Source organism: Lygodium microphyllum, chromosome 29, assembly GCF_053477565.2.
Source record: "Lygodium microphyllum isolate KBCC chromosome 29, Lygodium_microphyllum_v1.1.10, whole genome shotgun sequence".
Classification (NCBI taxonomy): Eukaryota; Viridiplantae; Streptophyta; class Polypodiopsida; order Schizaeales; family Lygodiaceae; genus Lygodium; species Lygodium microphyllum.
This window is the reverse complement of record NC_141163.1, coordinates 108,764,013-108,836,101: the sequence shown is the minus strand read 5'-3', so window position 1 is coordinate 108,836,101 and position 72,089 is coordinate 108,764,013. Positions and strand designations below refer to the sequence as shown.

At 39.3% G+C, this 72,089-nt stretch overlaps 1 protein-coding gene across 1 annotated transcript; it reads left to right on the top strand.

The window, feature by feature from the left end:
• The first annotated feature begins 36,668 nt into the window (after nt 1-36,668).
• LOC148011009 (short-chain dehydrogenase TIC 32, chloroplastic-like) lies at nt 36,669-64,199 on the top strand. Its single transcript, XM_087671621.1, has 8 exons — nt 36,669-36,984; nt 37,897-38,128; nt 38,232-38,311; nt 38,404-38,557; nt 39,022-39,100; nt 39,260-39,341; nt 39,753-39,799; nt 63,712-64,199. The coding sequence occupies exons 1-8, from the start codon at nt 36,864-36,866 to the stop codon at nt 63,883-63,885; spliced, it is 969 nt and encodes a 322-aa protein (XP_087527747.1). The 5' UTR covers nt 36,669-36,863; the 3' UTR covers nt 63,886-64,199.
• The last annotated feature ends 7,890 nt before the right edge of the window (nt 64,200-72,089 follow it).

Genomic DNA, 72,089 nt, shown 5'->3' with positions numbered 1-72,089 from the left:
CATAAATGCTAGACAATGAAAGTAGAGATAAAGTGTCATTTTAACCCTTGAATAATAACCCACAATCAAATATCATTAAAAAAAAGGTATATCACATACCACTTATGACATTGGGGATACTTCTTTTAGGATTGATGAGCCTATTTTGAGCATTCATGCATCTAATCCTCCTTCGGGAGCTAGAAGTCATCCACCTATTCCTCCAAAGAGGTTTCAAACCTATCATAGGAGTGCTTCTAATCTCTCAACCCCCATTGGCAGTTATATAGACACACAATCCCAAACATCAAATGGGCAACAATGTTTTATTGAGAGAGAGCTCTGGATAAAATTGTGCTAACCAAATATAGTGGCCATTCATCATCATTGGTTGATTAGGAGGAGAGGACATTAAAGTTAGGATCCTATTTTGATATTTTTCTTAGGTGTGATGATCAAAAGAGTCATTTTGCTATGCTTCACCTTGAGGGCTTTGCTCATACATGGTGGAGATATATAAAGAGGAAAAATCATGAGGTTGATAATTGGGAGGATTCAAAGCTAAGTTGGCACAAGTATTTGTCTCTCCCATTGAGATAGAAAAATTGGCTAGGAGATTGTATTAGTTAGACCAAAGAAGCCTATTAGTTAGAGAGTATACCGATCAGCTCTTGAATCTTACCATATATGTAGAGAGTGTGAGTAATGATACAAAGTTACATAAGTACATCTACGGTCTAGAACCTAGCTTGTTAGCTAATGTTATGGCCTAGAAACCCATGACATTATTCCGGGCTATTGACCTAGTAGAGAGGTATGCTCATAAGTACATGACGGATATTCCCATGCCAGCTTCTTTTGGACAACAAAGGGTTGTTGGTAAATAGGGCAACTTCGTTGGCACTCATGGTGGGTCTAGTACTTCATTTGTTGGCAGGTCCAAAGTCCCTACATACCCTACATTTAATACTTCAAGAAAACAAAGTGCTTCAAAGCCAAAAATCAACCATAAAGTTGAACCTAAGCAAAGTGATAATAGACCCAAAAATAATTCAACAAACAATGATAAGTTTATACCTATGGATCTTTTTAGAGAGTGCAAAGAGAAGGGTCCATGCTTCAAATGTGGTAAAAAGTGTACGTTAGATCATGCATCTAGGTGCACTTGGCGAAAAGTATACGATCTATTATGCATCTAGGTGCACTTTATAGGAATTCCAAAGCCAAGAATTGCAACATGATAGTACTTAAGGATGTGGATGAAGAAGTCATTGAAGAACCGATTGTGAGTGCACAAGCTCAATTTGAAGAGTGTGATGAGGATCTTGAGCCAGATTAGTCTTATGAGCTAGCTAATGGATTTCCATTTGACCATGGTGGGCATGTTTCTTTTGACCCTAGTGTGACAAATTTGCATCATGCTCTGCCACTACCCTTTGTTATGTTTCCATTGATGCTCATTGAATAGGTTTTAGGAACCCTAATACACTCCATATAAAGGATACAATTCATGAAAATTATATGTTTATCCTAGTAGTAGATAGTGGTAGTATGTATAGTTTTGTGAATAAGTCAGTTCTTGAAAAGTTGTTGCATTATTTTTCCATTGATATACAGTAGTCCATAAAAGTTCAAGTGGACAATGGTTAAGAGAAAATCAACACCCAAATATATCCACAAGTTCCCATACAGTTGGCTAAAAAATATGAAGCAAAGGTGAACCTGATTATTTTGGAAATGGGACCCATAGATGTACTTGGGTGTGATCGGCCAATAACCTCAAGGAGGATTGCTATGGATTTCTCATATTTGTAGATGGAGTTTTCCATTGATGGGCAGCCTATCCATCTATAGGGAATCCCTAGTAAATTAGATTTTTAGCTTATCATCATAACTTTAGTAGCTTAAGGAGTATAAGAAGTGCTCTCAAATTTTTATTTTACACCTACATAAAGAGGTTGAGGATTGGTCCAAGGATTTAGTTGAGTATCTAGCTTTAAAAGCTCTACTTAAGAAGTACAAGGATTGGTTTCAGGTGCCTACTTTACTACCTCCCAAGAGAGTAATGGATCACCCTATAGATTTAGAGCCACATTCTAAGCCAGTCAATAAGACGCCCTATAGATTAACTAAATGTGAGCATGAAAAAGTGTCCAAGAAAATCAAGAAGCTTCTAGAGATGGGATTCATTGAGCCTAATTCTTCACTGTATGCTTCATTGCTCTTGTTTAGTGAAGAAAAAAGGTGGATCTTCCACGATATGTATTGATTATAGGGATCTAAACAAGATCACAGTAAAAAATAGGCATCTTATTCCTAGAGTAGATGATTTGCTTGATGAGCTCAAGGGGGTTAAGTTCTTTATCAAGATTGACTTGACAAGAATATCATCAGATCTATATGCAAGAAGGTGATGAGGCTAAAACAACCTTTAGGATTGATCGTGGGTTACACCATTTCTTAATGATGCCATTCGGGCTTAGCCAACTACCTTCCAAAGTATGATGAATAAGATTTTGTATCCTTTTCTTTTTCAGTTTGTCCTTGCTTTCTTTGATGACATTTTGATTTATAGCTAGACATTGGAGGACCACTTGTTACATATGAGGAAGGTTTTTGATGTATTGAGACACCACAGACTCTTTGCTAAGGAGAAAAAGTGTTCTTCCATACAAATATAGGTGGAGTGCTTAGTCCACAGTATTAGTGTGAAAGGGGTACAAGTTGATCCTAAGAAGGTGTAGTATGTTAGAGATTGGCCAATATCTACCACTACTACTTCACTTAGAGGATTTCTTGGTTTATTGTCATTCTATTGCAGATTTATTAAGCACTATGCAACTGTAGCGGCTCCTTTGATTGACAGGTTGAAGAAGGAAGCCTTCTTTTAGGTTACCCTTGTAGATTGTAGCTTCAATCAATTAAAGAAACTTCTTACTTATGCTCCTATTTTGGTATGCCCAGATTTCTCTAGAGAATTTACCATATAGTGTGATGCCAATGGCCATGGCATAGGGACTATATTGCTACAGGAGCATGGAGTTATTGCCTTTGAGAGCCACAAACTCATGGATAAGGAGGTAGCTATAAATGTCTATGACCAAGAAATATTGGCTAATCTTCATGTGATGAAGAAGTGGTATCATTATTTAATGTAGCCGATTTGGATTTCAAAACAATCACATGGTCCGAAAGTGCTTCCTTACCTAGTCAAATCTCACTTCTAAGCAACGCAGGTGGGTAGATACACGTTCTAAATGCTTTTGCATTGAATTGGTTGTTGGGATGTGATCTGGATGATTATTCCAAGTGCTTGTGTTTGATGGTAAATGCATGGCAGGGGTCAGTAATGATAAGTTGCCATGGGAAATAAAGGAATGTTTCCTTGGAAGATGATATTAGGTTGATTGCCTTGATTGTGTTAGATTCTTAATTGGATTAATTAAGGAATAATATTTTACGTAGGTGGATCATCTCCAAGGTCACGCTGCGTCTCAACCCGGAAGGGCACTGCTCGATTCACGGGCCGAAGGTCGAGTGGTGAAAAGGCTAACCACAGAAAGTTACATCTCACTCCTAGGTCACCTGGGGTTAGTGGAGCTTTGGACACCCCTTGCCTAGACCGGAATAGAGTTGTGGACTGCCGTGAACCCAACGTCTAGGGCGTTGGAAGATCTTATTCTAGATATTGAATAGAATTTATGGTGCCATGTGATTTGGACCATTTACTTCTACAGGGAAGAAGGGATACTTCTGTTGGACAAAAGGGGATATATAATTCTCCTAGCAGGAGACAAAGATTAGCTTGAAGATAAGTTAAGGAACTTGTTTGTCAAAAGGACTGTTTGCTGTGTTTTCATGTATGTGTTGTAAATCAAGTGTCGAACCATGTTCCCTAAAAGGCTTAATTAATGAAGTTGATTTGAAATGTCACACATAATTGTGGTAGGACCTAACTAGAAAAATAAAGCTATCAAGGAAAGCGGGTGGGTAGAACTCCCAATGAGTCCATCCTATGGCCGAGTGGTCCCCTAGATAATTGGGAGGCTTCTCATAAGGTTTTAGATTAGAACCCGATTCATGCCATTTTAGGGGACCGGAATGGGACTAAGCCCTACAGGCAAAGAGGTTGAGCGGCACATCCCTCTCGTTTCCCATTCTCTTTGAACTAAGTGCAATATAGATCTGCTTCAGATTGGGTATCTCTGCATAAAGTAGGATGTTCAAAACTTGACGCTAGAATGCTGTCAGGAGACCTTGGCCCCTAGGAACTAGAAATCAGGTCGATCCTAGTGGGTCGGCCGGGAACGTTCCATTGCAAGGCGGATTGGGGAAACCCTAGGTGACAAACCCCAGAACATTCCATGGGAGTGTCGGACGGTGACACTTAGATTCGTTTCTCGATGGACTATTAAAACATGCTTGAATAGCCGATAGGTGGGCACGTTACACTTATTCAAGGAAAATATTATGGAGGAAATCTTCCACTACTGCTAGTCACTTAGGGGTCTTGAAAACCTATCGTAAAGTTTCTAAAAGAGCTTTAGCTGAAAGGGATTATTGATGGATATAAAGGACTTTGTACCACAATGTATCCCATGCTAACAAAACAAAGATAATACTCTTAAGCTAGGAGGCCTACTACAGCCATTGTCTATCCATGATGGTAAATGGACACACATCACTAGCTTACCAACAACCAAGAAGGGGTGGAATAGTATTTATGTGGTGGTGGATAGATTGACCAAAGTAGCTCACTTTATTAATACAAAGGCTAAAGTTTTAACATCTCAAGTGGCAAGCCAATTAATGGAATAGGTGCTCGAATTGCATGGGTTACTTCAAGCCATTGCACATGATCACAACTCTAAGTTCATGAATAACTTTTGGCTAGCACTTTTTAGTTATATGGGGACTAAATTGCCTCCATCCACAACATACCATCCCTAGATTAATGGCCAAACAAAGCAAGTTAATAAATGCCTCGACACATCTTTGCCACTACTATCATGATGTGCAACATGCATTGGATGCATGGCCTTATTTGAACAAGTTTGCTTACAATAATACCACACACATGAGTATTGGAGTTTCCCCTTTTGAGGATCTATATGGCTAGAAGGGGCCCAATCTAATAGTCATGTTCAATGAAAAGATTAACCCTCAAGGAAAGGAAGAGCTAAAAAGAATGCAGGTGCTACTTTATCAATGTAAAGTGAACCTTAGGAAAGCATAGGAATATATAAAACTCTATTCTAATGAAAGAAGGAGACCCATGAAATTTCAACAAGGAGAATTAGTGATTAAGTCTAGATATGCTACTCTTAAGGATAGCTTAATTAATAATTTGGCAGATCACTACAATGGGCCATATAAGATTCTCAAATTGGTTGGTGACTTGGCATATGGGTTCCCTTCTTTTACCAAGATTCACAATGTCTTCCATGTGAGTCATTTTAAACCCTTTATTGGATCACAAATAGGCTACCTTGGGGAATTACCATCGATGGATGAAGAGCGTATTATCTAGTATATCCCTAAGGATGTCTTTTTCTAGTGGGAAAAGAAGCTTCGGACCAAATCCATATTGGAATATTTGATCAAGTGGAAATGTTTGCCCTTGAAGGAAGATTCTTAGAGACCAATGTCCATAATGGAGGAATTTTCCTATCCTAAAGAAGTCTTTTGGCTAAAAACTAGTTAGTTTTAACCCCCATTTCATTGCAGATAGTTTCATGATAGCTTACTATTTTAGAAAAACTTTTATTTCAAATTTCTTATAGGAATGTGCAACCTATATAGGACAAAAGTACATGATATAAGATTTCTTTTGAGATATGGCATGTTTCATTTGAGCTAGCCCATCAAACCTTATTATAGTTTTACTATACTAGGGTCTATAATAGACATCATCCTATCTACTATTTGCAAGAGTCTCTTCATGAAGCTATTATGACCAAGTTCTCAACTTTATGGCCTCCATTGGATGTATATATGGTCTACTTAGTTCTCTACTTTAAATCCCATCCATTTCATGAAGACAATTTCTTGTTTTTGAGGGCAAAAATCTTTGGGTGGGGGTGGATTGTAATGAAGTAAAAATGACACTAATATTTTGGAGAGAATAAGTGGGAAATACTCCAGCCACACTAGCATGAGTATATTATACGTAAGAGGATTATTATTTTTCATCATCATTGGTAATAGATAGTCCTCTTCATCTTTAATGGCTTCCACCTCTTTCTCTTTCTTGTTCCAATCTTTGTCTCACTTGTTTTAGCCTTTATCTTTCATCTACACTTTCTTTCTCTCTCTTCTTCTATTTTCTATTTCCTCTTATGTCTCTCTCTTACAATTTTACTTATATAATATTATTGCTTTTATCAGTATTAATGATTGTTTATATTTATCATATTTATTAATTTCTTATGACTCTATATACATATTTTGAACATTGAAGAGGATACCTGTGCAACTTCTACAATATCTTTGTTTTCCCTTTTGTGCAACCCTGTTTAATTGTGGGGTATACGTGCATGCAAATTGTCGCTTTATCCCATGAGATGTCAAAAAATCATTGAACTCATTAGAGAGATATTCTCCTCCTCCATTTGACCTCAAGCACTTAACTTTCAATCGTGTTTCTATTTCAATAACAGACTTAAAAGTTTTGAACTGTTCAATTACTTCACTCTTTTGCTTCATGAAATATACCTAGAGTTTTCTAGAACAATCGTCAATTAATGTAACAAACACTTACTACCACCAAAAGTTACATTCTGGGTAGTCTCCCAAACATTTGTGTAACGTAGTTGCCCTTGATTATGTGACAGATAACGTTTTAGTAGTTGCCTAGAGTTCACCTTCTAGTCGTTGCCATCCGTACTCTAACCAGAATGCTTAGATTTAGTTAACCCTAGGTCTACCCCGCAGGGGAAGTGTCCTACCATTACCCACGGAGGACTGACCTGAAGTCCTAATTGACCTAACAGTCACCTATCAACAACTAGCACACATCCGGAGGTGTCCTTTGAGATGATGATGGATATTGTGAGATTCAATTATGTAGGCCTCGCAGATGGTTCTTCTTGCCTCGTAGAGAGCAATACTTCTCTCTCTCTAGTAGACGGAATAGGGACGAGAGTAGAGGTATGACTTCTAATCGGATCGATAGAATAGGATAAAGTTCTTCAATGTATTCTGTTCTCGAATTAAAGTAGAAGAGGATGAGATACCTTTTGCGTATCCCTTTCCTTGGGTTGAATGGAATGATGTCTCTTTGTCTCACGGAATAGAGTCTCCTCCTTCTCGATCAGCATCTCGTCCTCATCAAGATTGCTCTTGTTCCCTTCCTGGTCAGCCGCAAGCCCTCAATTTGTAGTTTTGCAGGGGGTAAAAGAGAGGACGCTTGCTTTTTAGCATTTTTCGATGACATCATCGATGCCAAAGAGAGAATACTTTCTTTTAGCGCTTTTGATGACATCATTGATGACGTCAGAGAGGGAGCTCCATTTTTGTAGCGTGAAGATAAAAAATCACGAATCTATGGGTGAGCACAGGGTGGCGCGTCGTCGGGCAGCCATCACTCCAAGGCTTATGACCAAGGCAGTGACCAAGGCATAGACCTTGGCATACTTGGCAGTGGGCTATGAAGGCTTCATTGGCGCCATTGGCTACGCACAAGAAGCTCCCATTAGCTTGTAGAAAAAACTTCCCGGGAGGTCACCCATCTGGGCAGTGTCGTCATCGCAGCTCGCTTAAATGCCAAGTGACTATCCACTAGGCTAGTTCTTTTTTCATTGTTCTATACTACAAACATAGTTTTAATAAGCTAGTCTTGGGAGGGTCTCCCAAGTCTTTCTTCCATGAACTGGCATATAATACCTCATTAATAATACTAATTATCTTCATAATGAGAGTTAGTTTCATAATAAATCAATTTTCTTTGGAATGTATATGCACATTAAAATAAACTAAGTAATGGGGACATTACAATTTGTATGCACAACATTAAGTATATTCTTGCTTATATCTCCGTTATGCAAAAACGATTTCCTTGCCTACTTTCCAAATTGACATGCTTCACAAACTTTATGTAATTCACAATGCACTTCAAAAAATAAGAGATGAAGCCAAAAAGATGGTAGTAGCACTTTGCCTTGACTATGAGAGCATTCATGCTTGCATTACTAGCTGCATTTACTAGACGAGGCCAAAAAGATGATACTAGCACTTGGCCTTGACTATGAGAGCATTCATGCTTGCATTACTAGTTGCATTTAATATCAAGGGAAGCATCAAAATGTTGTAAGTTTCCCTAAATGTGATGCATTATGTTTCAAAGTCTTAGCCACAAAAGTCCCTCAAAAGGTGCTTTGAGACTTTCCTTTGGGCCCATCTATACAACCTATTTTTCATAGTCTAACTTATGGATTTGGTATAACGAGGATACCAAGTGATATTGAAGCATTAAGGGAATAGGTAAAAATTAGGGAATACTAAATGCCTAAAATAGGGTAGTAATGGCTTGAAATTATTATAAAACAATGAAGAAACAATAAATCCCTCGGGCGTCGAACTATTTAGTTAGATGCTATATATTAGTTAAACTAATTCTTAGAAATTGAGCTATATTATGTGGAATTCAAGTATATTAAGTAGAATTGATTTACTATTACTAGTTGGAAAATAATGATTACCAAATTCACATTAGCATTCATTATGAATTCTAAGGAAAGATTAAGTTCTATTCAAGTCTAATGCTTTTAACTATCGAAAAAGAGTAATGGGGAACTCACCTCCCTAAGGGCCTCAAAAGGACTCCAAACCCCAAGCCAATAAAAGAAACTCTCCCAATTATGGTTGCAGACTGAGGAGCAATGGGGCTCTCATCAGTAGAGAAATTCTTGATTCTAAACATACGATAGGAAAGAAACCCACTTTGAGCCCAATATAGTGGGCATAAGAGGTCCAAGCTAGATAAGGGTATGGTGATTACCCTTGAGAAGGGCTTTTTGTTATGAAAGAAGACAACAAAGCCACCACAAAAGAGATATCCAGCTGAGTGTGGAAAGCCAGATAAAAGAGCCAACAACTCTTTGTGAGAAGACTATGGAATTGTAAATATTTACTAAATTATATGAAAAAAATTTGTATCTTGTCTTCATGTTTGTGCTTTTAACAAGACATGAAACCAACTTATTTTAAGGAATAATTAAAGAAGCTATTTTTAATGTATCATCATATGTGTAGAATATATTGTCTAGAAAAATAAAGATGATTGGGTGTGTGATTAGAAAGTGAGTGAGCACCTTCCTTGATAGGAGTGCTCAGTGGTTGGTGGACTTCAATAATTAGGTACTCCTTAAGAAACTTATACAAAAGTGCTTATGGTCAAGTGTTTGAACCCATCTAGAACCATTTTATGGGACTAGAGCTCGATCCAAAAGAGTGAGATTATGATCAGGTAGATGGGTTGATGGTCACCTCCCCCTTGTCTCTCACTCTCTTTGAGTCAAATGTGATGCTAATTTGCTCTTGGACTTGATCCCTTGCAAAGTGACCATGATCCTTCTTGGACTAGGTGCTAGATTGCTGATAGAGACCAATAAGTCATAGGATTCTTAGGTCAATTCTCATGGATTGAATCCATGGTGCTTCAATTCAAGGTAGACCTAGGGATCACCCATGTCAATGAACTCTATGGGATTCAGATGGCATTGATTGAAATAGGACCATGAGTGACTAGCAACATTACCCCCCTCACGGCAAAAAATTTGGGGTGGGCACATTTGACATGGTATTAGAGAAAATCAAGAATGTAAAATTTTATTAAACATAAAATTCTTTAATGTATTGTGGAAATAAATCAAATGATAAAAATATTCAGGGAAAGAAGGATTATTTTGACAAGTAGTAAGGGACTAGAAAAAGTACCTAAATTAACATGAAACATGACTTGGCTTTGAAAAATAAATGAGGCAAGTAAGAGTGCCAAGTCATTGTATTCCATCTAGGTAATTCTAGATTTTGAGATGGAAAAAGACTCCCAATGCCTTAGCCACAATCCATCATAGTCAATTATTATTGAGACAATCTTTCTTTAAACTATAGTGACTTAATTGGACTTGAAAAGAAAGTAATATTCCACCAATATAAAAGTGTGACTCTTGAGGCTATTAAAAACCAGGTGATATGTTTTTGAAAAGGAAAGAATCATATCCGAAAATGTTTTGAGGAAAAGGAAAATGGAACTTTGGCTAGTAAATGAGGGCCACTATAAGTTGTTTTAGGAGAGTACAATTGATAAGGGAGAATAAGAAAAGAATAATGGTAATATGGGAAAATTTATTCCTTTCACTCTTCCTAGTCATTGTGTAGGAAGAGTTACATTGTTTCTAAGATATGTTTCCACTAGTATACCAAGTGGTATCCTAGTGCCGCATTACCTTGCAAAGAGCATATTTTGACTTAGGTTTACACACCATGAGCCAACCTTCTCTTTCCCATCACCTTATCCTAGTGTCACATGGAATGCATTGTATATCCTTTTATTGCATTATATAAATATTTGTATAAAAATAAATACAAATATTTTTCTTCTTTTATGAAATCCTTGAGAAGTTAAGCTTATTGATATTTTATACTCATGCTCAAAGTGATCCCCATGTAATGTAATTAGATTAACCCATTTTTCACATTATTGCTCTCATACTTAGAATTGATAAGGATAGTATTACATGCACTTTCTTGAGGGCTATGAAGGGAAGTTGTAATTGATGAGAAGTATTGGCCATGCAAACCATTGGATTGATTTCATTGATAAGGGATTGATTCCATCTATTGTGACACTGAGTTTTAGATGTTAAGGCTTGATGGCATACTCCTTGACCTCTTCTCGGATTGCCTTAAAATTCACCCCCCCTAATTAGATAATTTTTTGCTTTCAATAATATCCATAACTATTAGTTTTGATTTTCTAAGTTATCAATAATTTTAATTTACAAGGTTGTCAAGGCTTTCAAAATAATTTTATTTTGATTAGATTCTCAAGGTATTTCTAGTTTTATTATACAATTTTACTTTTACCAATTCTAACTATAATAATTTTTTTCCTTTTGATAAGGTATAACCCTATAAAAATTCCAAATAATCATTGAGGCAAAAACTCTTGCAACTATTTGGAGTTCTTGCATGATATTTGGTTGCGCTAACTTGTTGTTTGCCACACTAAGGAGGATTTTGCAACAACCACATGTTTCCAAGGTGCCATGACATAATTAGGATGAAGTGAGAACTAAAAAATGAAGAGGGTTAATGTTGTAGCTCTTATGTGCATAAGGTATGTTTGTGTTAAGAAGAGGATCGAGAGAGGTGAGAGAAAGGAGAGCAAAAAAGGGAGAAAAGATGTGAGAGAATGAGTGACGAGGAGAAAGAAGACTAGAAAGATAGGAGAGAAGAGAGAGAAGCCATGGGAGCTCTGAACAATAATGTGAGATGAGAGATAATAATTGTATTATTTTCAAAACGGACTGAAAAGTACATGTCTCATGCCTTTTATACATGTGTCAATGTGACAAGGTATTATTAATAATCTCTCACTAAAATATAAGTCTTCCTAGCTTTTTATAATCCATTTCCCTATGTATGAGTGATGTTAAATTCATAATTTTGTAATCAACAAAAACAATGCTATCCTTTTCCAAACATTACAGGAATAGTCGCGATAACCTTCCATCGCATATTTGCTCTCCCCCTTGGGATCTAAGTGATTCCATGCAAATTTTACTTAACACTTCCTCCATTCGGCTAGGACATATGGCGAAGTTTCAACATTATTCAAGACATAAGTTCTGTTAAACACTTACATCGATTGATAACCCAGCCTTCTTCCCAAAGAGTACAAAGGCATCAGTCTTTCCTTCGACTTAGGGTTTCCTTCGAGTTCTTGCCTTTGAGGCTTGGAAATGTTGCTTGCATCTAGCCCAATTCCCGAATAGGATTGATAAACATAATCGCTATCGGATGGATCCCGAGGTATCGTAGTTTTAATCCCAATGATTGTATTCAGATACAAGGGTTTGTGTGAACCTCAATGCGTCATATGAGAAAATCTACACTCGGTCATCTATGGATATTGAAATAATTTCCTAAAATCCCCTACGAGTTCATTAACTATTGAAGAATAATTCAAGTTACTTGTTAAAAGAACTCATTTGCATGCCAAGAAACATACCCTATGTCCCAATGAATAGCGGAGATGGCAATTAATACCTAGATATTTGAATATGAATTATCCATACCTGACGTTGTGTTCGTATTCGCCAAAATGCCCCAATGGCTCCATTGTCGAATGTAGGATTTCCAGTGGTGCGTGTCATCCTTCGTTTTGGGTCCATATTTTGACTTGTAAATCTCTTTCTTCCCTTCACTCATTGGAGAGATGGTGTGCGGGGTGTCCTCCTACCACGATGGGAGGGATTAGGCTTGTGGATAGGAGGGGGGTAAACACGTGTGGTCACCCTCTAAGGAGGGGAAAGGGAGGAGACCCTTCTTGGGTGGTCTCTCTTTCCTTCTCTGACACCTCTCCCTTCCTCCCCCCCCCCCCTCTCTCTCTCTCTCTCTCTCTCTCTCTCTCTCTCTCTCTCTCTCTCTCTCTCTCTCTCTCTCTCTCTCTCTCTCTCTCTCTCTCTCTCTCTCTCTCTCTCTCTCTCTCTCTCTCTTCTTCTTCTTCTTCTTCTTCTTCTCTTCTTCTTCTTCTCCTTTCTTCTTCCTTTCTCTTCCTCTCTGTCTCTCTCTCCCTCTTCTTCTTCTTCTTCTTCTTCTCTCTCTCCCTTTCTCTTCCTCTTCTTCTTCTTCTCTTCTTCTTCTCCTCTCTCTCTCTCTCTCTCTCTCTCTCTCTCTCTCTCTCTCTCTCTCTCTCTCTCTCTCTCTCTCTCTCTCTCTCTCTCTCTCTCTCTCTCTCTCTCTCTGTGTCTATATATATATATATATATATATAAGCGGCAGCAATGGGCAGGAAGGTGGAATCCTTTTTCGCTTAAGGGGGGTTCTATAAGGGTAAGGGGGGTGGGGGGTATTATTTGGGAGGAAAGAGAATGAAGTAGTCTCCCTGCTTCCTTACAATGGGGGTTATATAGGGGAGAGGAGGGCTATCATGGGGGGGGAGGAGGCCCTCCCTTCCACATGGGCAACTAGGGTGGAGCTGTTGCCATGCATTCCACTCCACCGTCATCATCTTTGGTGGCTTCCTTCACGTCGATGAGCTCTGTCCTCCTCCCATCGTCGTCTCCTACTCCATCTCCCCATCAACATCATCACCACTCCCTCTTCCTATCGGTGATGACAAGGGAGGGAGATTTACAAAATTTCAATGGTTTTTAATTATTAAGGGAGGGGGGGTTTTATGCAATGTGGCAACGGGGGATATTACAATAAGGACGTATAGGGAATAGCAATCTTTCCATGAAACCTTATGAGACCATTCTTGAGATGAAAATGGAAATTTTCCTCCATCAAACCTTGTTGTAATTTCTCAAAAATATGGCTAAATCCTACATCTAGAAGATCACCCTCCTATAACTCTTCAACCCAATTGTTATGAACTTTAGTCATTGAAAGCACTTTATATATCTACATTCTTGAGAGAGAATCAACCATAATGTTATCTCTACCCCTAGTGTGAGTAATGTTAAAATCATAATTTATTTAGAGTAGCCATCCAGCTTCTTTGCTTATGAGTAAGGTTGTATTGTGAAAGGAAGTACTTGAGAATTCTATGGTCACTCTTCACTTTTGAATAGCTGGCATAAAGATAGTAAGTCATTTTTTAATTGCATAAATGATAGCTAACATTTATTGGTCATATGCATTCATTTTCATCTCTTTATCACTCAACTTATGACTTTCAAAAGCAACGATTCCATAATCTTGAAGTAGAATTATACCTAGGCAGTATACCAATCAATTCTTAAACTTAATTGTGTATATTGAGACTTAATGATGATGCAAAGTTGCAAAGATACATTTATGGACTAGAAACTAGCCTTTTGAAGATATTATGGCTCAAAAACCTTCCACTCTCTTCTAAGAAATAGAGTTGGCTAAGAGGTATACTTATAAGTATAGAAGAGATGTGAATATTCAACAATCTTTTGGAAAAACCAAAGCTGCCAACTAATAGGGACACTTTGGGGGAACATTTGGAGGCAACAATATGCTATATAGCACCCCTAGAGTTCCAACCTAGCCACCTTTTAATGTAATAAGGTAGGAAGGGAGTTTTAAGATATTAATTAACCTCAAAAAATAAGAGAAAATAGGGTGAAAATAGGCCACAAAATGCTTTAGCCATTGGTGGAACAAAATTTATTCCCATGGAGCTTTTCAAAGAGCATAAAGAGAAAGGATTGTGTTTCAAATGTGGGGAAAAGTACACTACTAATCATGCAAACAAGTGTCTCTACAAGAAAGAAAAAGTGAATAGCCATCATAGAGAATTCATGTGATGAAGAGGAAGTTCCACTTATAATAGACAACAATGAAAATGAGAATTTTGATTATGATAGGGAGCAAGACCAAATCTATGACCCTCAAGAAGGTTTTTCTTTTAATTCAGTGGCCATATTCTTTTTGATCCATGTGGAAAAGAGAGCCACACATTTTGATCTAAGTGAACACGTTCCTTTTTATCCAAGTGAACACCTTCCTTTTTATTTAGGTGAAAAAGAGAGTAGTCAGTCATTGTCTATTGCCACCTTATCCTATTCAATATCCATGGATGCATGGACAAGTTCTAGAAGCCTAGACACATTAAGAATACAAGGAAATAACCGTGAAAAGATTGTGTATATTTTGGTGGACAGCAGCAATACACATAATTTTGTATATAAGCAAGTAATGGATCATTTGCATTGTCTTCCCACTGAGTTATAATAGTCCATAAAGGTTTAGCTAGCTAATGGAGATGAAGAAATCAACACCCAAATGTGCTCTAAAATCCCACTTAGCTGAAAATTATGAAACATAGGTTGACTTGATTGATTTAGAGATGGGGCCTATAAATGTTGTATTGGGTTATGATTTTCTGATGTGATTAGAAAGGATTTCTAAGGATTTTTCTTACTTTATATAGAGTTTTTTAGTGAGTAGCAACTCATTCATTTGTAGGAAATCATAACAAATCGCTTTTTCATCTCATTACAACTAAGCAACTCCAAAAGGAGTTTGAAAAGTGCTCTCAATATTTGTTTTACATCTCAATAAAGAGTCAATAAAGAGGTAGCAAATCTCCCAAGATAGTAATTGATCACCCTATAGATTTGGAGCTTCACTCAAAGCAATGAATAAGCCACCTTAAAAATTATCCAAATTTGAATGTAAAGAAGTTGCAAAGCAAATCAAAGATTTGTTGGAGATGGGATTTATTGAGCCTAGGTTTTTGCCTTATGTAGCTCCAGTCTTGTTGGTTAAGAAAAATGATGGTTCACTTAGGATGTGTTTTGATTACAGGGACCTCAATAAGATTGTAATAAAGAACATGTATCCCACACTTAGAGTTGATGATTTTCTTGATGAGATTAAGGGGGAAAAAGTATTTTACTAAGATAGATTTGAGATCAAGCTACCATTGGATTCACATGAGAAAGGGTGCTAAATTAAAGACAACATTCAAGATTGATTAAGGGCTCTACCATTTCTTAGTTATGTTATTTGGGTTAGCTAACACCCCATTGAACACTTTTTAGAGCCTCATGAACAAAATATTATGGCCTTTCCTCTTTGAATTTGTCTTGGTATTTTATGATGATATCCTTATTTTTAGAAAATCATTGGAGAATCATCTTATATATATGATGAAAGTATTTGATCTGTTAAAGCACCACATGTTATTTATTAATGAACACCACCCTGCCATGGCACAAAGAGAGAAACTCGAATCGGCCAAGTAGAGGCCTGCAAGTACATTGTTGGCCATGAAAACCTACAAGAAAACTCTCTTTCTCACCAAGAGCTATGTCCTCAAAGGACACAAGAAAAATGGCACACAAGAGATTGAGAAATGCTTCCATCCTGACTCTCTTCCTCTTCCTCACTCTCCATGAGATCTTGCAAAGGAGCACACGAGAGAAAGAAACAAGAATGAGAAATGAGAGTTATGCCAAATGAGGGGGAGAGAGAAATGAACTATAAGGTGAGAAGATAAAGGAAGAGAGAGGGTGTAACCACCTCAACCTCCCACCTCCTCAAATCCCACGGCTACAACCACCTCCTTTTCCTTTCTTGAATTATAAAATCAAGTTGTATACATTGGCTAAGGTCTAGAAGACCCTTCATTTTGAGAATGGGACAAAGGTGTTTGACCTTTGCTTTTCCTTTCACATTTTAAAATGTGAGCCTTTGGACCCAGAATTTTACATTACTTCATATTTGATTTTTGACAAGATGTATAAAAGCAAAGTACTATTTTACAAAAGATATTTTCATGTTGAGGACATTTTGGTGCCCTTATTTGCACAAATTTTCTAGTTATCAATTAAGGAGACCAAGTTTTCATTCATGGAGACTAAAGTGGAGTACTTGGGACATATTGTGAGTGAATAAGGCATTAAGGATGACCCAAAGAAAGTGTACTGTGTTAGAGATCGGCCAACACCTACTAGTACCACTTTCCTTCATGGTTTTCTTGGTTTATCTTCTTTCTCTTGAGGATTTAGTAGGCACTTGTGACTATTGCAGTACCACTGACAGGGAAGGAAGATTTCTTTTGGGATACCATAACTAACCACATCTTCAATCAGTTAAAGGAATTGCTTATACTTGAACCCCTATTTTAATCTACCTTAATTTCTCTAGGAAATTTGATATCAAGTATAATGCCAATGGAGCTTTGAAATCCTCACATCCATGAATTTGTTTGTTTCCCCTCTTCACATATCTCCACCATGTGTGTGCAAAGCCTTTTAGGTGAAGAGTAGCAAAATGAATTTCCTCCTCATTTGATTGTAGATAAATGTGAAAGTAAGACTTGATCTTTGAGATCCAGTCTTCTAGATCAGATAGAAAAGAAGAATGGCCATTATATTTGGTAATAAAAATATTGTCATGGCATTCTCTCTCAATGAATGCTTACTTTTCATTAAAAGATTAGTGAGTATCGTAATGTTGATCCAAATAACTTCCATTGGGTCCCAAATTATTAGAGAAACTCCTTTGATATGCAAGCTAATTTCTTCCTATAGGTTGGCTATCCTCTTATCCCTTGGGTGTTTGTTGTATAAATACTTGCAATGGGTTCCTAATTTATTTAAGAAGGTTCTCTAACCTCATAGCTATTTTCAAGAATCCCCTTTCTTCCAATGATACCATGCTATGAGTTCAAGTTTAAAGGTTGAAATAGTTGTCTAACTTTAGAGTTATCCCTACTCCCCTTATTAGCCAATTGCATTGCTACTAACTATGATAATTGGGCTATAAGCTTATCCAAAAAAAAAATGGGAATTGAGCCATATGATCAATTGCCTCCTTGGTTTGGTCAATCTTTGATGCCAATTCAAGATTTCTTATTGAATGGTGGGTCTCATGATGACACAAAGTTGCATTAAGAGTTCTATAAGCCCCACACTCTTCTGAATCCTCATGATGATCATCTTGAGGTTGCTACATTTTGAGATGACAAGCTCAACATGTGCAGACATTGATGATGGATCACCTAGTTAGATAGGTATTCACATCTAGACTTGGCATATCAATGATCATTATGATCCTCATATAGCCACTGACTTATCACTTATTATTATTGGTTTGTTGCATCTACTCTACAGCTAGCATAGTTATAACGCCAGTCGATTAGTATGCACTATTTGACTTATAGGCCACTTTTCTTTATGTTGTATCTTATCTATACTTTATGCACATTGTGTTGTATATGAAAAAATAAGAAGAAACCAACAAGAAAACATTTTGGTCTCCATTTCTCTTCTTGTGTTCTTGAGTGAGCTTCCTCTTGTGTGTATGGTGTGTGTTTGGCACAGCAACTCAAGCAAGTCCCCCTAACACACAATTTGTGACATGGTATCAAAGTAGTGCCATTGAGAGAGGCTGGTTTTAAAGGCTAAGGTAAAGGAGAAGGAGCAAGGTTTTGAGCAAGCAAGTAACAAATAAGAAGCTCTCCTACTCTTCCACTTTTTCTCTTGGATAATATATATAGAGGTACCAAAAGCAAGACAAAGTAAAAATCTCAAATTGTTATGAAATTTGGTGTGCAAGCAGAGCACTGTATATTTTACATATAAGATATTTAGGACTTTTTCGTTGCTTTTTTATCCATTTGAGGTCATTTTAAGCCTCGTTTTAGACTCGTAAGGTTACGGATAGCAACTTCAGGGTATATTGCGATTTCGGTTGTATCACCCAAAAGTTTGGTGCATTGATTACAGATTTTGAATTTGTAATTTCTAAGGTGTTTGCTAGGAAGCAAACATAAGTTTTATCTGTAAACAAGTTGCAAATTACATGTATTGTTGAGTAGTCAATGAAAGAGGTTGCTTGGTATATTATTGTGCACTTGTTGTAAAAGGTTATGAAATACTTGCTTGCTATTTTATAACAATTTTGTGATAATAGCAGAGAATAGTGGAAACCCCATCATTGAGAAGCTAGACAAGAATAACTACCCATCATAGAAGTTTCGTGTAACAAACTTTTTTATTGGAAAATGCCTCTATGAGTTTGTTTCTGGTGAAGAGTAGGAGCAAAGGTAAATAATCATGTGACTGAAAAAGAATTAAAGGCATGGAAATAATGGAATGCAAAAGACAAAAATGTAATATATTGGCCATATAGCTTGGAAAATATTTGAAAATATATTTTCAGTAACTACAAAGGCATGACTGATTGAATATTCAAAAAGAATATTGGGTAGTTATTGTCACACCCAAAAAATGATGTGGGTTTTGGGATATGGAGGCTAAAGACCCATTGGAGATTGTCATGAATTTCAATTAAGGATGACATTCTCTAGGATTGTCATCATCTTATCATTAAAGATTCTAGTATTCCATTTCTTACATTTTTTAGAAGGGATTCCCAAATAAATTTAACTTTTTTCAACTATTCTTCTATTTGTAAAGAATGGTAGCTCTTCTCGAATGAGAAACTATAGAGTATCACTTATTTGTTATTCCTCCCATGTTGACTCATGGCTAAAGCCACAATCAAACAATTTGTTAGGCCTCAACACTTTGAGCACAAGCCTTTAAGGGGTGGAAACACTCTTATTTGCTCTTTCTTCTTGCAATCTCTCCTACATCCTAATTTGGAGTTGTTGCAAGTATATCTACCTTCTTCTTGGATGGAAGATAATATTTCCTTATTGATTCCTCCTTATTATCCAAATACCGACTACTTTCTTTGCAAAAGCATGAACTCCCTAAAGGGGACCAAGGTTTAAAGGCAAAGGAGCTCTTGGTTGAAGAAAGTTTATGTCCCTTAGTTGGAGGAAACTTGAGCTCCATCTCTTTGAGATTCTTCGAATGAGTAGCCCACCAACAAAATCCCATCTATTCATTTAGAGATAGAGAGTACGACATGCAAGTTAATTGTACCTTCTCCAAGGCAAAAGAAAATGCTACATGGATTTTTCAATGCACGGGAGGCAAAAACAGTTGAAGGGATTGCTGGAGGGCCCTTCTCTTGTAAGCAAGTAAGCTCCCACATGAGTACAATGGAAATATTTTCTTTGTTTTTCCCTCAACATTTGGCATTGGATCTAGGATGGATAAGATGCAACGCTGCTACGATGGCCACCTTTGGACCATGCCACGTATGACTAGCATATTTCCTAATTGCATTTCTCATATAAGTCATTTTTTCAGCTTTCTTTAATGTCATTGAGTCACATGCTCCTACTATGTTAGTAATAAAAAACATGATGATATGTATTTTCATAGGAATTTGAATGGGAATGTTAGCAAGGTTGTAATGCATGCAAGGAGACAACTAGCATTACATGTCACTATAGAAACTTGTTCCTACAAAGCATACTACATACTACCCAAGGATCTTTCTATGGAGCGTTTGATGACGCATGTGGATACACATAATCACAATGTGCAACCTAGCACTTCAATGGTTGTTATAGAGAGAGTTAGAAGCCTTGTTAAGTCTCTTTGCGTTGGATGTGAATCAGCACGCCAGGCCAAGGAAGATTCAAATGATTGTAGCCCATGATAATTGATACTTGATTTTCTCTCCAAAAAACATGAAGTTACCATAGGAGATCAAGAGCTAGACCATTTTTTGAAGGCATTAATGCCATTGGTCCAAAATCAATGGTATGACTCATAATAAATATTACAAACTCTATTTGTTTAATGTTATCAATCATCATTACTTATGTGAAATGTTAAGGAAAGATTCAATATCATTGTTATAGGTGAGAAGAAAAATATCAATTTCATAGTGGGAAAAGGCTTTGATAACATTGTGGATTTATAAAATAAGTGCTTGTTCCCTTTTTTCCATGGAAGTTGATTCCCTGGGCATGGTGGACCCACAGAAAAATGTTTTTATCTTTGAAAGTACACCAAGGATTTTAGTTCATGGGTTGATTTGGTGAATCGAATGTGTCACTTTGAAGGAAGGGATATTTGCAAAGGTTGGTTGCACTTTGATTTTATCCATAAGATTGAAAGATGGGCTACAATGTCATGCTCCATGTTTAACCTAAGGTAGTTCAGTTTGAGATTCATGAGTTATAATCCATGCACTTTTCCTTATCATGCAATTGGTGTCGCTTCAATTTGAAGGGCTTGATGGTGATTGCCATATGCAATACAAAGGAGGAAGATGCAAATACCCAAATCCTTTTTTAGAAATGCTTGAACAATGGCATGAGAAACAATGGTCACCACGAGCAAAAAATTTTGGCTTCATGGCAAATAAAGCAAGGGCAAATTGGATTGTAATCAAGATGATGTTCAATGGGGGGGCTAAAAATATACTCAAAGTAAGAGAGCGGTCGTGCCTATTTCATTGGGAGCAAAGTATATTGAAACATTTCAAAAAGATAATCCCTTGCAACCTAACAAATGTGCACGTTGCATTGTGCAAAAAATGGCAGTCATCTCAAATGTATGAGACAGGAAAGAAGGCGGCATTGCATATAAGATAACAATGGCATTCCCAATATAAACTACCAAATGAGAACATCAAAGTTTTGAAACAATGGATAATATGATGGGAGAGTAGAATTAACCACTCAAACAATCACAAGTTTTCACGATTTATAAAATATTATTTAATTGACTTCTAGAATCTCAAAGGCAACTACAGGCACATCTCACCCCTTAGGAGTGTGCCAATACTTTGTCAAGAGTGTGCATGCAAGTTGATTGGCTGGAGAGAATGGGAAAAGAAAATTATATTTGTATGATGCTTGTGTGACAAACATGATCAACTCATACATTGAACATTCTCATCAACCGACATTCATGACAAGAAGGTACAATGAAAATGGACCAAATATTGACACCCTATTGAATAGGATGCTTGATCAAAACACTCATTTCCCAGAATGTGTTGCACGGGTAGTCCAAAGTGCAATTGCCAATAGTCCATTCTATGGAGAGCTGATTTTAAATGAAAATAGGAAAATAGTACAAAAGAAAGAGCACAAATTCTTTTAGTGCCTATAAACCAAGCTATATTATGGAGTCCAAGGAATGAATGTCAAAAGGCCAACATTGCAAAATAATATTTGAGCACACTCAACATGAAAGAACAACCGTTGACTTAGAGAAGGGGACATTGGCTGGTGGAAGTGATAGCAATCAACTTGCACCAATCCTCAAAGAAGAGATGCATAGAAGCTTGTGGGTGAAAAGTGAGCAGAAGGTGGAAGCAAGAAGAGTGCAAGAGTGATGGAGGTTCAAGCAAGAAATAGAGAGACCAGCATGTGGGAACTCCAATTGTCACAAAGTGTGACTTTCCTTCCCTTATTCTATTCAAGGAATAGAATAAATAATAAAGTGACAATGCTAGGTGTTCGCCATCTACAATGTATAAGTGTGTAGACACTCAAGTAAATGTAGGTAGTTAGGCACAAGTAGCCTTTAACCCCTAACAACCTCCCACTTAAAGGTGAATGTGCCTTAGTGAGTAATAGAGAAAAGAGAAAAGTATAACATGTACATAGAGTACAACACGATGTTAAAGATAAAAAGAGAAAAGTACAACATGTAGTACAATAAGATGTCAAAGATAAAAGAGAAAAGTACAACATATACATAGAGTACAATTGGATCAAGAAAGATGTCATCTCATCATATGCCCATCAACCTCCAAATGAAGCATATCATTCCATTGGGAGACTTTTTGTGAGCAGATCTACAAGATTTTTATCAACAAGGATATTGACAAGCTCAATGGATTTGTCCTCCATTATCTCTTTGCTAATGAAGTGACGATGCATCTCAATATGTTTTGTTTTTGCACGGAGGAGCTAATTATGGGCCAATTGAATGGCACTCCTTGAATTCAAATGCAATGTAAAAAGCATAGTTATACCAAGATCTGCAACCAAACAACTTAACCATAGGGCCTTCTTACAAGTCTCAGTGGGCTGCACTATATTAAGCCTTAGTATAGTAGATAAAATCATGGATTTCTATACCTTGGACATCCAAGAGATAGCACCTCTAGCACAGGTAAAGACATACCCAAAGTTGGGCTTCTTACTCTCTTTATATCCTGCATAATTTGAGTCAATGTAAAACAAGTCCTATATCCTAGCTACCATAGCAAATGCATATATCTATAGTGCTTTTAAGGTATCTCACGATACCCTTCACAATATCCTAATGTCACCTGTGAAGTGTAGCCATATAACTTGCCACAACTCCCACTACAAATACTATGTCAGAAGACAAGTGGCTCTCATGGCATACATCAAATTGCCCATTACAGATACATACAAAACCTTGGCCTCTTGGCCCTCTCATCATTTGACTACGAACAATGATCTTGACTAACCTTCACACAAGAAAGTAATGAACAGCTAATAGACTTACCATCCTGCATATGCAATCACTCAAGTACTCTATGTAGTTGCTCCTTCTGAGACAAGTAGATAAGTCCCTTTGAGAAATTGTACGTAATGCACATACATAATGTGTGTTAGGCATGTCCCATGTCCTTCATCTCAAAGCTCTTCTTGAGTTGTCTTTAAAGCATCCATCTTAATATGAACATTTCCAACTATAAGCATATCATCAATATAAAGTACTAAGATAATATGGCCACTATCATGGGCCTTCTTCGTGCATGAAAGAATAAAACTTATGGTACCACTCCCTAAGTGCTTGCTTAAGTCCATAAAGACTCTTCTTCAATTTGCACACTAGGTATTTCCTACCTCTTTCCACAAATTCCTTAGGCTGATGCATATAAATACCCTCATGCAAGTTTCCTTGTAGAAAAGCCACCTTAATATCCATCTAATGAAGATCCAAATCCAATTGAGGAACCAAGGCTAAGACCTAGTGTAGGATAGTAATTGTTACCACAGAAGATCTCATCAAATTAAACTTCATTTTCTTACTTAAGGCCCTTAGCAACCAATTTGGCCTTATACGCTAGTATAGGGTGATTAGGGATCCTCTTCAACCTGTGCACCCATTTGCATGGCAATACACACTTTCCATCATGCAAGGAAACTAATTCCCATACATGGTTCTTCTATAACTAATCAAACTCAGACTACATAGCCATCTCCAAGAATGAGAATCACCTCTATGCATAGCCTCCTCATAGGTAAGTGGCTCAATAGAGTTTGTCACTATGACATAATTGATAGACAGCTCATAATGATCAGAATTACTTGAAGCTCTAGCAAAGTGCCTCAAAAATGGCTATTAGGATTTTATAGCATGTCCTCTCTGTCCAACATTATGATCCTACACAACATGTGGAACTTGGGCTACTACATCATCAATCACTGTAGTAAGTTATCTTACTAAGGTTGGCTAGACTATAACAAGAGGCTCCTCCTAAAAGATCACCCTACGTACCTCAATCAACTACTCTCATCTCATATGCATCTTATCCTCATGGAAGATAATATCATGGCTACAAATAACCTTTCAAGCTTGTGGATCTCAAAGACCATAGCCCATCTCACTTCCATTCCCATATCTAAGAAAGATGCATTTGATAGACTTTGAATCCAACTTATTGCACTTGTCTTTGGGAATATGGCAGAAAGTCTTACATCCAAAGACTCACAAGTGTGCGTATGAGGAAGGTTTCCTAGACTAAACATCCTCTACAACTCTACCACCAAGAGCAGTACATAGGGATCTATTAATGAGATGCACGACAATAGTAGTAACTGCCTCAAACCAAAAGTGATGCGGTAAGCCTGCCTAACAAAGCATACTATGGATTCATTCCTGAATAGTCATATTATGCACTCTATAGTAATACTATTCTAGGGTAGGGTATATGGGATAGTCAATAGATGCTTAATACCCCTCTCACCACATAGCTACTCAAAAGCCTTAGAGACATATTCACTTGCATTGCAAACCATAGGCATTTCAATCTATACCCAGATTGATTCTCAACCATGGCAAGAAAGCACTAAAATGTAGGCAAAACATTCAATTTTACTCAATAGGATAGGCCTAAACCTTATGTAAAAAATCATCTATGGGTGTAACAAAATACTTCACACCACCCAAGGACTAGGGCCCCAAATATCTAAATGCACGAGAGCCAAAGGCTTACCCACACATGTAGAACCAAAATTCTTATGCGAATTACAAGTATGCCTACCATAGAGACAATAATTACATGAATTAGAATAAGAGCAATCCAAGGGCGAGAGATACTACAAATAGGTCAATGCTTTCATTCCTTTCAAATATATGTGCCTAAGGTGACGATGCCATAAAGATACATGTGAAAGATTGGTCACAGGAAAAACATGGTTAACACACCCAAAAATAAGCAAAGGGTAAAGGCTACCAACCTTGACACCTCTAGAAAAAACAAGATTGCCATGGGTGATCTTCCATGAAGAATCACCAAAGGATGCATGGTACCTGTCATCATCCAATTATTTAGCTAAAATAAGGCTTTTCATCAAAGCTAGGATATGATGTACATCATGAAGTACAAATAAAGCATCAATACCAAAATCCAATCTAACATCACCTATGCCAATGATATCCAATGCAGTATCATCCTCTAGTCTAACAATACAGTAGATATGAAACCAATGGCAATGTGGGGTATTATGAAAGGAAGCCCCTAAATCAATAAGTCAACACTGAGAGTAAGTAGATAGTGCATCGATCAATTGAGTAGTATCAAGAGATGAAGCTGTGAGAATGTAGTCATCAAAATTGTACTTTAATGCACTTATCTCCTCTATCTTCACACTAGAATTAGGTACAATATCAGTGGACTTTGCATTTTCTTGTACTTTTTCCTTGCCTTTCTCATTTGGCATGTCATTATGCACAATATGGCACTACTGCCTAATGTGGCTTACTACCCACAATAATGACATGTCAAAGAGGACTTACAACTGCGGGACTTATTGCAAGATTGCCTACATGACTCAGACTTGTCGTTGTTAGGTTGTGAGTCTCTACCACGATTATTATTACTGTTTTCACCATTTTTGTCTCTAACAACATTTAAAACCACCCTTGGGGAGATTAGCACTCATAGTAATATGAAAAGTGTCCATGACTCAGGCAGTGTGACAAGCAAGAACAAAGACTTTATGTTATTGTCAAACTTGATGTCCTACAAGATAAGCTAGCTGAAAATAGAGTGAAACTCATTCAAATGAGTAGATAGAAGCGTGCCCTCCTTCGTGTGAAGGTTCGTAAGCTTCTTCACCCAATACAACTAAGGTGCAAGATTTTGCTTATCATAAATATCATAATTCTTTTTTCATAATGCGTAAGCACCACCCTCTATGTCAATGGCATTGAAGTACACTTGCTTTGATAATGATAAAAGTATAGTGGACTTGCATAGCTCATCAAGTTCTACCCAATCCTCTACATCATAAATCTTTGGCTTTATATCCTCTAACTTCAATGGCTTAACCTACCTCTTCTACACCAAGACTTGCCATATTTGCATATTCTAATATTTGAAGTTGTGACCATCAAGCTTCTCAATGTTGAAAATAACACTATTGATAGTTGATGCATGAGAAGTACATGCCATAATGACTATAAATGATAAGAGTATGGGCTAATCTTGTCATAGTAAATAGCCCCAAAACTGATCCAAAAGGGTAGGAACAAAGGAGTGTATAGCTATCCAAAAATTGCAATCAATAAAATATGAAAGTGAAGTGTTTGCTCTCTAAAAGAATGCTCAAAAACAATAATTACAGCATTATTGCAAAATAAATATAGTAGTATATGTCAATCTAACTATGGGTAAATAGACAAGAAAGAAAGCTCCCACTACTAGGGATAACTGGGCAGTAATCGGGATATAAAAATGCAACTAGAAGTGAATAAGCATAGACTACCGGTACCAAAGACTATCACAAACTCAAAGTGTCAATAGACAATACATCCCATAAGCATATACATCGTGCATGTAAAAGATCTCAAGAGCAACTACAAGGATTTGCCTGATGCACAATGGACGAGTCAAAGGGCAAATACACTTAGCACATAATCAATATGAAATATACATGGCTGACAAACCACTGATGCCAGAAGTAAGTGCCAGTGTCCAAAACATATGGAGTCAAATCAACCAGACAAGTAGAAGTAACTACATCCAATAGCATACAAGAGAGCATATACATGGATCAAGAGTCCCACTATATCAATGAGCCAAGCTCTACCAAGTAAGTACAAGCGTCCTCCACTAAAAACAAATCCAAAATGCAAAGTTAGCAAGCAAAGCTTAAGACATATACATCAAAGCACATTTGGGAAGCCAAAGTGCATCAAAGATACATCCGAGAGCATAAGTATCCAATGAATCTTCAATGTCCATAAATAAGTAATCATTGAAGTTCAAAGAAAGTGAACAAAGGCCAAGTACATCAAGTATAGTTCAAATCCAAGTGGCAAAACATATCATAAGCATATTTGAGTGCATAAATCAATGCTAGACATCATTGTAGGCGTGTAGCATACTTGAAAGACTGGTCCATATAATAGACATAAGCCTTCTCAGTGAAAAAAGCCTGTTATATCCAAACTATTATAGCAATAGATACCCTATCAAAATTGATCCAAGCAAGCTCAAATGTGTCCCCAAATCACCTTAACACATTCTCTAAGCATCCGAGCAACATGTTATACATGAGCATATGAGCACCAATAGAAGCATAAGTCAACTCCAAACATTGAAGGGCAATTGTCCCATACTTATATACAATAGATTTGCTATATATGATAGCAATGACAAAGTTTAGGGAGCTCCAAAATGATACCCAAAAGCAAGTATCCAAGCTCATGAGCTATCCAATGATTGCCAAGTGCTTGAGAACTCAAACAAGAGCTATAGGTGATGCAGACTTCTAGGGACAAGGGCCTGAAAAACATGTGCAATTCACACTGACCTAGCTAAGTGTGTTGTTGCTCCTACTAGTTGGTTATGGCCTGAAAAACATGTGCAATTCACACTGACCTAGCTAAGTGTGTTGTTGCTCCTATTAGTTGGTTATGGCTCAATGGAGCACTTCTTGAAGCTCAAATGGTCCCTGGAAGGGCTTAAATAAGGCCTAACCAAGCTAGAGTGATTTGAGAATCAATGCATATGTCAAGAAGAAGAAGAAGCAATTTCTACCATGAAACCTTGAGCTAAAGCTTTGAATATGGGCTAAAGTTACTAATGAAGAAGCTCCTCAGAGATTCTCTTTAATACCAATTGAAAGGTGAGTGGAAGGTAGAAGCATGGGTGCAAGCAAGAAGAGCACAAGAACTATCAAGGTTCAAGCAAGAAGAAGAGAGACCAATGTGTGGGAACTCCAACAATCACAATGTGTGACTTGCCTTCCCTTATTCTATTTATCACTAAAAGAAAAAAAAAAGTGATAGAGATGGGTGCCCACCACCTGTTGTGTGCATGTGTGTAGGTACTATATACAAGTAAATCTAGATGGTTGGGCACATGCAGCCTTTTATCCCCAACAATGGGCTTTGTGAAGAATGCATATGCATTTTAAAAGAAAATGTTTGGGGATGGTGAAGAATTAAAAATGCACAAATTGAGTCGGTAATAAGTCTCCTTACTTGGTTGCACCTTGATTTTGGTCTAAGTGAAATTTCTAAGATATATAGATCCCTAAGTGATTTTGGTTTTACAACCATGACATCGAACACACTTGGGATGTTGATAAACAAGCTCAACTTGTTCTTGTCTTACCATTTGTTTAGCCTATTGCTAAAGGAACAAATGTATATTGGGATGAAATTTTTTCTCTTCAAATGATTGGATTCAATGTTAGAAATGGGGATAGTCCCTCTATCCCTATCATCGATGTTCATTTCAAAGTGTCAGAACAAGGCTCTTCATCTAGAAAATGTAGCAAGAAGTGGAGGCATGATAGTTCAAGAGATGCATAAAGCATTGGTTGAGACTTTGGATGTAGCATTTGGGGAAGAAAAGGTGGTGCATCCTAATGCTATGATATTGTTTTTTGTGATGAGACTAAACATTTGTATGAGGTGCAAATAAAGTGTGAGTCATCTTGCTCTTTCCAAAATTTTTAGAATAGAGAAAGAGAAAACAAGTTGTATCTTGCATGCAAAAATTTGTATTATGTATGCTTAAGATGGGATTGGATAAGAATCAACATACTCATCAACCCATACTCACTCTAAAGAATGTGTAGTTTGCACTTAGACAACCTAGATGCATAAAATTGATTGGCGTTGTTGATTAAAGTCATCTATGTAGTTTGGATTGTGGCACATTTTGTGTAGACAAAGAAAGTAGCTCAAACCTTTGTATCTTTTTTGCAAATCATGCACTCATTACAAGTATTGTTATGCCACCTAAGGGTTGTCAAGGCATTTTTAAAAGTATGTAATTACCATTTATTGTGTTTACTTCAAAAGTTAATTGGAAATCTTTCATATAAGATCATATGCATTTCCGACTTTCTTTGTTTGAGTGTTTCTACTTTCCAAGATCCCATGCAATAATTTTCAATTCTCCACTATGTTATGGAGGGCGACATAAGCCTTACTAGGTATCTTTTATTCAAATCCTTTTTCAAGGTATCTTCCTTTTTGGATAGTCATATATTTTGGGCCTCATCTCCCCTACATAAAAGTTCAATGATAGACAAGTAACATAAGCAGATAACGTTTGTTGTCCACTATGAAAAGTTTAATTTACAAGCATTAGGCTAAGCCATCTTGGTACTCTGTAGATATTTGAACTAACACATCCATCTTTTTTAATGTAGACCACCATTTATCAAGAGTATTTACAGGTGTCCCTATTTTCATCCATGCACTTAATCATTTCAATTACTCTTTCTTTGTGATATTCAATACCATGTTTGTGGGGTGCACAAAATGGACAACTCTAGCATTGCTATGATCTTGGACTGAATTGCAGCTCTAGCATTACTATGATCATAGATAGGATGAGACATATCATTAGGCCTCCAACCCTCAAGGAGCTCTCAATTCAAAAAACACTAAATATGACAATTATGGCACTCTTTAAAATGGTTGAGAAAGCCAATGATGGTGATATGGATTGTTCACGCCAGGCATGGGAAAGTGTAAGGTAGGTGGAAGATTTGTTTAGTAAAACAGTTCAACACAAGGATGGATCTAATACAACTCAAGTAGATATTTTAGAGATAACTATACCCAAAGCACTTGGGTACCTACGTAGCTTCGATGTAATAACCAACTCTGACAAGGACATGATCAAACATGTGATAGTGAACATGATAAGCTATTGATGTGCCCAAGTTTTGGGTAGTAGGTAGGAGGCTAGAGGGTAGGCCTACCAAACTGACCTCTCCAATTGGAACTCCCCCCTCCCTCCTACCTCTATGAGTGCCCTACCCTGGTGGGTTGACCTGTACAAGATAGATACCCCTCTAATCCACTCCTAGGGAAAGCCCAATCGTCCCATGGTATCTTTCAAGAAGTCCCAGTAGACCTTATCACATAGGCCTTCTCAAAATCTAGTAGAAGCACTACCATCCTCTAGCTATTGTGCTAAGCCTACTCACTAGTCTTAAAAAAGGTAAGAATGTTGTCCAGGATGCTCCTACTCTAGATGAAACCTATATCATTAGGGGAAATATGGACTCAAAAAGGGCCTCATAAATAAGAAATGGATTAGTGGTGGATAACTTTTTCTAATATGGATAGAAAGGTGGGTTGACATATCATGTGACAAGGGAAATAGAGGTTTTCAACAAAACCACTAGTGTGTCCTATTTAAAGATTTAAAATTAGGCATCACCAAAATGTAGTGATTAGACTACTTTTGAAGTGGCATAACACCATTCGGTGTATGCCTTAGTGGTAGGGACATAGGCGCATAAATGTGGGGCTTTGGAGGTTCAAATCCTTGAAAGCGTGACTTGAAAAAAGGTGACTTTTCAAATGATTGTTGGCATCCTTTAGTGGGATGCATGCTATGTGGAAGGTGTTCCTTGAATATCACTTTCGGTCCCTACCAAAATAAATATTTTAAATGTAAAGAGGTTCATTTATTTCAATTTTGTATTCAAATGGTCAACTCCCTCCAAAATGTGTCAAATCATGAGGCGCATTTTTGGATTTTAAAATTTCAAAACCACTATCTTTTTTAGAGAAACCACACATGGTGGTCCAAGGGTGGTAAAGAAGGTGGATAGAACATGCACACCACCCCCTCTCCCATTAGTCCACCTCAAATCTCTTGTCATTAATCATTAACTCCTAAGCCAAAGGGCCCTTTTTTAGTCCATATTTCCCCTAATGTGTACCATAGATGATGTTCGGGAGAATGGGGTCAAGCCTACTTCAATCATCTTGGCCAAGGCCTTATAGGCCAGTGACAACAAGGTGATTACCATGGGGATAGCTCCAAGTGGTCTCTCCCTTTGGGGAGGAGGCTAGCTAGTCTTGCTAACAAGGTATCTCACATCTCGCATGAGCTAAAACTCTCTTGAAAAGCTTGGAGCAAGGGGTCCTCCCAAAAAGTGGTGAAGAAGGCTCTAGACATCAGCCCATCCTCTTTGAGGCATTTCTACCCATCTTGTGTGTGGAATACCTCAACTAATTCCTTCTCCATGAATGGCTCAAGGAGTGCACTTCCCATCACCTCAATCACGAGAGGTGGAAAAAGTTGTCTATAGAAGACCATACCAATCTCCATCACCTCCTTTGGACCCTCCCATGCTGAGGTCACACAGACTCCAGATCTGGTCTCCTAAGATGCGTCACTACAAAACTCTTTGCACATCATGTCCCCCTTCCACACCCAAAATGCTACTAAGGTGTGGAAAGAGAACCTAAGTGCCTATCTTCTAGGCCTGCAAGGGCTACCCACACTCTAAGCTCTTGTGTGTGCAAGGTGGAGTTTCCATGTGCCTCCTAGAGCAATCTCTAGATGGCTACTGGGTATCTCCGAAGTCTCCTCCTCCCAATGCTACTATTAAGCTTGGAGGGCTGCATCTTGGAAAATATTGCTCAATTCTCCTAGAGTTTCTACCACCTCCTTTGTAATTTGGTCACCCCTCACCCAATCTCTAGTCGAGAGCTACTCAATCTGCCTCCTCCCATGCATAGATCAAATTTGGGATGCACCGGGAGCAAGTATCCAATACAAAGGCAAGCACATCTAGTGTGAGTAGCACGAGATAATGATTCAAGAGGGTGGTCCCAGTTAGCTAGCCATCCTACCCTCCTTTGGAGTACCACCACTCTCCAACATAAAACCTATCTAGCCAGTTCAAGAGGGTGCCACCTGGCTACCTGTAACCCTAAGAAAAATCCAATGAACTATCTTGCCTATGGAAGGTGAGGTCCCTCCAAGCATCTCACATACCCACTACAAGAAGAAAGACTTCCCATGCCTCTTGCTTCTCCGACATGCCCTAGAACTCTCTACCATGGCCTTGCTAGTCCTCTAAGGTCGCTATTGTTGAAGTCGTCTCCAACAATACAAGAGTTAACCACAGGGAGACCTGTTACAACCTCCATCTAGAAGTTGGGGCATGTGCGAACCTCTATAGGAGCATAGAGATTGAGGACCCTAGATAGGAGTCCCCCATATCAAGTGTGACCCATGGCGCCCTTCCTACCACAATTGTCCCATGGTCTTGCACACAAGCCAACAAACTCATGCCAATAGAAGTCCAAATTCCTCCAATCTTACCATGGGCACCTATGTAGCGCTCCTAATAGATGTGTGATCTCCTTGCAAGTACCTTCCCCATCTTACTGCCATGGGTGAGGGAAAGCTTGTGCTCCTAAATAAGTAAGATATCAATCCATCTGACATGGGCTAGCTATAGCTCTTGCCTGACAATCAACTTCATGGGACCACATGTACCACTATCAGAAACTGGTAAAGCATATTTATTATTGCTATTAGTTGAAGCTTTAACAAGTTTTTATATACATACATTTAAAGATGAATATAATTTAGATCTTCCATTTAGTTTACTAATGGCTTATATGGGAAATTTTCCTTATAACATCAGTGGAATGACAATACATTCATCACAACGTATTCCGATAAATAATAAAGAAGTGACGTCTTTAAATCAATAATGTTTAAAAGATTTATCTAAAAAGTATAAACAAGTTAAATTGGTTGTATTTGAAAAATTTTATTAATTCAAAAATGAACATTTAATTCTGCTAATAACAGAATGAGACCCATTAAACATAAATATAATTAACATTTTGGGGGTACTAATGTACTAATTTGCAATGGTGATTTATATAAAATTAGGCTTGTAAAAGACAAATGGATATTTGAATAAAATAATGATGATATATTTAATGCAAATTTTTGAATTAATGAAATAAGATGTTATGAATTAAATAAAAGTATATGTAAAAAAGATATGGCATTTATCGATATTCTAAATCAAATATGGATAGTAAAACAAACAAAAAAGGATGTAGAAACTTTAAATAACAAACATTTGCAAAAAATTGTTTTGGTGCTAAAATACAAACACTATTTTTAATAGAGCTTGCAAGAAGCACACAACAAAAAAGTATTTGAAAGTTTAAAAACAAAAGAATTTATTTTAGAAGTAGAATAAATTTTATCATCTGGCACACCTTAAAACATTAATTTAGAAAATCATATTAAAAAAACAAGAGGTTTGCTAATATAAATGTTATTTTAAAATTATATTAATTCAAATTTATTCTACAAATATTAATATAAATGATAGTCTTGGAAATGGAATAGATGGAATTTTTAAGAATATAACTACTTATAAAGATATACAAATTTTATGGATACAATTTAACAATAGTAAAGTTGGAAATTTAACAAGATATAAAAATAAACACTTATGTATAAGTGAAATAAATGAGAATTCGACACCAATCTTTCAATTAAGTAAAGAAATTGAAATTTATAATAATCCTTAGCAAACATTTGTCAGAAAAAAATTTCCAATCAGACCATGTACAACTCGAGCACTACATCAATCATAAGGTTTAATAATCAATCAACTTGTAATTGATCCTATTAAAGTTAAAAGATATGGAATTTTACATTATAGCAATATCACAAATTAAAGATCTAAACAATTTAATTTTACTGTCAGAAATTAAAATGAACAATATGAATATTAATCAATCTATTATCAAGGAATTTAATAGGTTATACAAAACAAGATAATGGAATCTTACAATTTTAAATTTTAATATACAAATTACCGATTTGAAATTATGTTTGTTAAACACACGTTCATTGAATAAATAAATAATAGATATTGATAGTTATCCTTTTAAAATAAATAAAAAAATTATATTAATATACCCTTTTTATAAAATTATAATTATGAATATATTACATTTAATATTCAATATGATATACATTTAATTTACCTTACCATTCAAACAACAAAAAAGTAGGTTTATAAAAAAATAAATATATATAAAAAACCAAATGTAAATATATCAATACTTTGCTAATTATTGATTATTATCTTTCAAAATATTTTGAAATTGATGTTATTTTATTAAAATATCTTAATACAACATTTGAACAATTTAATAATCATTCAACATTAAACTCAATTATAAATAAATTCAAAATGAATATTTTTTATAAATACTTTAAACATTAAACCTTGGTTTTGGTGAAACATGGACAACTCCAAATGAATGCCTATGATAGCTCACTAATGGGTAATAGCCTCATGACATGCAAGTCGATTGACTTGCATGATGATGAGATGAACAAGAGTATGAAGGATGTAGGACACCCCCAAGTTCTGCTTCCTCCTAAATTGAATTCTCCAATGCACATTTGGCACACTCTGCTCGAAAAAATCTTCTTTTCCAAAAAGCAAAAAACCTTTCAATGACAAGTTCATTGTGTAATGAATATGGTCATGCCTTATGTAACCATAAATATATTGAACTAAAATAGCCTCAAATAACATCATAGTTCAAGCATATGCATATTCTCAAATAACTTAAACTAAAATGTGTTCTAGAATTGTATCAAGTGACCTATGATACCCAAGCATACTTTGTAACTCTTCAACCTCTATCTATTTAGGATTTGCTTCATGTTTATATTGCAAATAGGAATGCATGTTTCTACATAGACAAAATATACACACCTTATGCTACAATTGACTATATACAAAATAAGTATAAATTGTAAACATGTTATAAATTTTACACAAAGGTACCTATATATTTGACTCAATATTTTCAAAAATAGGGATATTAAATTATTTTCTAATAATGGAATTATTATTCACCTTAGATTATGCCATAAGTTGGCATGGAAATGGAAAAGAGGAGCTTGGTTTAAATTGAAAAAAATGCTACTTAACAAACTACCATTCAAACCATTAAAAATGGTAGATTCTCCGATGCAACAAGGATGCAACTAAAGTGTGAAAGCATCAAAGTCTTATTGGAGATTTGACTTATCAAATGCTTTTCATTCCTATTCCTACTTCAATAGTATCAATCCCATAACTAGATCTCAGAAAACAACAGTTTCAATGTCCTCATTGATTTAGGGGAATTTAATTGAGCCAAAGTACAATATTTACAATTTCCTAGATTAATATGATGAGCCCCTATTGAATGGGTGTTCAAAGCAATCTACACAAATTGACATACAAAAGGTAACCCATTGCATGCACTTTACAATACATGTAGATGTGCAAGTGAAATAGTTGGCATGATGCTTTTCTTCCTATTACAATCAAAGAACTTACATGCTATTATTCTTAATGTAAGGCAATTCAAGAACTAAAAAATGCTATTATGCATGAAATTACAGCGTTGAAGTTACATTTCACATTTTTTGTTTATTTCATTCATTTACATTTTAGGGACCAAAACATGTTCAAATTTGATTTCTAATATCACAAAAGGTAACTTAATATTATTGGTTTTTCTAGAAAATAAAAACCAACAAACCCTTGTTATGTTGCATAAAACACACAATGCAATTGGAAAAACATCAAATTAACAAAAAGTACTTATGTGTTTATGTAATTGAAAAAAACAGATAATAATAAAAAACATATAAATAAAGATAAATAATTCTTCATGTTTCTCTCTCTCTCTCCCCCCACCTTGATTGATCAAATGAGGAAATAGATCAAATGGGCAAACATAATCTTGTACATATAAGGGGTATAACACATAAAAAGAATTAAATAATCTCTCTCTCTCTCTCCCCCCGCCCCCTCTCCCTCCCTTCTTGACCATCAGATAAGCAAACATAATCTTGTACATAAAATGTCAGTGACATATAAACTCTCTCTCTCTCTCTCTCTCTCTCTCTCTCCCCCCCCCCCCTTGCATTGCCCCTCCCCCTCGATGATTTGGGAGCTATGACGACTTTCCAGTGCTATGACACATAAACCATCTCTTTGTCCCTATGATTTGGGGCAACCAATGACTTTCTTGTGCTGTCACACATAAACAATCTCTCTCTCTCTCTCTCTCTCTCTCTCTCTCTTTCTCTCTCTCTCTCTCTTTGTGCCCTCCCCTCGGTGGTTTGGGGTCTACCAATGTCTTTCATGTGCTTGGATTTGAAATCCCTTGATAGTCCTTGTGTCTACATTCAACTCCCATGGAGTAAGCTCTTTTGAGAGAGAGAGAGAGAGTGTGTGTGTGTGCGTGTGTGCACGTGTGTTTGGGGGTGGTGTAGAGAAGGGAAATATAAATTTAGAAAGTCTTTAGATTTGCCACACCCTAAAACCATGTCTTTAGGGTTTCAAAGCTCCCTTCCCTTGACTTTTGTTCACAAATTTTAAACATATCACTTGAAAACTACGCCCTTCAAAGAAATGCGGGACCGAAGAATCTAAGAGATGAAATGTCTATGTTTAAACGTTCTTAATACTTATACTAAAATCCTTCAAAATTTGAAGGTTTTTTTAAATTTTAATTTTAATTTGAAAGGTAAATTTCAAAGTTGAAAGGATTACAATTTACTAGACGTGGGTTTTCTTGGAGTCGGCCGGCAGACTTTTTTTGTGGACTCGCGCAGGCTGCACGGGCACGGGGTGTATGACGATGGCCATGATCTAAGATCACCTGTCACCCCCTCCTGGCTCAGCCCTGCGTTTTCTTCAAGAAAGACGAAGCGAGATAAGTGAAGCCAAATAAAGAAGGAGCAGCACCTTCAGCTGCGCAAAGAAATCCATGGCTGCTCTTTTTGGTAGACGATCGCCTTCTAGTTCCAGGTCGGGCTTCTGTTCCTCCTCAACAGCAGAGGAGGTCACCAATGGCATCGACGCTTCTAGTCTCACCGCCATCATCACAGGTTTCTCCTCACACACACACACACACACACACACACACACACAGAGAGAGAGAGAGAGAGAGAGAGAGAGAGAGAGAGAGAGAGAGAGAGTTTCGATCCAATTCTAAGCTTCTCCATTGATATGCTTGGTTTGCTACCAGCTGAAGGAAGTAATGCACCGTCAACATACGAGGACTCCTAGTGATTAAATGGAAACAAACAATAGTGAAGCACTTAAATCACACACAGACACAGAGAGAGAGAGAGAGAGAGAGAGAGAGAGAGAGAGAGAGAGAGAGAGAGAGAGAGAGAGAGAGAGAGAGAGAGAGAGAGAGAGAGAGAGAGAGAGAGAGAGAGAGAGAGAGAGAGAGAGAGAGAGAGAGAGAGAGAGAGAGAGTGTTTCGATCCAATTCTAAGCTTCTCCATTGATATGCACCGTCAACATACGAGGACTCCTAGTGATTAAATGGAAACAAACAATAGTGAAGCACTTAAATCACAATCGTGAAGCATTCTCTGTGATTTAACAGAAATGTATAACAATCCGCAGACCAGGCTTAAATCCGTGAAGTGTTATTTTGCTATTGTTCAGCTGGGGTAGCAACATAATAATCTTGAGCAATTAAGTGATGGAGCTTAGCGCCACTGCCCCAAAATTCTTTCAAAATGGGCGCTTTTTGTACTAATTTCTCAACTAGAAAATTTCTTGCTTTGTGCCTTCCATTTTATTCAAGTCTGTTTTCACAATTAACTAGCATCTACATCATAAGCAAGGAAACAAACTATCATGCATAATCACCTACTAAGTAGGCAAAAAATGTCTGAGCTCGATGTCCGCCCAGCCTTATTACAAAAGTATGTTGCTATGGAAGACAGTTAACTATGTGTACTGCAGCTAATTGTTCTGTTGATGGTGCCATTCTATTCTCGAAGGTGCAAGCAGTGGAGTGGGAGCAGAGACTGCTCGTGTTCTGGCCATGCGTCATGCACAGGTGGTGATGGCTGTGCGGAATGTCTCAGCTGGGGAGGCTGTGAAAGAAAGCATCCTTAAAGAGACCAGTGATGCACGCATCCATGTCCTCAACCTCGATCTCAGCTCCATGGCTTCTGTTAGAAAATTTGCAAGTGATTTCCATGCCCTTAATATTCCCCTGAACATCTTGATGTAAGTATGGGAATCTCTTGGAATTCATTCTAATGCAAATCTTAGGATAGCTTCAAGCCTACCGACAGAAGATTAAACCACTCTATTTTCTTTGGTTTCAAAGAAACAATGCCGGAATAATGGCTTGTCCATTTCAGCTTTCAGCTGATGGCATCGAAATCCAGTTTGCCACTAACCACATTGGTATGTTCTGTTCTGCAAGGAGTGAAGTAAATTGAAGCTGCTATTTGTATAAGCTGTGACATGTTTTTGGGTTGTTTTCTGGGTGATGACAGGTCATTTCCTCTTAACAAATCTTCTCTTAGATACAATGAAAAGGACTGCCAAGGGGTCTGGCAAAGAAGGAAGAATTGTGAATGTTTCATCTGAAGGACATAGGTTCACTTATCGAAGGGGCATCCAATTTGACAAGTTGAATGATCAGTCAAGGTACATGCCGCTTTAATTGAATGTCACATGTGCATGTGTGCATGCACACAATCTTTCTTGCACAATGGATTCTAACAAGATAACCCTGTAAGGCTGGTGACCAGGATGGCAACTGGGCCGAGCTGTTGACACCTGCAATGTAGGAAATACCATTTAACTGGTTTCCTGTTTGGTTTTGCAGGTAGGAAACTTGGCCCCTCCAGCTCTTGCAATTTTGTCTTGCTCAGATACCATTTTGTAAAGTCTAACCTTGGTATCATAATGTGATGATTATTTTATTTCAATCAAACTACTTTAGCTCCTTGGGGTTATTGTGACTCTTGCTCTCATGACAGCATATCTCAGATCTTTGTAATGTTCAATGAGTTCTATTGGGTTGTGCTTTTTGTTTTGAGAGAGAGAGAGAGAGAGAGAGAGAGAGAGAGTCTCTCCTTGAAAATTACTCATTAATCTGTTCAAAATAGCTATAATTCGTGGCTAGCATATGGTCAATCAAAACTTGCAAATATATTGCATGCAAAAGAGCTGGCTAGAAAGCTTCAGGTATGCTTTACTTGGAAGAAGCAGATTTTCTTGGTTTTACCTAGCCTTGTATAGATCATGCCAAACTTGTTCCAAATATGTATGCAGATGTGACTTGATGTACTTGTAATTGTTGTTATCTTCTTTTAACATTTCTAATTCATTATGTGATGCTTGAAGGAGGAAGGAACAAACATCACGGTGAATGCACTTCATCCTGGTGCCATAAAAACCAACCTTCAAAAGAATTCGGGAATAGTCCGTATGGTCCCTTACATAAACTTCCCACTTACATGCATTCGGGCATACACACGTTTGAACTTTATCCAGTGATATTTATTTTACATGAAAAATGCTAATGGGATGCTTTCAGATAATAGTAAGTTGTATGATGTGCATGGCTTAACAAAATTGTACTATAGCCCCAAGAAGCACAAGCACCACCTTTGTCAAGCATTGGATTGATTGAGCTAGATTTGACCATTTAGCGGTATCTTTTTAGGATGAAGAACTCTTGAGTTTTTCACACCTTCATGACTCCCATGAACTGTTGCTGAATTCATTCTTGTTGTGTGGGTGGTTTATTAGTTGCATTATCTCCTTAGTGTATTTTTGCATTCATAGCACCACTCTTTGCTCTACAAATGTCTGAAATATTTTTGGTTGCTTTCAGGAGCATTACATGCTATTTCATCTTTTTTATGGAAGTCGATCCCCCAGGTTAGTGTTGGGAATGTGGAAAGCTAGTTTTACATACCAAGCATATGTTTTACTTTCTTCTTTTACTAAGATTATTACGTTTCAAATGTCTACTGATACAACCTAGCAGTGTGGAGGTCTCTTACCACTTTGTTACAAATGATTTATGTAACATTAGTTTACCAATAACAAGGCTGCAAATCAGAATTGAGTTACTCATATATAAACAACCTGAATCATTTATCTATATTGGACCAACAACACATTGTGTGGAGGGATTTCTAACTGAAATGGTATCTTTGTGATGGATGATCAAACACATGGATTCCTCGAGGTTTAAGCTCTAATGGTTGTTTGAGACCATAATAGGTCATCTGTTCCCCTTTCCTCCCTAAAAGAAGATCGAAAACAGAGACAGCATAAGAAAGCCTAAGTATGTAGCAAAGTTTGGTGGCAACTCTGCGCATGTTTGGAGCTGCCTTCAGTGGCCTCACAATGAAGATCCAAGTCCATTAAGAGAAGCCGCAGTTTTTTAAACAATGACTGGTTCTCTAGTCATGGCCCAAATGCCAACCAACACAGCATATGCACTTGAGTAAATTGCCAAGGTACATGACAATGTTTGTCCATATCTTCATCCACCATGATATTGTGATCTTTGTTGCTATATACTCCTTACCTGTTGTCATTTCAGCACACGTTCTATCTACTATTTGGGCTATTTTCTCATTATTCTCCTTCTTGAGGGTTCATCCTCCAAGATTGTAAACTCTTGATACTGCTGCAAAAAGTCTCAAAGATGTGCATTAGTTTAGATGATGTGCCCCTGGATCTTGGTTTCATTTGTCTTGCCTCTACATGTGTGTTTTGGGCAATGTCAAGTGCCTCTAATGGTGAAGTAGTGGCAAGGAACTATTGCTTAAGTTTGATACCCCTATCACCTATCAGTCCTCCCTCTATTTATAGTCATATCTACCATTATCTACATAGTACCTTGCATGAAGGCACTTAGTTCTAGCCAAGACATTCTTACTGTTTGTAGCCCATGATCATTAACAATAAAGCAGTGAAGGCAATTTCCAAATTCATATGTTAGGTATGTAGCCACAAAATGAGTATGATCATGTAGGCCTACATGTAACATTATTAGCCTTGTTGGTGGATTCTCTCCTATAGACTCGTGATTCATGGGAAGCCACTTGAATCTTGCTGATGGGAATCCTTAGTCCACGTGACAATAATGTGGCATCTGCATGAGGTCTATAGAGGGATGTTGAGAAGCAAAATTAAAGGCTTCAATCAACACAAAATTGTCATGCATTTCTGCCTAATTTGACTCCTCAAAAACAGCCCCAAAAAGAATTATTTATGGAAAGGCATTTTTTTGGGCAATAGGATAAATACCCAAAAATCCTCTAAGGACATGTTATGGGCATCAATTACCATCCCTCAGTTCATCTTCATTTTGCCTCAGTCCTCAGCCATCTTCATTCTCTCTAGTTAGCCACGCCCTCCCAAAGAGCTGTTGCCATCCGCTGGAGCTGGCACCCTGCACAAGAGGATGATTGCCTGCTGTCTCAGTGTCCTATCTTACTGTCTTGCCACGTCACCATCTGCCCAGGGCTGTTGCAGCCTGTGCTTTCAACTTGCAGCCTGTGTTTGTGTATTGCGGAGGATGAATAGCTGACATCATCATCTTTGCCATTGTCTGCTGCTCATGGGGTCGCATTTCAGCCAGCATACCCTGCATTTTGCTGCCCAGAGTCTACATTGGCATCTTGGTGGTTGGAGCACTATGCTTCACTCCCTCCTTTGCTTCCTGCCTCATCAGCCCACACGGTGAATTGTTGCCACTGCAGTTTGGAATGTATCATGAGTATGACACAAATTTGGAGCTGTTCTCAGTTTCTTTGACACCACTCTTAGCTCACCTCTGCCCCAATTACTAAGGCATGGAGGTTTGAGGTCCATTGTATCATCTTCATGTCTATACACTCTTATCTTCATTGAGCATTCATCAATACTTGTACATGGTCTTTGAGCTAGCTGCTTTGCATGACAATTGAGTCTTGATGCAAAAAGCTTGGCATTCAAGAGCATGCAAGAAGATTTCGGGGATTTCTCAACCAACCTCATTAAAGAATTCCCCCTTGGAGCTTATTCCTTTAGTGCTGGCTCCGCCCTCACTGCAACCTTTGAGGGATTGGTATCCTAAATCTCTATCCAGGGATAAAGCAGTGGGATTATTCTCTCTCTTATCCAATGATGAATACACGAAAGTCTTGATATGGAGACATCAAAGACTCGTAGAAGGAGCAAATTCAAGCCATCCTTGGATTTGAATTCCATCTTGTAATACTTCATTACCTTAGGTATATCATATTGATGAGCAAATCTACAACCTAGAGTGACATGCACAACAAGGGGAGCTACACATTAGTGAGAATTCAGAACTTCTTGTTCGAAAGGGACACATTGATATGTCCATAATACGATAACTGCGAAGATATGCTAGGGTTTGCACTAAGGAAACACTGCTTATACGACCAAGATTGAATTACGAAGACTTAGACTGTGACAAGCCAAAACTCAAACCCTAAACACAAAATGCAAAGCTCAAACACAGAGAAACATAGAGAGAAGTGAAGTGAATGAATGTTGTAAATGAATGTAAGAGTGTATAGAATGCCCAAGGGTAGAGCAATGGAGTTTCGAAGAGTGACGTCCACTGGAGACGGATCCCAAGTGTTGTGACCACCAATTGGAGTGACAGAAGGCGATGAAAACACTAAATGCAAATCATGAGAGCCAAGAGACTGAGGTGACAATTGTGGATGATGTCTAATGCTATGGACAATAGCAGAAAGGTGCAAACATAGCAATGATGTAGTTGCTAGGAGGATGAAGATGATCGGTAGTTGTCACTAGGTAATGGAGGGGCCAATGCTCATAGCAAAAGTCACATGGAGCTAAGGAAGGGTTGCCACCAACTAAGGAGATGGATCACTAGACGTGCTGAATGTTGTGGTCCCTCCAAGATTAGAGAGATGGTCAATCTCACCAATCGGTCCAAACGGTGTAGTAGCACTCGTTGGAGGGGTGTAAATTGAACTCTACGTGATGCACAAGTACTCCTCAAAGTCTTTCCATGTGAGATGACCAAATCGTGAAGAAGAAGATAGCAAAGGTAAAGGTGTGTCTATGTCCTCCTCGAGACCATAATGCCTTCTCAGAGTTTCCAATGATGGAGAAGCTTGATAGGGCGTCATAAGATCCAAAGAAGAAGGTGGCTGAGACATTCTGAGTTAGAATCGAGTAACGTGTGAGTTTTGTACAAAGACTAGCCTCCACAATCACCGTAAGATATTCTTTAGAAGAGCACCAACTCTAATACCATGTAAAGATATGTTGGAGTTTACACTGAGGAAATGCAACATGTACAACCAAGATTGAAACACAAAGACTTGGATAGTGACAAGCCAAAACTCAAACCCTAAATGCAAAAAGCAAAACTCAAACACAGATAGAAGAAACTCTGAAGTGAATGAATGCTGTAAATGAGACCATAAGGGGTAGAGTGGTATTCGTGAGTTTGAAGGAACTCATCCATCCTTCGAAACCAAGACCGTGCTGCTTGCTTTAGCCCATAAAGAGCTTTTCGCAAGCGAAAGACCTTATCTTTTCGATTTGTAGAAGAAAATCTAGGTGGCTGCTCCACATAGACTTCCTCCTCTAGAGAACCATTCAGAAAGGCACTTTTGATATCCATGTGATAGATTGGCCAATTGTGGCTAGCGGCGAGCGTAACCAACATACGGAAAGATGTTGATTGCGAAGTAGGAGCAAAGATATCTTCATAGAGTCAATGCTTTGCTTCTATCAAAACCCTTGCATGACAAGGTGAGCCTTGTATTTATCTAAAGTCCCATTAGCCTTTAGCTTTAGCTTGGCCTTAAATATTCACTTTGTCTCGATGACTTTCTTGTGACTTGGATAATCCACTCTCTAGGCCCTTCTCCATGTCCTCTCGCCATTAAGGGTGCTGAAGATGCCCTTGCCAACTATCTGGCTTAGAATGCGCTATGCAGTCAGTTGTAAATAATGACATCTGACTCAGAATACATTATGTTATCAGCTATAAACGACGACGCAAGTGAAGCTTGCGATGCAAGTTGGTTAGATCTCTTGGGGCCCTTGGGAGTGAAATCCGGTGGAAGGATCCCCAAATTCTGTATGGTTTGTTGGCACAAGCAAGGTAATGAGTCTCACAGAGGGGCAGTGGGAGCTGAAAAATTTGTGCAAAGGTTAAGAGTGGGCAACAGACTTGGCTCAAAAGGTACTATCTTTGATGGAATATGCTGAAGAATTGGCTTGGAGTTTGGTGCAAAAGATTGCATAATATTCCTCTCATGAAAAACTACATTGCTCGTAACGATCACCTTATTTGCCTAAGGATCAAACAAGACCTTTGCTTCGGATGAATAATCTACAAAAATAAGTAGATCAACTCGAGAAGTGAGCTTTCCTATCTTATCATTAGGTGTGTGTCACGGCTCCCGAAGATTCAAGTGGGAAACTCATAGTTGTCAGGTATGAAAGGTTCGTATGGTACGGTACGATAAAATACGGTGCTAAATGGTACCTTATGATTTTATAAGGTACGGTATGATATTAGTATGAAAAAAAAACATGATTTAAAAAAACTATAAATCATTAAATGATAGAACACATGTTTAAAGTAGAAATAGCCATTTCATTACAAAATAAGATGAATACATGAGGGTGGCCATTGTGGTCGCATGGGTTGCGTACAACATGTGATACAACTATAGTCTAGTACATACATGGTCCATGGATGATGCATCATAGTGGCATCATGTATGTGGATACAATGATAGTAGATACAAAAAAGAGAGAGCTATGAATCTATGATGAGGCATCGCTATCACATGATCATCATTATCATCAGAACCATTTGAGTGCTCATCAAGAGTCTAAAGATGACTCCTCGACATTGGATGATGAGACACTCTCATACTCATCCTCACTGATGAGGTTACCATCGCCATCAAATGATGGCTTCCTAGGTGATGAGTGTGTAGGCAAGGGGGGGATGTCATCATAAGGTTACGTGATATGTGCTACTAGAGCCTCGCCTTACAAATGTTTGCAAGCCACTCGAACCACCTCTCCTTGATGTTAGAGGGTGCCGAATGACCATGGCCCTACTACCACTTACTCAATACTCCTTGCCCACAAGCATGCTAACTACGAGTGTCATGAGTATCTTTTGCTATAAGCTCTCTATAGAGCTCTGCAAAAATCATCTCCTCGTCCACCTCCTGATGTACACTTGAAAGAGTTGTAAAGTATAAACTTCAAAGTTTAAAACAACAAATTTTAAATCTTATGGTTAAGTGTTTACTTGCTTTGGACTACCCATGTAAATGCCCCGAACAACGTAGTATGCTTAACAATTATGATATTCGCTTGTTTTCGAGATTTAATATAAAAGAGAATGAACACTAAAAGCTGAAAATGAAAATTACTCACAAAATTACAGCCATGAAAATGTAAAAGTAATGGAGACAAGATTGAGGGTTGAAGATGGGCAACCCCCCCCAAAGGAATGTATTTCTGCTCAATCCAAGTCCCTTAGGGAAGAGCTCAGTTACAATCAACTTGAGAGTGAGGAGAAGTAATTCTCACTCTCACAAGATCATGCAAAGATGTACAAACACACATGCATTATCTATTATGCAATGATAAGAAGTGATTTCTTTTTAGTATGAGAGAAGAAAGAGGGGAAATCAGCCTTTCTCCATTGTTGAACAGTAGTACATGGATAGGGCTTGCTTCTTATTACTAAAATGGAAGAAAGAGCTTGAGAAGGAGGTGCTGTAATGAATTTACAGGCTTGCTGTCCTGTAAAACAGCAGTGATAGAAGAGGGAATATGGAGGAATTTGATAATGGAGAAGTGGGGGATGATGATGGGGATGGATGGGGCCAGTTTCTGGCTATCTGTGGGTGCTGTACATGAGTTTACAGCAAAGAAAAATGATGCTGAATGAAGAAAAACGAGCTCTTATTTATAGGAGAGGGAAGAGCTAGTACAAAAGGGGAAAGTGGAGTAGCACAAGACAAGTGTCCAGCCACATGTCATGAGATGTGACAAGTGGTGGGACACTTGGAAACTTGTGTGACAAGTGTCTTGATACTTGTCTCTTCTCTATGGCCTTCCTTTTTGGGCCGAATACTGTCAAAAGGCTTTCACACCTAAAAAGAAAAAAAAATGTACCATCTCATGAGAAAAGGCATCTGGGATCTATTTGAGGATGATATAGGAGATGCAGATGGCAAGAAGGAAGATGATGAAGATGGGCTTGTTGGAGAATTCCACCTCAAGACAAAAGAGTGGAAAAAGATGAACAACAAGGCTTTGTTAGATATAATCATTGCCCCACCCTCATTAGGTGCTACCAATGATCCATGGTGCTCAAAGTTGTAAGGCCCCCATTATGAGGAGAAGCCAAATGTGAGCCCGGGCATTGGTTGAGTCCCGACTTGTATATTAGATGAGGTCTATGTGATTGGATGGCAAAAAGGTGACTGTTGTGGGTCTAATTTTTGGGTTAGACGGAGTGGTTAAGTTGGTAGCAACTTGAGGCGCATTGCATCGAGTTGCGGTGTAAGGGAGTTAAAAGGGCTTTAGTAAGCACAGTCAGAGTACAAAACTTACTATTTTTAGAATGACATCCTTATTTTTTAGGACTAGCATTTTTAGGCTAATTCGAGGCTCCTAAAATTTAGGGATCTCCTAAAATTTAGGGACCCCCCAATATGGGTGTCATATGAAAGCTTTTTCCGTATACATCGCAAAAACGGTATCAGAATCTTCATGTGACTTTCCTATGCAAAGAAATGTGCATTTCAAGCTTTCAGCCCACACATGCACATTATACAAGCATTTCATGATCATGCCATCTTGTTGATTGTAACTGTCTGTTCTAGTGGATCTAGCCTACACTTCAAGGCATCAATCTTTTTTGTGTGCGAGTCTAACCCTGATATGCGTGAGTTCTGGTCACAAGCGCCCAATCGGGCCATATAGGTGGAAGTGTGAACTATCTTTTCTCTAACCCACCGTGTGGGTCTACCATAACCTGTGACCACTCATCAGTGGCCAGCTCCAATGCACTTTTCTTTATATCTAATTAGTGCAAAGGAAATAAATATAATAAATCATTATATAGACAAATGAAAAAGGATACAAATTCTGTTTCTATAGAGTTGTGACAACCCATGCTCATCATAGCCCTCATCATACGTAAGTTATTGCGGCAATAGACTAGCTACTTTAATTATCGTGTGCTAAGTAGATTGCGAATCTTCGTGTGAATGAGAGAATAGGCACTCCAGTTTCTTTCACATGCACCTGAAGAGCAATCTTGGGCAAGGACCCTCATGGCTAAGGGCCGAAGGGCCTCCAATGTATATGCAAAGTTTTGCCACCAAAATAAAGGCTTCACAAGTGACTCTCCTCCAACAAGTGGGAGAAGCAAAAGCCACATGCCCTCTTTGATCTGCATAGCATCCTAGCTCCTCCAGCATTGCATTGTGGTCATCCATAGGGACCATACGAGTCAAATAAGCAAGCTGGTCCAAATGGAGCTCTATTATCCATGACCGTCGGCGACTTTTAGGCCAGATGTACCAATACGGCAAAACCATGGATAGGCTTATGCATCCACGCCCATCTCCTATTTGCTATCTCTAGAACATATGCACGCTGTGTTTCTGCGATCACTATACAAGCATGTACCTCCACTAATGCTACTCTAAAGATGTGAACGAGAAGGCCCATGGTGGACCCCTCACAATCACTCATACGCAACACTCTATAAAAGGGAGTCACGACAATGGCAATGGCATGGACTTTTTGCCAAAGTTGCTCATTAAGGCACAAGCCTTGTATGGCTTTGGCCTCCTCTGTCTCATGCTCATCCCACTCATTCCATAGAGTGGACACCTGAAACCAGCCTTATTCGTTGGATAGGATGGTAAATGATAAATCTGAATTTTCTCTCTCCTCAGCATTCTCTCTCATCTCCCAGCCTTTCTACAGCTGTGCTCCAAAGATTACAGCATTGAGATCACCAGAGGCTGAGAAATTTCAGATTTCTCTGCTGTAAACCCTAATATGTAGCAAAAATTAGGGTTTAGAAGCAGCCTCGGGAGGCGTGTAAGAAATTGGAGTCTCCAAGACTTGAATTCAACAGGGTTGAAGTTGTTTTCAGTCAAATTCAAGTGCAGGGACTAGCAAATCAATGAATTTGGGGCATTTTCCATCTCCATCAAAGCAGGTGAAGGCCAATTGATTGCCCTAACCAAGGGGCAAATCAGATTGAAGACTTGCTCGTCATTTTGGACAGCAAGGGGAGTTGGAATACCGAAAGGGATTGGGAGAATCCCATTGTACATCAACTTCTTCTTCAATTAAGTTAAATAAATAGTGAAAGGGGTGCCAGTTTTGGAGCCAATAGGGTGTCCAATGTTCAAGATTATATGGTAAAGTGCGCATTTCGGTTTTGTGAATTTGTTAAATCAAGTTATTTACCACCCTAACCGAGGAGGAACGTTGGTTACCCATGCACATGACCGGGAGCTTGAGAGAGAGAGAGGCTCGTCTCTCGGGTGCCACATGAGTCTCCACTCTCTGGCTTTTACCGGAGCTAGATGGGGATGTGAAGTCCCCACCACCAATGGTTGAGGCCTCTTTTGCATTAGTTGAAGATACGCTCACATTCGATGCTTCCTCATTAGTAGGCATAGTAGTTGGTGCCGATACGCCACTTCCTTCTTCTCTTGTGAAAACCCCCTCTTATCTTGGCAAGAATCTCATTCGTGATGTTTTGAGGAATTTCCTTGCATGGAGCAACTTGGCCCCCCTGTCTTGGTAGGATGTTGGAGAAGCCGGGTTGCACCACTTGTATAGTGCTTCGAGCCATACTTGCACGTCCAATGGTGGGAGTTGGACTTCTTTGTGTCCCTCTCCACATGGACCGCGTGCAAATTGAAGGCCTTGTGCTTCTCACGAGTTATGGTGTTGATGAAGGATGGAGAGACCTGAGGGAGAGTGAGAGAGAGAGGGAGAGCGAGATGCTTGAGTCTTGACTCTTGAAAGTTAAAAAGTTGAAAGTTGAAAGTTGAAAGAGAGGGAGAGAGTTGGGGTAAACTTTAAAGTTGAAAGAGCAAAGTGAGAGAGAGGGGATGGGAGAGGCTTGAGCCTTGAGCCTTGATAGGGTGTGGGAAAGAGGAGAGAGTGAGAGACTAAGAGCCAAAGAACGCCTCATACAAAGTTCTTTGAGGGATAGCCGTGGTCGAGCATTGGTTGAGGATGTACATCTAAGTCTTAATATCCTCAACTCAAAGGTACTTAGGGAGCTTTGTTTGCGACCAGCATAGAGCGTCCCATTTTCACGATGGTCTAGTTCCTACGCTCTACGACATCATTCTAAGGGGGGGAGTTGGAAGAGGTAAGCTGACTAGAGATGCGTGCTCTTATAGAAACTTGAAAAACTCGTCAAACGTAAACTCGCTATTACTATTACTCGTCATGCATTCTACATGACAATCAGTTTGGTTATGAACCAAAATCATCAAAGCAAAAAAAATGCAAATGCATTAGACTTCTACTTGAGAAAGTACATCCACATGTATCTAGAATGATCATATAAAAAAGAAGCACAACGTGTTGTTCAAGGCAATTATGGATGTTGGCCCACAAAGATCAACACAAATCAATCTAAGAGGTGCCTCAGCTTTGTGTGTGGATGTTGAGGGAATGGATTATGGTGTTGCTTCTCGAGTTGACAAGTTTTACAAATATCTCAAGAGAGCCTTAGGCATGGAAGACCCTTAACCGTCAGTCAAGGTAATAACTTTGATTGCTGCTCCATCTGTTTCTTCTATCCTAGTGGATGCTAGACATGTGGCATGCGGATAGCCTCAGCAACCTATATCTTTTAGTACTCTTGAACAATTAGCTGATTGGTTTGCTAGCTTTTCACCCCTTGCACTCTTTGCATCCATTCCTAGGTCATCCTCTGCACTTCCATCTAGGACCACTTCTCCACCTTGTTAGGCGTTTCATTGGCAGTGATCTGCCGATGGACGTGCATGATAGTGGCCACATCCTTAGTCTTTCCTTCTTTATTCTTTCGTTGTATTCACTTATACATACACTCATTACATTGTTTATTTATTTAGCTCTCATTTTCTATTTTGTTTTGCTTTTAGAGAATCTCTCACTACTAACCTTTGTTTTGCATATTTTGATCTCTTTTTCAAGGTTTTGTATTTCAGCGTGAAGTGGTGTAGTGGAGATGTGATGTTCAGCAATGGCAATAGAGAGAGAGAGAGAGAGAGAGAGAGAGAGAGAGAGAGAGAGTGTGTGCGTATGAGTGAGTGAGTAGTAGAAAGTGAGTGAGAGAGATGCACGATGTGTGGGTACAATGAGTTGTACCTCTTTTAGGTACACACTCGAGCATGTATAAAAGGTACGGTGGCCCTTTATTCCCAACAACCTCCCACCTAAAGGCAGTGTGCCTTAAGGTTGTTAAGTCTAAGTATGTACAAAGCTGAAATACATATACTATCCAACTCCCATCATCTATCGGCAATGAGCAAACCACTCTGTTGGAAGACCCTTGGTGAGAAGATTTGCAAGATTATCGTTTGTATATATCTTGACAAGCTCAATACTTTTGCTGTTAAGTACATCCCTGATAAAGTGATACTTCAATTGTATGTGCTTCATCTTCACATAAAAGACGGGATTCCGTGCTAGCATGATAATACTCTAACTATCAAAATGGAGGACATGGGTCTTGGTAATGCCAAGCTCTTCCACCAGACGTGAAAGCCATAAAGCCTTCTTGCATGCCTTAGTGGCAGCCACATACTCTGCCTCTGTAGTAGACAATGCAACACACTTTTGTAGCGGAAATCTAGGAAGCTACTCCCCTTGTGAAGGTGAATACATACCCTGAAGTAGACTTCTTGCAGTTAACACGATCAGTATAGTTTGCATCCGTAAAGCCAATGACATATGCCTTCTGCTTTCCAAAGCAAATGCATAAATCCTTTGTGCCCTTAAGATATCTCATGATACCTTTTGCTGCTTCCCAATGCTTTCTACTAGGATGTGTCATATACCTGCTAACCACTCCTACCACAAATGCTATGTCAGGATGTGTAGCAACCGCAACATATATCAAGCTACTCACAACTGAAGTATATGGAATCTTGGCTAATTCAGCCTTTTCATCATGAGATGTAGGGTTGTGTTATGCATTGAGTTTCACATATATAGGCAATGGTATGCCAATTGCTTTGCTTCCCCTCCAATATTGAAACGCTATAAAGTCTTGGATACATACTCCTACTATGACAAATGAAGGAGACCTTTTGATATGTCTCTCAATATATGCATGTCAAGAATGTGATTTGCCTCACCAAGATCCTTCATGTTAAGACTGCTGTGTAGGCTTTGCTTCAATGTGTCCAAAGCATGAACATTCCTACCACCAATCAACATGTCATCCACATACAAAACCAACATAATAAGGCTGCCATCTGTTTTCGTATGTGCACAAATGCCTCGTAGCTAAACACTCTCAAGTGTGCTTACGAAGGTGGCTTGCTTGACCACACTTCTTGAGGGACTCTCCTCCCAAAAGACCTGTTTGGGGACCGATTTATTAAGTGTACGACTGTCATAATAGTCTCTTCCCAAAATCCATGAGGTAATGCACCATGAGACATCACAGTACGGACCTTCTCTTGAATAGTCCTATTCATACACTCTGCAATACTGTTTTGGGGTGAATTATAAGGGGCATTGAGCTCCCTCTTTATCCCTTTGCAACAAAAGGACTGAAAGGATTCGGATATACATTCCTCACCATTGTCAGAGCGAAGACACTTTAACGTCTTATTGGTCATATTTTTAGCAAGTGCCAAGAATGTTTTAAACTTATCCAATGTCTGGTCTTTACGAGAGATCGGATAAACCCATACTTTGTGTGTGGTATCATCAACAAATGTGATAAAATATTTCTAGAGACAACCCTAGCATCTCACATACATCTAAATGTATCAACTCAGAGGGCGAACAACCCTATCATCTCACATACATCTAAATGTACCACCTCTAAGGGCGAAGATTTTAATGAAAGTGACTTTTTATGTGATGTTGGAGCATGCTTGCCAAATATACAATGATCACAATGGTCACAATTAGCATACCTCAAATATGGCAAATAACCCAAACGAGAAACCGCTTTCATTCTAGTTTGACTCATATGCCCCAACAGGCTACTCCACAAAGACAGACTTGGTTGCTTGGTTATGGTGACAACATGATCACACACACTAGATACATGTAATGGATATAGAGTGTAAATCTTAGAGCCTTTAGCAACAATCCTAGATCCCTTATCTTCCATTTGCTATCTCCAAAAGCGGTGTAATAGCCTTCATTATCTAGCTACCCTGTTCTTATCAAGCTCTTCTTGAGTTAGGGTATATGCCTCACATTATGCAAAGTGAACATTGAACCATGCTAAAATGCCAAGTGCACATTGCCAATCCTTCCAATGTCACATGCATAGTGGGACAACACCATGTCTATCACCACTGTAATTAGAAAGCCCCTCACGGTGTGGTGTTACATGGAATGAAGCACCAGAATCCAGAATCCAAGTGTGCATGTCATCATTAGAATTTGCAATCAATGACTGTGCACTAAAAGAAGAAGCAAAGAGTACATCATTGCCAGTGTCACTCTTGTGATTGACTACATTGACTTCCTCTATCTTAACACTGCTCTTCTTTGCATGTTGGCTGTTCTTTTTTCATCTTTGCTATCATCAATGCTTTTGTCCTTGTTCTTCTCTTTCTTCCACTTAAAGCAATCTCGTTTAAAATGCCCTTTCTTGCCACAATGATGGCACTCGTCATTTTTCCCACGAGACTTGCTGTGTGCTTTGTTTTCAGAATTATCCTTTTGTTGGGATTTGCCTCTAGTATGCAGTGCATTGGAAGACTTGCTTGCTGAAATATTTCACTTGTTTAGATCTTCCATGGTAAAGAGCTTTCCACATTTGAATATAATAGCATGGTATTAGAGTTACTCATTGCTGTCATAAAAGTGTTCTAGCTTTCAGGCAAAGTGCAGTGCAAAAATGTTGCCTTGAACTCCTCATTAATGTGGAACTCCAAAGCAATCGGCTGGCTGAATATGGAGTTAAATTCATTCAAATGTACAGACATGGTTATACCTTCGTTCATACGAAGGTCCACCAAAATTTTCAACCAATAAACCTTGCTTGTTGCACTTTTCTGAGCATATAATTCCTCAAGTCTTTGCCACATATCATAAGCAAATTTCAATTTCTCTATGTTGAAAAGCAAAGTGTCTGACATTGAAAGCTCTATGGTAGAGCGTGGAAGCTTATCTAACTCATCCCACTCATCTGGATCCATAGTTGCTAGTTTTATCCCATTTGTCTTTATGGGTCTCACCAAGACATAATAGTACTACTTCTGCCATATAGCAAAGTTGTGTGCACCCTCAAGCTTCTTAATGTGCAAAAGATTGTTGCTATCACTGCTGCCAGCCATGATTTACAGCTCAAAAGTGACTCAAAAGTCAACAAATGTGAGCCCAATTGTCACACAAATGACCAAGGCACAAAGCAAGTGACAACCAACAATGGAAAAACTAGTAATTGCAGAAATTTTAGATCTGCAAATCAATTTTCAGAGTCATAAAATGTGTGCTATAGCACACCACAAGTAATTGCAGTTGAGTTGTGCCACGAGCTAATACATGAATTGCATGGGAAAGCCCCAAATTTTAGCTGCAATTTTTGCTCTAAATGCAGCCACGGGTACAAACTTGACCCACACAGTCAAAAGCCCCCAAATTTCTCTGCTCACAGTATTCAAATTACATCAAGCATAACTCTTGAGTAGATTGTGCAAGCCAATTTTGCCAAAATTTCACAAATTTTGCAAATGCCCCAAATTTGTCGGAGGCCCAATGTGCTCAATTTGCACAGAAATTGCACTGCAAGTACATACCAAGACCAAATTGGACACAAATTTTGCAAATTTTGCAAAAGCCCCAATTTGTGCGAGGTCCAATGTGTTAAAATTTCAAGAAATTGTACTTGACCCATTGCAATTTCCTCAAATACATGAAAAGCCCCAATTTGTGAGACCCAAATATGTGCAAATTTCAAAAAGCTACCTGATGGATGAGGCCAATCGGCCATAGAAGGCATCCATTAGGAGTGATGTTCACCCACTTTCCACTCACATACCTAAGGCATTCTTTAGTTTCTAAAAAAGCATCCTACCACACACAGTGTACATATAAAATCAACTTCCTTCTTGTTTAGTCCATTAGAAAGGGTCCATTGAACGTAAGGTTAAGCATATACACTAAAACAGTTGTTTGAAAACAACTTTGTGCAGCTTGTATAGCTCGTTACCTTCAAGGTGGGTATCCAATCATTGGATACTCCAGCTCTTTTGGGACTCATATTCCAACCCTCTTTAAACTAATAGCCATTATCTAGAATTGGGTCTTCTAACATCCTTGGATGGTTGTCTCATAGAGATCCATTTCCATTGTAGGACTACCATAAGAATGCCTATAGCCCTCTTGGTTTTGAGGCTACTATAGGAGTGAACCTTTCTTTGCAGTGCTGTTTTTCCTATTGATCATCGGCCAATGTATCGAGTAACACCCTTTTGGGTTCATCATTGCCTTATCGACATCATGGCAGAAGATCTTGAGGGCGAGTCCATTACTATGCAATTCCAATCGTTTGAACCATTCATAGTTGGATTCATATGTGTATGATTCAGCATACCAGATGTTTGCAAATGTTTGGTATGCAGACATATGAAAAGCCACTTCATACTTGGCCATTTTTTGGGTTTTAAAACAACGGCTTCTGATTGGTCAAAATTGCCTCTTTTTGCCTAGCGAAGTTTTTTCCTACAATTTTGGCATTTTCTCCTATAGAGTACTGTATGTGTAGCCTGCGTGCTCAAGTCTCAGCCTATTTGTGTGGAAGTAGCAAGATCAATCATTGGCTTGTGCATTGTGCAGAGCGAGGGCAGCATGTGTGGAAATTCAGATTCTTTATCCTTAATCCTTTAGTCTCTTGGGTTGTCTAGAGTGTACTGTGAGGTATTATGAGTCATGAAATTTTGTGATCTTAGTGGGCTGATTATAATATTAAAATTCATACAGTTCCCTTGTAAAATTCAATGTCTTTTATGCTTGCTTATCGAAGTATAAGCTTTGTTGGAATGTTTACATTTCATATTAAGGTTTAACTTATCATTCTAAAAATTAGGGCAACGTATGATTCAGCCCAAGGGTCTGAATCATACTTCAATCATACTTTCATACCCGTATACATATGGAAGTATGAAACGTATGTTATTAACCAGGGAAACCATTCATAGGCTTCAAACTCAGGGAATATTCTCCTTTTAAGGAGTCATTTAAATCATCACAAGCAGCAATCAAGAACTTGCTAAGCAAAATATCAAAACAATCCCTTCGAAAGCAGTATATCATTGCAAGGTAAGGCATCTTCATAATTCCGATCATTGCACAACAATGTATTCTCACAAGCATTGGGTGCTAATCAAAACAACATCGCAATCTAGCCATGAAGAGTTAATATACATTTATTTGTTAACTTGCTTCTTGAGAGTCTAAAATAACCATGAAGGAACCTTTGGCGAAATCCTTTGTGTTTGGATTTTGAAGTTTAGCTCAAGATTCTGTCAGAGTGCTGCGGTGCGGAAGCGTAGGACTGAGAGAGAGAGAACGCAAAGAGAGAAGAGAGAGAAAGAGACAGTGGAAGATGAAGATCTGCTGTATAAAGTGTGCTGTATACAAAGACATGCAGATATGTACACGGGCGCAGTGCGCTGGACTGCGTGTCTCCACCTCGACGATGCAACCTGCTGTTCACCTTGAAGTCCGCTGCAGTCTGCACTGTCTCCTGTCAGAAATCTGCAAACAGAGACAGAATCTGCGCGAGCCACCAGTCTATAATCTGCGAGCAGAAAAGTGTAGAGATTGCTGAAAAACTCGACTATAAATAGCTAGGATCTGGGCGCCAGAAAAAGACGTGTCGGCTGCATTAAATGCAGCCGACTGACAGGAACAGGTCGGACTGCCACATGGCAGTCCGACTGCACCTGAACAGAATCTGTCCGACTGCACCTAGACAGGATCTGACTGCTAACATCCCCTCTCAGAGCCTGGGCGGGGCAGAAGCCTGAGGGATCTGGAATGTCTCCGAAGTAGAGCCTGGGGAAGTGCCTTCGTAAACAAATCTGCAAGATTGCCCTCCGTCTTGTAGTACTCCACAGTGATGGTCTCATCCAGAAGCTTCTTGCGGATGAAGTGGTACTGGATCTCTATGTGCTTCGTCCGGGCATGAAAAACAGGATTCCATGCCAAGGCAATGCCAACTCTCATTGTCGCATTGCAAAACGTAGGACGAGTCTGGGGGCAGCCAAGCTCCTCTAGCAATCGCCGAAGCCACACAGCCTCACATGTGGTGGAAGACGCGGCCTGATACTCCGCCTTAGTAGACGAAAGGGGGCTACCGTGGGCTGCTTCTTGCTACTCCATGAGATAACACCTGCACCCAAGGTAAAATAGTAACCTGTAGTAGACCGCCTGTGGTCCACATCACCGGCCCAATCCGAGTCGCTCCAACCTGCAAGTACAAGATCTAAACCATCTGTGCTTGCTGGATAATGAATCCCTAAATCAGACGTTCCCCTCAAATACCGAAGTATCCTCTGAGCAGTCTGCCAATGATGCACCGTTTGAGGTTCACTCATGAACCCTGCCAAGAGTCCAATAGCAAAATAAAGATTAACACGAGTGTTGAGGAGCCAAATCAATGATCCAATCAACTGACGATAGCGGGAAGCATCCGCCATTGGAGAAGCTGAATGGGAAGTGGCCTTCCAGTTCGGATCCATAGGAGTAGAAAGGGTCCGACAATCCTCCATTGCAAAAGAAACCAAGAGCTCCTGTACATATCTTTGCTGAGAGATGAAGATCCCCCTCTGAGACTGATAAATCTCATGGCCCAAAAAGAAATGGAGTAGACCCAAGTTCGTCATCTTGAACGTCCGATGTAAAGCTGCCTTCGTCTCTTGGACCTTCTGTGCATGATCACCTATGACAATCAAATCATCAACATACAACACAAAAAGCACACAACCATTCTCGGAAGTGTGAACATAAAGCTACAGATCGGCCTTAGAACGCCGATATCCCAACTGTGACTGAAGGAACGAATCAATCTTCTCGTTCCATGCACGCGGAGCTTGCTTGAGACCATACAAGGCCTTCTTCAACCTGTAGACTTTCCTATCTGAAGATCCAAAGCCAGGAGGCTGCTCGACATAGATCTCCTCTCTCAAATCACCATTAAGGAAGGCCGACTTCACATCCAATTGGTAGACAGGCCATCTCCTATGGCCAGCCAAGGCAAGAACAGCTCGAATAGTCGCCATACGAGCAGTGGGGGCAAAAGTATCATGACAATCAATCCCTGGGCGCTATGCAAAACCTTTAGCAACAAGGTGAGCCTTGTGCTTGTCCAAAGAACCATCGCTAAGGTACTTGGTCTTAAAGACCCATTTGACGTCAATTACCTTCTTATTCGGGGGGTGAGGCACGAGTGACTAAGTGCCATTCCTCTCAATAGCCTCCAACTCGGCTTCCATAGCTTTCTTCCATGGTGCGGATTGTAAAGCCTCCTTCACGGAGGTGGGCTCTCGATCCTGCATAACACGGGTCATCAAACAATAGTTAGAGCAAACAAGCTTCGTAGAATGTGCCTGGTGCCTTCATGACCGCCGCGGACCATTCTGCGGTCCCCACTCCTCAGGAACCCCCTCGATCCTTGAATCACGAAGTGTGTCACGTGCCCAACGAGGAGGAGACCGGACCTCCCCTCGTCTCTCTCCATCAATTGAAGACTCTGGGATATCCACCGGTGGAACAATAGACTCTGTGTCAGAAACAGAATCAAAATCAAAAGGCACGGGCTTCAAAGGAACTGTAGCTGGAGCACAACTCTCCCCCGGATCTCCAAGAATGGGATGCTCCTCACCCGTTGGTATGGCCGAAACCTCCACAAACCGCACATCTCAACTGGTGTACACATCCCGCTTGACGGAATCATACAAACGATAGCCTTGGGACTGGGAGCTGTAGCCAATAAATATCTGTCTTCGGGAAGCTGCTTCAAATTTATCACGATGAGCCTTGGGAATGTGAAGATAGGCATCACACCCAAAGACCCTAAAATAAGAAACATCGGGCTTAGTCCCAAAGTAAGCCTCAAAAGGTGTCATCCCATCAACGGCCGAAGTGGGGGATCGGTTAAGGATGTGGACTGCAGTAGCCACAGCCTCGGCCCACAGAAATTGAGGTGTCTGTCGGTGCTCCATCATGGTGCGCGCCATCTCGATCACACTGCGGTTTTTCCGTTCAAGAATACCATTTTCTTGAGGAGTGTTGGTATTAGCAAACTCCTGGTGAATACCTTTATCTGCACAAAAACGAGCAAACCCATTAGAAACAAATTCACCACCCTTGTCGGATCGCAAGATCTTCAATCTCTGGCCTGAGCGGTTCTCCTCAAAGAGAAGCCAATTCTTGAAGTGGGAGAAAGTTTCTGACTTCAATGCCAAAAAATAGGCCCATGTCATCCTGTTGTAGTCATCTACGATCAACATGAAGTACGAGCTCCCTTGCAAGGACTCGTTCCTCATAGGGCCACAAAGATCCGTAGATACAAGCTCTATCGGTGAAGTAGATCGCCACGAAGCTTTGTGGGGAATGGCATCCCTAGGCTTCTTCCCACGAATGTAGGAGACGCATGGTTGTTGGCTCACCACTATATCCGGCAACCCTCGAATAAGCTGTCCACGTGACGCCCTTCGAAGATAATCATAGTTGAGGTGACCAAACCGAGCATGCCATAACTCTGACTGTGTGTGAGAAGTAAGAAGAAGAGTAGAGAGGGCGGTGGAAGACTTCAATTTATAGATGCCGTTCTCCTCATATCCGTATGAGAGAACCTTCCTTGACCCACGATCAAGGACTCGCACCGAATCACTGTCAAATTCCACCAAAAGTCCAAGGGAACAAATCTTATGAACTGACAGTAGATGATATCCTAAACCTGGTACATGCAAGACCTCTGAGGTATGGGTACCACCACGTCCAACTGGAATAAGCTGCATCTCACCCCGTCCTGCAATAGATACTGAAGAGCTATCTCCAATGAGAATCTGCCCACGCGAGGGTCGCAACTGGGCAACACTATCTGATGAAGGAGTCATGTGCCGGGAGGCACCACTGTCAACGATCCACTCTCGAGCTTGGGGAGCCGTCATCGCAGCATCAGAAGCATTCGGTGAAGAGTCCTCAATGACAGCTAGATGAAGAAATGCAGCTGATGAGGGTGCAGCCACCGCTCCAGAATCCTTGGTGTCCTTCTTGTTGGTGCTCTTCTTGTCTTTGTCAGGGCAATCCTTCTTCCAATGGCCAGTCTTTCCACAAATATGGCATGTGGATTCTTTGTCCTTGTCCTTCTTTGACTTGTTATCCCCCTTCTTTTTCTTTTGGTCCTTCCCCTTCTTCTGAGAGGCTTGACCTGTCAGTGTCTCCGACTTGGAAGCATTCGGTCCCTTTAGTTGTTCCTCTTGGTCCAAGACCATAGGAACCAACTCTTCCCACCGAAGAGTGGACTCTTGCCCCGAAGCAATAAGAGCGGAGTAGAAAGTACCGAATCGTGGCGGCAACTGGGATAAGAGTGTGATCGCCATGTCTTCGGAGGAAATCGGCTTTCCCGCATTTTGAACCTGCATCTGAAGCTGTCTAAGCTTGTTGATGTGCTCCTGCAATGAAGAAGACTTGTTCACGGACAAGGTCCGCATCTGAACCTCCAAAGAAACCCGCTTCATTAGGGTCATCTGGTTATACATCTCCAGCCATATCTTCCGAGCCACTGTCAAGTGCTCGATGTGAGCTATCACGGCTGTAGTACAAGACAGAAAAAGAAAGTAACGAATCTTGGCATTCAGTTTGTCCCAGTGAGACTGTGCTTTGGCCAACTCCGCACGAGCATCGAAAGAGAGTTTGGACTCATCTCTCACTGAGGGCCGGTCGATTTCCTCTTGTACAAGCTCCGCCAAATCATAGGACTCAAGGATGGCCAACATCATGATGCGCCAGATGCGGTAGTTGTTGCCATCGAGCTTCTGATCTGCGGGAAGAGCCGGTAAGATAGGCACCTTCCTGTCCATAATCGTCTGGAACTCCAAGTCAATCTCTGTAGACATCTTCACCTGTAATGCCTTCACAAATGCAAAAGCAGCCCCCTCTGATTGTGAAAACTCAGCCTGCTAGGGCTCTTCCGCGTCCTGAAACTTCTTCACCTGCCGGAGGCGATGAAAAAGCAATACCTGCACTTGAAAGCTGAAAACTCAAACTTCCTCCTGGTCAAACAGCAGTAAACAGCAGCAAATCCACCACCTGGACTCCTTTCTTGCGCGCCCACGCTTGCTTCAGCCTTGTTCCGAGGCGCAGCCCTCCTACCTGCCCTCAAACGCTGAAAACGCAGCCTTATGTCGCGATAGAAACTCCTCTTCAGGTTGGTTCTGCACTCAATCAGCCCTTTAACACTGCTCTGATACCATGTCAGAGTGCTGCGGTGTGGAAGTGTAGGACTGAGAGAGAGAGAACGCAGAGAGAGAAGAGAGAGAAAGAGACAGTGGAAGATGAAGATCTGCTGTTTAAAGTGTGCTGTATACAAAGATATGCAGATATGTACATGGGCGCAGTGCGCTGGACTGCGTGTCTCCACCTCGACGATGCAACCTGCTGTTCACCTCGAAGTCCGCTGCAGTCTGCACTGTCTCCTGTCAGAAATCTGCGAACAGAGACGGAATCTGCGCGAGCCACCAGTCTGTAATCTGCGAGCAAAAAAGTGTAGGAGACTGCTGAAAAACTCGGCTATAAATAGCCAGGATCTGGGCGCCAGAAAAAGACCTGTCGGTGCATTAAATGCAGTCGACTGACAGGAACAGGTCGGACTGCCACGTGGCAGTCCGACTGTGCAGTCCGACTGCACTTGGACAGAATCTGTCCGACTGCACCTGGACAGGATCTGACTGCTAACAGATTTAGGGCTCCTATGTCTTTGTTAGACTCTGATGGAGGTCACAACTAGGAGATCACATATTGACAGACTAAAATAGGTAGGCTAACATCCCCTCTCAGATCCTGGGAGAGTTTGAAGACTTAAGAATCTCATGTGTTGAAGCATAGAAGCCTTGGGCAAATGCTTCATGAAGAGATTTGCTGCATTGTTCGCTATAGGACAATAGACCATTGCTAACTTGGAATCCACAATCTACTCCCATACATTATGATATTGAACCTCTATGTGCTTCGTGGGAGCATGAAACATGGGGTTCTTGGCCAGAGCTAAGGCACTTTGGTTATCCATGTGCAATTGAGTGAGACCTATTTGTGGAAAGCCAAATTGCCTCCATAGTTGTGGAATAAAGAGCACGGTACTTAGTCTTTGTAGAAGAAAGCGCCATAGTAGGCCGCTCTCACTGCTTGATGAGATAGCCCCCAATCCGAGGGAGAAAGCATTACCTATAGTGGATCATCTCAAATTCACATCACTTGCCCAATTTGAGTTACTCCATCTAGAAAGAGCGTCCTCCTCTATGTACATGATCCCATAGGATCTTGTCACTTGTAAATAACGCAAAATGCGCAAAGTAGCTCTTCAGTGAGCCTAAGTAGGAGTCTTCATAAAAGAAGACAACACTGCCGCCACAAAGGAAATATTCGGCTGAGTGTGAATAAGCGAGATCATTAAGCCAACAAGGCACATATGGAAGGGGATCACTTGTTGCAAAAAGCTTGGACTTTGGGTCACTTGAAAAGTAACTCGGAAATGTACCTTTGTTGGGACATGAAGATGCCATATGCGATGTGATTAATCTCCAAACCAAGGAAGAAGTATAGGATTCGAAGATTTGTCATGTTGAACTCTTGGCTCAATATCTCGGAGTCCAATCAACCTCATGTGAGTTGCTCCTTGTGATAATAAGCTCATCAACATACAAAATGACCAAGACACATGTCACCCTCAAGCTTATAGTAAAGGTTGGGGTCATGATCAGATTGATGGAAGCTATCGTGTAAGAAGAAGCGATCAATCCTTTGGTACGAAGCTCGAGGAGCTTGCTTTGGAGTCCTCCTTCCCTTGCATAAGAAAAACTAGGAGGTTGTGAGTCATAAATCTCCTCCTCCAAGGCGCCATTTTGAAAGGTAGACTTGACATCCATTTGAAAAATAGGTGACTAGTGATGAGCTACAAGAGCCAAGATAGCTCGAATAGTGGACATCTGAGCTGTAGGTGCAAAGATGTAATCCAACATTATGCTTTGAGCAAATCCATTGGCAACAAGCCATGCCTTATGCTTGTAATTAACAAGATACTTGGTTTATAGACCCACTTCACACCAATCACCTTTTGCTTCTTCAAACGTGGAACGAACTCCCAAGTCTGGTTTTGCTCAATAGAATTGAGTTCAGCCTGCATAGCACAGCACCAAACCTCTTGTGCAAGAGCCTCATCAATTGTAGTAGGCTCATGGGCTTGAAGAATGTGCTATATAAGGGCATAGTTTACATAGAGTGAAGTATCCTGTTGGGCTTCAAACTTGGCTGATCTGTGTGGGCCAGGAGAGATCTCAAGGAAATGAGTAATCCTTGACTTCTACATGAGCCACTGATACCACATAGGAATGTCACTCTCTAGTACTCTCCCTCAACCTGCTCCAATGAGAGTCAGTGGTTGTTGGACATCTCCATTCCTTAAGCATCCATGTTTGTATCATTTCCTACACTCTTCATTTCAGCATTTGTTCATTCATCAAATGTTCATCCCTCTCTGCTTTTTGTGTTTTGTGTTCTTGTCTTGAGTTTTTTGTGTTTGTCATGATCATACATTCCATGTTCTCTTTATGAGATCTCCTAGAATGACAGTCACTTGAGGATCATTCATATTTGCTTGGTATTTACCACTTGGTGAAGCATTCAGATCCTTACTAACTTATGATATTTGAAGGGGGACTAAGCACGTCCACGAGCAGTGGGCGCTTCACATGATGTGTGTAGCCTTTGGAGCCTTGGTTATCCTTCAAGAATAAGCATTAGATAAAAGGATCTCTTTTGCCATCTCCCTCATTCTGTATTGCTCATTGAAAACTCTTGGTTTTTGACCTTATGACAGCTCCTTCCAGAGTTGGGAAAAAGCTATTTTGTGGTAGTAGAATAGATCTAACGTTTGTTTGTGTGGGCTTCCTGCTGTTGGAGATCGTCACACACTTCCATTGATTCCAAAGTTTTTGTATCAACCTAATCATAGAAATGTGACTTGCTTTTGCACGGATCAATGGCATGAAAATGTCTCCACTATCTATTTCCTCTTTGTGCCTGTAGTGTTCATTGGAAACTCAAAGATTCCATGATTATCATGGTCTTCAGTCTCCATGGGCTGCTGTGCTTTTCTTGAAGATTGCTTGTTTATTTGAAAGAGAGAGAGAGAGAGAGAGAGAGAGAGAGAGAGAGAGAGAGAGTCTTCTGGCTCTCTTTGTTAATTTTCTACCTGTGTTCGAGTCTGCTTGGTTGGCCAGAAGGTCCTTTGTGATTATTTCAATTCATTAATTTTCACCAAAAATTGAGAGGTCTGATTGGATTTCTTTTTGAAACAGGGGGCAGCGACACAGTGTCTTTTGGCTCTCCATCCATTTGTCAATGGTGTTAGTGGCAAGTACTTCTGTGACTGCAATGAACAAATGCCAAGTGCCTATGCTAATGATCCAAAGCTTGCTCAAACCTTGTGGGAGGCCAGTGAAAAGATTACTACAGAGCAAAAGAATGAGTGAATTGGACCTTGGCCACAGAATTCAGGGATAGGATTGCCTGAGCCTTGTATCTTAGAATCATTGTATGAGTGGCAAAGATGAGAAGAGACAGAGTCATGTCTATAATCTACTCCAATTATGGTACACACACGTCCCATGAGTTAGCTCATGTCCCATATAGTTCACTTGTAGCATGAATTCATAAGTCCAAATAACCTGCTGGTCCTACTCGTAACATAATTTTTTCATAGACTGAAACTATCGCAAGGCTCACAAGTATAAGTTTCTGTATGTTGATTTTTTGGAATGTATCATCGTATTATAACTCAAAACAACCTTGAATGTTTGAAGATATTTGCAGCCTTGGAATAAGTCAGTTTTGAAGCATCAAAAAGTTGAAAAGGGGTAAGAAAACATAGCTGGAAATGATATCAACAATTGAATCTCTCTGAATGGATATGTAGACAAATCTTTGTAGTGCGGTACTTCCGTGTGCACAATTGCATGTGTAAATAAATAAATAAATAGAGAGAGAGAGAGAGAGAGAGAGAGAGAGAGAGAGAGAGATGGGAAGAGATGTGTGACAAGTGAGCTTTAAGAGCAGTATTACTTCTTAATTAGGAAATGTAGCAAGTGCAAAAAAGCAAGGCAATCAAATGTTGGTTTGGTATCCCTACTCGCCGCTCAGGCATTAAGAGATAGGTAAAAAAGTCTTCCTAGAATGTTGAATGCTAAAAACTTCCTTTTTTTCAAGCATTACTTTTTTAAAGAATTTTGGGTGGTCCTTTGTGGTTTCATGGGTAGCTAGATGTAGCTTAAGCACACTTGTATTATTTTAACTTATTATTTGGACTTTGGTGGTCTTGAACCTCTAGGGGTCTCCTAAACGTGCCGCTACCCAAGCCTAGACAAATTTAAATTAAAGTGAAGGATTTTCTCTCTAACTTCTTGACAACTTGCTAGATAGAGCACATACGCGTGCATGTGTGTGCACACAAAGGGTTAGTTCTAGCTTCGAGCTTCTCTCTCTCTGTCTTTGTCTTTGTCTCTCTCTCTGTCTCTCTCTTTGAGTAGGATAGTGGCAAGATGGGCAACTAGAGTAGGTAGTAGGTAGGTTTTTGCTTGCTTCCTCTCTCAACACATTGACAAGCTCACACACACACACACACACACACACACACACACACACACACACACACACACAGAGGAGGCTAGCTAGTTCTAGCTTCAAGCCAAGCCTTTACTTGTATAAATGACATTGCTTTGGATTTAGTTTGAATATTATGATATCTTTATTTACCATGCGTTCTAGAAATGTGGTTTAACTAAATCCAAATACACTTATAACTTGTGCACTTTGATAATATTGCAAAGAATATCTCAATGCGATAATATTTGTGGGAAAGCCTTGCATTATGTTTATTTTTGAATATTTAAATTTGGATAATTGTTATTTAAGGCAATTGGTAAAATGGCAGCAGAAATTTGATCTTTGATTCTAGTAGATTCATTGTAAGAACAATTTATGCCACTGAGTAGAGATTGTTAATATGCAATGGATATCTATAAGCTTATATTTATGCTTTTATATGCCTCGAAGGTCCCACTAATTAAAGCATAATTTTCATCAAATTCCTTCATGCTACCCCTTTATTTTCTATGGCTTGGTGCTCTTACTCTCAAGATATTGGTTTGCTATGTTCTACAACAATGATAAAGTCTCTTGCAAAGATGATAAACTTGTGACATTGTATGCCTATCAGCCATTCCAACAATGCTACCATTGCAAAAGGCTTCTAAAATAGTCATTCAACGAGAAGCTTGTGTTACTGTGGAAGTTTTTGAAGTAGTTCTTCAAGAATATATCTAATTTAGTGAAACCATGGATTTGTGATGAGTTGTCTAGGCAAACAAGAGTAACAAACAAGAATAAATAATATATTTAGTCTTGAACTTGAAATCTATTGAATGTTAAAATGAATAGATTTTTTGGTTGATTTTTATTATTTTTGAGACTTGAATGGTTGATTATTGATGGATTTTGAGTGATGATTGATTGTTTTGGAAGTGTTTGAAAGTATTTTGGATGATATTGATTATGTTTTAAAAGCTCATGATGATTATCAGTAGAAATATGAGGCTTTGTGATGTTGTGATAGGTTCTGTTGATGTTTTGATTGGTTTTAATACTTTTTATTTAGCTTTTATTTTGTTTTGATTTTTTAATGTATGAAGTATGGATTGATGATTGATAAAGATTGAGGTATTTTGAAAGCTTATTGAATAGTTTTTGATAGTTTAGAATTGTTTTAGTATGAGTTATGAGGATCTGATGTTTTCTAATGGCCTTCTGTTAATCCTCTATAGACATTTTGTAGAGCATGTCTCTGTTCTGTTCTGTTTTGTTATGTAGATCTTTTGTAAGTGTTCTGTGGAATATATGTGTGACTTTGGGATGTTGTTTCAACCTTGGAAAAGGATGAATTTAAGTTCAAAAGAGCTAAAACAAATGAAAGAAGTAGATGTTGAAGACTGAAAAGAAGATTGAAGTGACAGAGACAGAAATGAGATATGAATGATTACTATAGATACTCTAGTGTCTTTTTGACACAGACATATCTCTTGGGAGGTGCATCCACGACCTAAGAGATGATTATGAGTGATTATTAAGTATTTTAGTGAGGAAATGATGTACTATTGATTGAGAGAGCCACAGATAATCAATTCTATCAAAACAATGTATATATCTATGAGAGATTGAGAGAGAAATATGAAGACAATGAAGATGGATATTATGTGATTATTTTCATTAAAAAATGGTGTATTTTTTGTGTTTCTTGTTTTATTGATGGATTCTATGAAGATATTGAAGATTATGATTGATTCTATTAAATCAGTGGGAGAGATTTATTATGATGCTGTGTGAAGATTTGTTATTTTCCTTATGGTTCTCAAAAGAATGAAACAAAAGCTTGTTGATGTTACAAGATAGATTTTATTGCAGTAGAAATCCATTTTTCTTGGTGTTTCTCTTGGGGCTCCATGTTTTTGGTGCATAGTTGGGGAAACTTACCATCAACAAGCATCAAAAGAGGTCGAAAATGAAGGAAATGACATTACCAAGAAGAGGAGAATTCAATGGATGTTTGCAAAGTTTCTTCTTCCACTGAAGAGTTGGAAATTCTTATTGCCAAATCCACTTTCTACAAGAACTTCACCCCACAATGGCGGAAATATATTACCATCATGATGTAAGATCTATGTGGTGGACTATTTCATATTCCTGTTGAAGCAACAGAGACGTGCATCTTGGTGGAAAATTGTTTGGGAAAAAATTGAATAGTAGAAACAAAGAAAATGACCATTTATGGAAGATTTGACATTTATTGAGAAGTTTCTAGACATTATCAAGTGGGAGATTGTGAAGAAGCTTTAGGAATCGTCGTCTGTGGAGGTTCACAAAAACAAGAAAGAAAAGAGTTGGAATTTGTTCGTGGACGCTCAACGGCAAGATACATGGGATGCTTGGTGTTCTGACAATCTTTTGTTTATCCAATTAGCAACCCACTGGAAGTTGGTAGACAAAGTGTTCTTCACAACATACACTATTGAAACCATCAGAAGCTGACATTATTATGATGATGGCACAACAACGATCCTTAGAAAAATGAGTTTTGATACTTTCAGAACGGAATATCTCCCTCTCTGTAGTGGGTTGAAAGCTGAATTCAGAGATGTTGAAAAGAAGGAAGTAGAATAAATGTTGGCCAGAGAGTCCTCTAGAGACTGAAGCCCCTCTGATTCTATTTTGTTGAGTACAGACCAACTGGATGGAGCCAATCCCCTGATGAATGTCGCAATCAAGAGGCAAACGCTAGAGCAAGTCCAAAGGTACGTAAGAAGAGAGAAGGCAAAAATCAAGGCCGAGAATGAGCTTGCAACAGAAGCCTTCTTTGACGCCCTAAAAGCACTCTTTACAGAGGTCCCCATGGCGACTCAAGGTCCCCTTCCTAGCCAGATTCGTCCTGGAAATATTGATGATAGACTAACAAATGTAGTCCCATTGTCAATTTTTAAGGGAGAGTACAATGAAGACCCCGATCTTCATGTAGCAGAGTTTATGGTAGCCTGTGTGGCTAACAATGCTAGAATCCCCGAGCATTGGTTAGCAATATTCCTCGCCACTTTCAAAGGCGCGGCATTTCAATGGTATGAGAGACAAGCAACATGAACTTTTGGCACATGGGATGACCTGAAGATGACATTCCTCACTAAATTCAGGTGTGAAGGTTTTGAAGAGTGGATGCGAGAGGAGTTCATGAATCTAAGTCAGTCCTCTGGAGAAAGAGTAGAAGCTTATGTCTCGCGAATGGAATCCATCCTGAAGAGATGGACCAACCATCATTTGGATAAAGACATCCAGAAATGAGTATTCCTTAGAGGCCTACAACCAAAAGTTTGCAAGTTCGTCGAATTGAGAAGACCAGTTAACTTGCAAGCTGCAGTGAAAGGTGCAAGACTATATGATGAAGTTAAAGCAAGCTGTCAATGACTCTAGGAAGAGGAGTCTTACCTCCTCCCATGCCAGGAATGGTATACCTCCCAAATGTAGTCCCAGGGATGGTTTCCTACCTCTATCCCCAGATGCAAACAATGTTGCAGTACAATGCACCTAATCCACAGTGGCCGCAAACGACAATGCCTCAAATGATGGTTCAACCACAACAACAGTGACCTCAAACAGTTTCTCCAATGGTGACTCAACAACAGTAGAATCCTACCCGTTGGAATCAACAACCCCAAGTCTCAACAGGAGCTCTGAATCAGAACCAGAACAGAGGACCTCCTGGATCAACCCAACCAATGTATATAATAATTACAGAAGCTTCCCAAAACCCTACTACAAGTACATCAGGAGGTGAAAATCTGAAGGAATGCTTGTCCAATTTAGTGGCAAGTATCAAGAAAGAGCTTATGGATGTGATTATAGAGTAGCTACAGATGCTAAGGGTGAATACCGCTAATATATCTACTCTTGCGGGAGGTGGGAGAGATGTGATGCGTTCTAATACATAGTGCGGAAAGTGCCATCAAGCGGGACATTTAGCCATTGAATGTGTTCAAAAACCAACCATTCCTGGAGCCTTTTGTTCATATTGTTTGAGGAAGAACCATACAGAGGATATATGCTCTCTGAAAGAGATGCACGAACGAAGACAGAAAGATGAAAATGTAAGATTCAACTTGCTAGAATCCAAAATGACAATGCAGGACATTGGACCAAAGCCTAGGGAGTTTGGTCCTAATTTTGGTCCAAGGAGGTTTTCCTCTCAAAGTTATAGAGGACAACAGTCTGGTGGTGGTCAAGACTAGAGGTGTAATGTTATAGACGTGGAGAAAAGAGTCATATTTCACCGAATTGTCAAAACCCTAGAAGATCTGTGGATTACAAGCCCTTATGTAGTTGATGCAAAGGAGAAGGCCACACTGCAAAAGATTGCCCAAGTCCAGCCCCTGTCGAATCTACTTTTGATACCCAATAGAAGATCCAAGAACCTGCTTCCAATTTGGTGGAATTGGAAGTGGATGCAATAATGCGAACAAAGAAAGGAAAACCCGTAGTTCCAAAAGAGAACGTTCCTTCTGCCAAGACTGTGAAGTTCAACCTCCCTCGGGAAAAATAGAACAATGCAATCCAGAATAAGGAAGTACAGAACACTACAGAACCACAGAGAGCTATAGAGACAGAAGCAAAGACAAGGACCAGAGTTTAGGAAATAGAGGATGCGAAAGTACCACCTCATGAGGAAGAAGCACAGATGTTGCCGCTCCTAGGAGAAAAAGGGAAGATAAAACTGGGTGTGGCCCCATTTCCCAGTCAATTGGAAAAGCCTATGGATCCTCTCAAAGAGTATGATTTGGTCAAAGACCTAGACACCTTTAAACCAAACCTAACCTTTCGACAGTTGCTGATAATGTCTTCCAGCCGAAAATGATTCAAAAGCATTTCGATAAGAAGACGTGGCCTTAGGATTGCCCCCTCGACAACAACAAAGTCCAGCAAAACCTCAGAACCTGTGAAGGAAGTAGATGTGGCAAACACCTTCCTGGATCTTGGAACCCCAGAGATTAGTGTATGGATAGAAGGATGCTTTATTTCAGATGCATTAATTGATGGAGGCGCATCAGTAAATATAATGGCGGATGTGACAATGAAGGATCTAGGTTTGCAAGGAATTCAACCTACATAGTGGCTTATCAGATTGGGAGACCAAAGCAGAATTAAACCATTGGGCATCCTTCCATACATAAAAACAACCCTTGCAGGAAGAGACTATTGGCTGATATATTTGGTGGTCAAACCAAATTCTTATGGAATCTCGTACCTGCTGCTACTGTTGGGAAGACCTCGGCTTTTCGAAGTAAGAGCCAGGACGGACTAGTTCAAAGGAACCCTAACCCTAGGCAGAGGACCCGATAAAGTGGTGTTGAAATTGTATGGATCGCAAAAAGGCAATGGATCCACATCCATCGAAGTCATAACAGACTCTTCCAATGAAGTAACAGATAGTACATCAGGAGACAAAGAGACTGTTAAATAGATCTTTCCCAGGAAAACAGAGGCACAATCCCTAATAGTGGGCACTGTGCAAGCCAACTACCGAGAGAAGCAAAGTCTTTGTCCATGGGAGAATACCTCATGCCTCAACTCAAATTGACTTCTGAAATCACCTCTGATAGCAAAATAGAAGCATGGATGTAATGTTCTTCCTGTTACATGGTAGTCACAAAGATAGAAGCAGAGACAGAGTCAGAAGCAAAGACAGAGTCAAAAGCAGAAGCCAAAGTAGAGGACATAACCGAGAGCTTATTCTTCTCTCACAGAACATCCACAGATGTAGAAACAGAACCTGAAGAGGATGAAAGTGATAAAGCAGACGAAGATTATGAAAGTGAGCTAGAAGAATCTATCCTACTCACGGACGTCAAAGATGAGGAAGACGTTCCTAACATTCCTGAAGCCTCAGAAGCAGAAGATCCCTTTCTTTTTGATAGAATGATTGTAGTCCCCTTTGGACTGATCCATGAATCATGTTATACACAAAGCCTTTATAAGAAATGGATTAAGAAGAATAGGCCCTTCTTCAGTAGTTCTTGTCATCCAAAGTTAGCCTTCTGTAAAGAAGATGATGATTATGCACCGTGCCAACAACCCTCGACCCTGCAGCTCAAACAAAACACATGAAGTTCATGTTATGTGACATTCATGGATGCATCTTCAGAAGAAGAATTCTTGAGCCAAGAAGTAACTCATCCCCAACCTAAACTCGAAACCTCTGATACCCCTTCAGCCTCCCAAACAGCGAGCTGAGTCCCCATTAAAAGACAACATTAGTTCCAGTACATCACCAGAAGATGAGACCACTCCCTTGAAGGAGTCAGATCTCTACCCAGAAGCAATCCGTGGGACATTTATCCGCGAAGTGCAAGGTGAAAGGCAATTGACGTTCCTAGATGTTGAGGGTATTGAACGTCACTTGAAAGTGGGCCTAAATCTTCCAGAAGAAGAACTAGTGGTCCTGCAAGACCTACTGAAGGAGAACTTAGATGTGTTTGCTTGGTCGTATAATGTCAAACCGATGAGGCAGAGATAGAGGCGTATGAATCCCAATTATTCTGCTCTGGTGAAGGATGAATTATTGAAGCTTCTAGAAGCTGAGTTCATTTATCGTGTAGCTAACAGTGAATGGGTTTCGCCCATTATGGTCGTACTCAAGAAGAATGAAAAACTTCGAATATGTGTGGAATTACGAAAGCTAAACTTGAAGACGAAGAAAGATCACTTCTCTATCCTCTTCACAGACCAACTATTGGACATAGTGATAGGTCATGAGTTGTATTTCCTCTTGGATGGATTCAACGGGTACAACTAAGTCCAAATCGCAGAAGAGGATCAATCCAAAACAACCTTCACCACAGAATGGGGAACCTATGCTTACAGAGTGATGCCATTTGGGCTATGTAATGCTCCTACTACCTTCCAACAAGTAATGATGACTGCCTTCCAGAACCATCTACATGATTTCATTGAGGTGTATCTCGATGACTTCTGTGTCTATAGCCTAATCCGTGAACATTGGGGACACCTATAGCAATGTTTTGATAGATGTCGAGAGTATGGGATCTCTCTCAACCCTGAAAAATGTATCTTTGGCGTCTCATTA

Excerpts from the sequence above, each read along its gene's own strand:
- LOC148011009 (XM_087671621.1), top strand. The coding sequence starts at position 36,864 with ATGGCTGCTCTTTTTGGTAGACGATCGCCTTCTAGTTCCAGGTCGGGC. Across the intron at positions 38,312-38,403 it reads GTTTGCCACTAACCACATTG|GTCATTTCCTCTTAACAAAT; the intron begins GTATGTTCTGTT and ends GGGTGATGACAG. Across the intron at positions 39,101-39,259 it reads AGCTGGCTAGAAAGCTTCAG|GAGGAAGGAACAAACATCAC; the intron begins GTATGCTTTACT and ends TGATGCTTGAAG.